General features: G+C 48.0%; 2 protein-coding genes across 5 annotated transcripts; one reads left to right on the forward strand and one right to left on the reverse strand.

Moving 5' to 3' along the window:
- Nucleotides 1-371: 371 nt before the first annotated feature.
- On the reverse strand, nt 372-28,681 carry GNA13 (G protein subunit alpha 13). The gene is made up of 4 exons (XM_063409052.1): nt 27,867-28,681; nt 25,380-25,606; nt 9,370-9,420; nt 372-5,061 (listed from the first exon to the last, which is right to left on the reverse strand). The coding sequence occupies exons 1-4, from the start codon at nt 28,147-28,149 to the stop codon at nt 4,489-4,491; spliced, it is 1,134 nt and encodes a 377-aa protein (XP_063265122.1). The 5' UTR covers nt 28,150-28,681; the 3' UTR covers nt 372-4,488.
- A 5,572-nt stretch (nt 28,682-34,253) lies between these two features.
- On the forward strand, nt 34,254-65,578 carry RGS9 (regulator of G protein signaling 9). 4 transcript variants are annotated; one of them, XM_063409540.1, is made up of 19 exons: nt 34,254-34,412; nt 39,993-40,089; nt 42,621-42,671; nt 42,836-42,942; nt 43,408-43,459; nt 44,464-44,522; nt 44,918-44,994; nt 46,390-46,471; nt 46,802-46,864; nt 52,474-52,503; nt 53,122-53,183; nt 55,262-55,375; nt 56,248-56,363; nt 56,948-57,035; nt 57,506-57,644; nt 58,272-58,357; nt 59,631-59,745; nt 63,158-63,468; nt 64,267-65,578. In XM_063409540.1, the coding sequence occupies exons 1-19, from the start codon at nt 34,350-34,352 to the stop codon at nt 64,382-64,384; spliced, it is 1,830 nt and encodes a 609-aa protein (XP_063265610.1). In that variant the 5' UTR covers nt 34,254-34,349; the 3' UTR covers nt 64,385-65,578. The 4 variants fall into 4 exon arrangements, with proteins under 4 accessions (XP_063265610.1, XP_063265613.1, XP_063265612.1 ...); XM_063409543.1 differs by lacking the exon at nt 64,267-65,578 and having other exon boundaries at nt 59,631-59,830; nt 63,158-63,295; XM_063409542.1 differs by lacking the exons at nt 63,158-63,468; nt 64,267-65,578 and having other exon boundaries at nt 59,631-63,146.
- The last annotated feature ends 4,494 nt before the right edge of the window (nt 65,579-70,072 follow it).

Genomic DNA, 70,072 nt, shown 5'->3' on the forward strand with positions numbered 1-70,072 from the left:
CTAGCTTAGTCAAAAAGAGCTAAAAAAACCCCATAAAATCAACTCTGCTATATCAAGATCCATAATTCATCGAGCTTTGTCACAGAACACACCCGAGTGCCATCAATATTTTAAATATTGAGCACAATACTGGCTGTCAAGTGCAAGTCAGCAATTTCCTGGTGCCTCCCTGCCAGGGACAAACTCTTCAGGCCGAGCAGAACCTGGAGGAGCCTTCTGAGCAGAGTTTGTTTGACTCTGTTACATATTTTATTTGAAACACAAGATGTGCTTGCAGGAGCAAACCAGCTGGGCTTTGCCAACCAACAAAGAGTCAGGCTGGCTGCCTCTGCTCATTTTTAAACAGAAAAAATGATTTCATCATACCAACATGAGGCTGTATATGTTTATTCAGTAATTTTTGTACACAAGGCCAATATTAAGAGCTGAAAGGCAACACTTTTTGGAGAGTATGTACAGAGCAATGTACAAGCAAGTGGAAGAGGTTTGAAACTATGAATTGACTTAACTGTTTTATAAAAAAGAAGTGATGCTTTTTCTTCTAAGACCGCCCTTGGAAATAACTTATTGCCAATCTTAAAGCAAGGAGAGAAAAAAAAAAATTTACAATAAAAAGTAGTCCCTGGAAAGTTTATAAAAAGTTAAACATATAAAATTGTAAGCCACAAACATTTATACAAAGCTAATACAAATCTTGGTTTTGTTAGAGATCTATGAGGTTGTTATAAAATATATTTTTACATAAAGGCTTCACATAAGGTAAGCTCTCACTGCTACTGAAAGCGCAGGAAAGCGGTTTTAAATAGTCTGCAATTCAACTTATTTTCAAGTACAACGCAAAGAAATTGCAAAATGGCACTGTATTGCAATGCTGTGTCATTAAAAACTACGTTAATGGTACCATCAGAGAGACAAGACCTGTAAAGTGAACTGGTGAACGATTGGCATGGCAGGAGCTTCCCGAGGGGGTGGAACAGGAGGGGAAAATGAACTTTCTGAAGGAGGAGAGGAACTGCCAGGGGGGCAGGAGGGGCAGCTCGGGCAGGGGCAGGGGCCTGGGACACCCACCCACCCCACTGCTGCTGCATAATGCTGAATTTAAAGCTACTCACAAACCAGCCCCATCAACAGCCCTTGGGATCAGCTTGACTTTTTTTTTTTTAAGAGCAGTTATCTTGGAAGAAAGCTGAAGTTTCACACAAACTGATGGCTTATGCTCCCACACACAACACACAGAAAAAAACCCAGTAATGTTGTTAAAGCCCTGATGAACAGCCACAGTTTTTAGGTATCAATCATCTCAGCTGAACACTTTGCAGCAGGGAACAGTCACTAAAACACCAATTTCACCTTCAAGTACAGCTTGCACAGGACAGTGGTTTATCTCCATACAGTCAGTGATCTTTAGAACACAGCTCACTCCAGCAAAGAGAACTAAGGAATTTTTAGGAAACTTGATTTTCTGGGACACTTCACTTTCTATCTGCTTTTCCACCTTCACTAGGAATACATCCCAACCTTGTACCACAGACCGGTTTCCATGAGGAAGCTTCACTCTCACCAGCAAACTGTGATTCTGGTTGTTTCAGGACAAAACTCAGCCTGTTCAGAGCATCAACCCTTCAGCTCCTGCACCAGATTTATGTCCTGCTATAAACAAATGATATTTAGAAACAAATCTAACAGGAAATCCAACAGTCCAAGGTGTGCTCCATTCAGGGAGCTCATGAAGAGTGAGCCTGAAGATGGACAAGGGCGTGGATTTGGGGTTTCTGGCTGTGGGATAACACAGGACCCATGTAAACAGGAACATCCAGGGGCGTTGCCTCACCCCTCTCATGAGCTGGGAGTGGCAAACCCGAGTGATTTGACTCAGTTATTTCATTCAAACAATTCATTTCTGCCTGAGATTTATATAGTGCTTTATCTACCAGGGCCTACAAGTGACCCAGCATTGGGGTCCCCCTCGCTCTCTCCCAGGCCCTGGGGTTCACAGGAGAGTGATCTGAAAGGATTCAGAACAGGGATTTTTGTGGTGGTTCTGGGGAGAAGCTGCTGAGGATTTCCCCACTTTAGCTAAGGTCAGAAGTACCCAGTGATTTGCTGATCCTGGCTACATCCTTGGACTGACATCAGTTTCAAGGATCTTCAGTAAATTGACAAAAAATTCATCAGCACTTCACATAAATTACACAAATCCCTGGTACTCACCCCATCATCCACTACCATCTTTAGTCTTTCCTGCAACCATCTGGTCTGACACCCTCCAAGCACCTACTGCAGACCTCTCCAAATCAACTGTTTTAACCAGAGAGAAGTCTCTGTTTTGAAAAGACTCTTGTTCAGACAACTGTCACCAAAAGAAAAAACCCAACTCCTCCTCCTGTTGAGAACCAAGGGTATGGATTTGTTTTCTGCTTTCCAAGCTGGACTTGGAGGCCACCAGAGGTTTGTGTCTGCTCATGGAGCATTTATAGCCCCAAGGAGAACTGCTCCCATCACAGGTGTGTTGTTCAGTCCTTGGAAGAACCTCACCAGCCTTTCCTGAGGTCCCTGCTTCATACTCCTTCTTGAATTGCTCACATATAACCTGAACACACCACATCAGAAATAATCCATTTCCAGTAGAGGCAAAATCTACATTAAATATCCCCATCCAAGATTCTATTAACCCTCCTGACATCAGTGCTGCATCCAGACTTCAGGATTATGTTTAGACTCTGCACTGTGACTTCTCCCAAGCTCTTTTCAGAATTCCTTCCTCATTAAACAGTGCCTGATGGCCAGAATCGCAGACTAACCTATGACTATTCACTGGATGATATAAAAAAATAGAGGTCTTTCAAAGAACCTAACTAAGTAAAAAAACACTATTTCCCTTCTACTGCCAGGAGAACGAGGTACAGAGATGTTAATACAACTTACAATCACAGTAAGTAAAGGCTAAGTTCAGGAGACAGGCAGCTTTCCTATGTCCTGGCAGGGCCACTGCTCCCAGCAGTGACACCCCTCATGTCACCCCTGGCTCACGGGATGAGAATAAAAATGTATTCAAGGATTGGCCACCAGCACGATCCACAGGAATTGGCCAATTCCATGGGGCAGAGTGGCAGCTGAACTGCCCACACCACACTACAGCCTGGGGGAAACATGGCAGGGACACTGATTTTTATATCACAATCTCACTCTCTTTGCAGTGTGCTGTAGGGTAAATCAGGATTGATTTTCACTATTTTTCATTATTATTATCATTTATTTTTTTAATCACATGGCAACGCTAACAACTCCTCTTAAGAAAATGAAACAAAATTGCAAAAGGACTTTGGATAAAACAGTCACAAGCAGCACTCTGGAAGATGCTGTGCAACATATTTAGCTCAAGTACACTTAGGATTGCTTAGACCCAACTGGAAAGTCTCAGAAAGAACCTCATCAGCTGAAGCACATTCTGCTGGGACACAGTTTTTAATTTTTCAGAGGAAAACATTCATCTGCACGGTGTCAGCTACACAAGGCCTCTGCTGGAAATTCATAAGGCCACTGAAAATGCCAGAGGAGGACAGAACACAAGGAGGCACTTAGGTTTGCAAGTCCTTCTCTCCATCACCAAATGCTCCTGACTCACAGGAGGCACCCGGGAAGGAGGCAGGGGGTTCAAATAAACCAGTGCTAAGGTAAAGCGCTTCCAGAACAGGTAACATCTGCTACCTCCAGGTAACACCTGCTCAGTGAGGATAAAAAACACAAGCTGGGCTTGCTCCCAGTTTCCCACACCAGAATGCCAAGAGGGTTGATCAGAGTGCTCTGTGCTTTGCCATGGCTCCAGGACAGGTCTCTGGAGTGGATCTGTGCCAACTGCTAATCCCTCATCCCTGGACTCAGAACTTCCTGATATTTCTGAAATCCTGATCTGAAGGACTTTGGAAGCATCTCCTATTCCAAGCCAATGCCATGATTTATACTTAAACAGGAAGCACGTTGCACCCAGGAACATGCGCTTCAAAGAGATGATTCCAGCAAGGGATTTGATGGGATTTCTAACCAAAAATAGACCTGAGAAATCATAAGTCAGCTATGGTATCACAGTCTTTACAATGAAGTTAGATGTGAAAAGTTTCTCTCTCCCCTCCCAACTTAAATTACTGCCACAGTCTAATAATTGCAACGATTTCATTGAAGTTTCAGCTTGGAATTCTGATTTTCTAGGATAATACACATGTTTGTAAAAGGTCAAATTTACCACTTTACAGGTAACTTAGCCATAGGTCTCCTATAAAATTACAACTTGGGTCAACTTGAAGCTACACTGGAAGAGATTAAGCCTGAATTTCTGCAGAAATTGGCAATAACGTGTTCAGCAGCAGCTTTTAGCCACATATCAAGAAGTCTGACAGGATCTGGATTTCTCTACTCCTGCTGTAAACTTCTAGGTAAAAAAAAAAAAAACAACACACAAGAGTTACTGAAATAAACCAGTCTTTTTGCACATCACTGTAACATCAGCTGCTTGAGGTTGTCGTGCAGGATGGTATCCTTAACATCACGGAAAACTAGCCGGATGTTCTCTGTGTTAATAGCAGTGGTGAAGTGGTGGTACAGGGGCTTCTGCTGCTGGTCCCGGCGTTTCGTGCGAAAACAATCCACCAGGAACTTTTGGACATCTGCTAAGCAGTGGGGATCCCCTTCAAACTCCGGGAAATAGTCTTTGATGCTGACTTTCTGTACTTTTTCCTCAAGCAAGTCCGTCTTGTTTAAGAAGAGGATGATGGAGACGTTGCTGAACACCCGGTTGTTGACTATCGTTTCAAAAATGTTCAGGGACTCGGTGAGGCGATTCGTCTGCCGGTCCTCCATGAGCACTTGGTCAAACTCACTGGAGGACACGAGGAACAAGATGGATGTGACGCTGTCAAAGCACTCGAACCATCGCTTCCGCTCCGACCTCTGCCCGCCCACGTCGACCATCTTGAAAGGGACATTCTTGATTTCAAAGTCGTACTCGTGGATGCCTTTGGTGGGCCTTCGTGCCAGCAGGATGTCTTGCTGCGAGGGAAGGTAATCCTACAAAAATAAGGAGAGTTTTTGGATTAGGATATGATCGTGGGTATGGGCGCAGCTGAGCTGCAGTGGAGAGAGCAGCTTCACAAAGTTTTCCATTAAAAGATATCAATGTGGATTTCCATGCTCTCATTGGAGCTTTTGGGAAAGAGCTGGAGCCCAAAGCAGCAAACACACCCATTATTAAATCAGAACGTGTACCCCAAAGAACTCAAGCTTTCCCTGTGCCACGTGACAAGGATCCACAACCAACCTTGGAGGTGAACAGCAATCCCTCCTCCAGTTTTCCTCACTCTGGATCACTTCATGCTTCCTTCATTTCCTTCCCACAACGCTGGCTGGTAACACTTCAATGCAGCAAATGGGTTCTAAAACAGCTTTCCCAAACCAGTAACTCTGGGATATCCCATGCCAGCTGTGGGCTCTCCATTCCTCCCATGCTCTCCTGCAAAGTGCATGACTGCTCCCAGAAACAAACCAGCTGCTCCACTAAATAACCTTAAAGCAATCAATTATGCCTGAAAACTAAAACCTAAGCAACTTCCTGTGTTTGTGCCTTGCATCTTTGCCTCCTGCTGTATCAGTGCACTCTGGTGAGCTCACACTGCCTGACTCTGCCCAAAATTTACTGTGCAATGAGCAGAACAGGGGAAGAAACAGAGCTGGGGCCAGCAGTGCCTTTCCAGCCTGGGGGGCACAGGCAGCTGTATCCTGGAGTTCTCCAGCCCACCTTTCCTCAGAATTTAAGAGGCATTCAAGAGACTAATTTTATTTATTGTTACATGAACACCATCAATGGATGCAGATGCTCCAGGAAGAGGAATTCTTTTTAGTCAGCTTTTGAAATTCAACACTCGGATTGGGGATTTCTTCATTCCTAGAATTACACTTCTGTCTATGGTCCAAGGCTTTCTGTTACCTGCAAAGTGCATCTCTACCACATCTGCCTGTGCCGGGCTTTAAAACTTCGTTGTTCACTTGTTATGGAAATTCTTCTTCACCATTTCAGAGAGCACAATTTAGGTTTTAGAATTTCAGTCTCTCCTTAAAAAGTGAATGATCTATGATCTTCCTTTGACAGTGCCAGTTCCCACACTTGGAGCTTTTATAAAGATGTGTAAGACCATGGTGCAGAAAGTCTGATTCACCTAGTCAGCTGGGTGGGGGAACAAGCACACAGCACCATGGCTATTTCTGAACTTTTATCCCAAGTTTAAAGTAGCTGGGCAAGTTCAAACCACAAAAATAAAATTTAAAAATCATGAAGTGAGGACAACATTCCAAAAACTCTACGATCACTTTGCTTTGCCCTGTAAGTTCTAAAGTGAAACCAGAGAGGGCTGTGTCTGAACTCCGGGTTCCTTTTCCTGAGCTGCCCATGACTAAGGCACTGATTTTTATCGTGGCACGAATTACAAAGCAGCTCTGAAGCACAGGCTCTCCACCCTGCAGCCTTTGCTGCAGCACTGTTACACATCCAAACCCCACAGCACCAAAATCTGGAGAGCAGAACTGCCAAAGCAACATCTACTCCCCTCCAAACTGACCAGAAGAGGTGCTGCCACCCCCTTATCTGATTAATAAACTTTAAAGGCTGATAAGACTTTTCCCTTTGTTAACTGTATCTTGGGTCTTTTGTACTGAAATGATAGAGAAGAAAACAATCAGCAAAAGCAGTGCAAGGACTGTATGAAATGTCACTGGGCACATGTGAAGGGATTCTGAGCAAAGCTGACTGTCAACAAGTAGGCAAGAGGTTCAACACTCACTGCAGCTTCCAAATGGGAATGTATATTCTTCTGTTTTTCAGGAAGTTAGCCTCAATTTCTCAGAACAAAACCAAAAGGTCTTAGGAAAGCTCAGGAGTGACTGAAATTACTAAATTATGTCAACAAATAAAACCTACTAATATAATAGGCAAAGCCACATGCACCTTCAATATTGAAACAAGGGCACAAAGCAAACTCTCCAGGGAGTTGGCCTGTAATGTTTATTCAGTAAAGCTTTTAAGAACAAGGAGCTTATCCCCAGAATTCCTGACAAATTTCCTCTATGAATACTATTACTCATTGAAAATTCCTTCCACACTTGCAGCCACAAAGAGAGTCCTTTCAAGTGCTTTCCAATTCTGCACGCACAGAAGACCTACCACAGAACTGGGAATCCTCAGGGTCCCTCCCAACCCAAAGCATTCCATGTTTTACCCTGGATATTGGCTACTGTGATCCAACAGGCAGCAAATGAGGGCTCTGTGAGATCAGTGCTGGTAGCCAGCCACCATCTGGCTCCAGGAGACCAAACATAACAATTCCCAGGAACTCTCCCAGTATTTTAGTTATTTTTCTGAAGGACAGCTATGCTTTCTCCTTCATGTCCACATCCTTGGAACACAAGCAGCTTGCCCCTTTCTCAGTGCTGTCCCCAAAGACTGCACCATCAGGTGAGTATTTTCCTTGGATGGCACTGAGTATTATTTTCTAAGTTCTTTCAGTGTTTTCCCATTGTCAATAAGTGGTTTTTTTCCCCTCAAGCATCCTCACATTGATGCTGATTTGGAACATGTGCTTTCTTCCTGATTTTCCTATCTCCTTTCCTCAAATTCACTTCAGTCTGCTTCTTCTAAAGGAGTTCCTTTGGTTATCAGTAGCTCTTTTGGCTATCACATCACTGTTTGCCTAGTTCAAATTCCAATTTAAGGCATGACTAAGATCCAATCACAAGATGGAAAGCCAAGTCTCTCTGTGAGGTATTTGGGATACATACAGTCTGCACTGGCAGCTGAAATAGCAACACACAGTTGCAAGGAATCCAGGAGATCCCACGCATGTCTGCCTGTCAGATACTCTTACTTTGCTGATCTGATTAAATCTGAACACGAAGTTCTTTTCCCTCAGTGCTGTTATCAGCTCCCTTTTGGCAAGAGGCACAAGAATTGCAGATCTATGTGTTTATAAGCAGTTTAGTTGCAAGTCAGCCCAGTTGCATCAGATAAGAACAAATACTTTTATTTACAATTTGGGGAAACAATCATTAGACAATCTTGCATATAGATAAGAATAAACCAGAGGAACCTATCAAATCTTTCACTAACAAAACTTAGCTAGTGCTTTTTTCCTCAAAGACTTAACATTTTTACAACAGCAGACCCTGATGAGTGCCTCTGATTCTCAACACCATTTGGTCCAACTTGAAGCCAGAAAAGCTGTAATTCACAACCCTCCCACAGCAACATCAGACCTGCAGTAAGTGTGTTTATGTATAAAAATATTTTAAAAACCCAGCTACTAAGTTTCACACTTTAATCAAAGAACAGACCAAAGTTTCTCCATGAAGAACTCTGAAATGGACCTGCAAAATTCTAGCCAATATTGTTGGGGAAAAATCCAAGCCCTGTGAAACTTAAAGGCACTGGATTCAAAGACCATGAGAAATCCAGCACTGGCACAAAGTTCAGCAGTTCATTAGAGTAGGTGCAGTTCTCCTCCTAAGCACAAGTCTTATAACTCAAGACCAAATCCAAATTCAGAGATCAAATGCTGGAGATCTCAAGCCAGAGATCTGGGAAGCACAATGTGCTTTAGTTAGAACAATGACCGTTCAAAGCTGAAAACCAGTCTGGCTTAAAATTTCATCTGTTAAAAAGAAAATTGAAATTAAGCATGATGTAACAGAGTTTCTCTGAAGTGGTTTGGATTCCTTCATGTGTTACCATCAGCTGGGAATGACCATGGAGAAACTGCCTCCCCACAGAATTCAAGCACAATATTAAAACTCCTGTTTTAAAGGCAGTTTTTCCACAAGCCACTCCTGCAATGCACAACTGATGAGCATCAGCAGATACCTTCGTTATTCAAGTGCTAATTAAGAGTTCTATAAAAAAGTGTTCTACAGAATAGACTTTATTCTTTACTGAGTTTATATTACAGTAGGTATTACTGGAAGGTGCCACTGACCTGTGACTGATTTAACTCAGAGTTCCTAACTGGACACATAACCCCAAACCCAGTCGTTTTCAGATGTCATTTCGTGTTGAAAAGCTACTTTAACAGTCTCCTGCCTGGCCAAACATTTTAAGTTGTTTTTTGTTCAATTTTGACAGAAGGTTTATTTCCAGAAAGTCTCCTGGCCCTTGCGTTGCCCTGTGTTTTTGACATGTCAGTGATGAACTGCTGAGATAATGCGACAGTCCAAGTTAACTAAAGATAAAGTTATTGGAGTAGACACTAATTATATTTCATCTATTTAAAATCCAGAGATCACAAAGACTACTTAAAACTCAAGACTGGAAAGAAAAATAAAAAAAGGACTTACTTGTTCTCCAAGTTTATCCAAGTTGTCCAAGAAATACTTTACAGATTCCCCCTAAAAACAAATCAAACAGTTATTTAAATAAGCGACATCCTTGATCACAATAGTTTACATTCTGAAGTCCAGATCATTTATCAAAACCTACATTTAAGCATTGTAAGCTTTAATCACTGCCATTTTTAAAAGCAGCTATCCTAAGAACACAACTGATGATTTATTCTTAGGTCAGTTAATATTTAAGCTTAAAAGCATAAAAGGCACATTTATAATAGTCACATTCTTTCCAAGTTTAGACTTGATAAATAAATCCAAATGTTATCCACAGGGAGCATCAATGAAGCGGCCACACCTTCGTTATGAAAAGAAACACTCAACTCCTCTGAGGCTCTGCAGAGTGTGCACACACAGGCATTCAGGTACAGGCATTAATCACCAGAGAAAGTTCATTTATACTGCAGTGCCACAGGACTCATTCCCACAGGTACTTCCCCGGAGCACAGAGTGATGAGGAGAACACAGGATGAGAAACCACAACAGACAAAGCATTTTACTCAAATTTCCCATCAGACACCAAGCTGGGCCAGAACATCTCACTGTGAGTGAACAGCAGAGCTCCAGGCTGCTGTGCATGATATCAATTTACTGCCCAGGTTTATCTTCTGGAGTCAAGTCATCCCTGTGCTGGCAAAGGGTAACTGCAGTTTTTAATCCCTCCAGTAATGTGGAACTAATGATTTTTTCATGCTAAACCTGAAGCACAGTCAGCCCTGCAGAAGTCCATCAGGGTGCTGGGATTAAGGAGGAATTCTTCCCTGGATACTGTTGCACCTGAGTTCACTTGCAATGGGAATGTACTGATGGAATTCACTGCAGAGGAAAGCATCTTTTAAAGGTTCTCAGCATCCTCACAGAAGCACAGATCTGCTTCCTTTTGGAAGCTCTAATTACCAGCTGTAACTTACACATTTTACAGTAAGTGCAGAAAAGAAACCATATGTGTTTTCACTCTGCAGGTGGAAGAGCAGGAATTCAGACTGAGCTTTCTTGATGAGAAAATCAAGCAGCATCTGAGGCTGGGGTGACTACACCTAATCCAGACAAGTGAATTAGGACAGGAGCTACACCCTGATAATGACTTCCCCTCGCTTCAATCTGAACTCTGCAAACTTATCTAGGGGAGAATATAAACCTCATTATTCAACTGTGTCATCTAAGCATCTATCCTGAGCATAGGGTAAATAACAGGCCAAAAAGGGTTCTGGCAGACACATCAGCAAGGCACCTTTGCAAATTTTCCAGGCACTAAAATAAGTTACATAATAGAGGTTAGATACCACACCTTTAAGTGTGCAATTTGAACATCACCGTTTAATGAGGCAAGACTGGGGCTCTGGTTGGAACACGCCTCGTGCTCGACACACCTGCAGGGAGAGCCCAACACACCTCTGCTACCTTATTTTACCTCCTGCTTTTCTCTGGGGTGACAAACTGCAGCAGGAACACCATTTCAGTAGCACACAGCAGCAACTGCATGCAGTGGCAGCAGTATTGGATCTTTCCAGCATCCATTCTAGCCTAAATAAGGTGTACAGGGAAGAGCATTCCTACTTCACAGAAAATCAACAACCCTGATGCATGAATCCATCAAACTTCCCAAGGAGCAACAGGATCAGAATTCAGACCTTCCAAGTGCTAAAGCCACTGTCTGTAGTCGAATGCTAAGGCAAAATAAAATTTAAGGTCAGATTTAATTTCTTTTTAAGGTGGCAAGAGGAGCTGGCAACCTTCCCTGCCCCACAGGCTGGCTACATACCAATCTGGCAGATTTCAGACTCAGTAAGTGCAGGTATTTATTCTGGAATACCTGGGCCTCAGAGGCTGAATTTGTGTGTGTGTGCGTACAAACATGAATTTTAATCCCAGACAGCTTTTTTATACGACTTACAGCAATACCTACTCCCTAAAGAAGCATTAACTCTGCAGTTAATGTGGAAGTTACTACCTCTCCTTTAGGTTCCAGGGCTTACAGCTACTGCAGTGGATCAAGCAGTTGGAGCAGACAAGCAAACCACAGCCTGGAAAGGTCACAAAACATCCCCACAAGCAGCTTTCCAAAAGAGGGGATTTCCTGAAATCACAAATGGAAAACACACAGGCCTGCAGCGACAGCAGCACTCCAGAGCCACGCGTCCAACAGCAGTCAGGGAACACTGAGATTCCAACCCCACTTCTAGGCTGTCACCTATCACAGCCAAAGGCAGACAAACATCAAGGTGGCCATGCTGAAACCCAAGAGACTGAACTATTAAATCCATCAGTTACAACATACACAGCTCATTAACAGAGACATTCCAGCCTCCCTCCTCCACACCATGGGCTCAGCTGCTTGGGTTCTCCCCTCATAAAAATCTGTTCAGACAGCAAGTGATGTGGACATGACTCAACTCTGTAACCAGGACAAAAGTTGTTCATTCAGTGTTTTTTACCAATCTGCATACTTATTAAAAACCTAGAACAGCTTCACACTCATCATCTCCTCTTCCATCCCACTCCAGCCACCCAACCACACCACAGAGCCACAACCCAGGGCCCTGACCAGTGGTAACTTTCTCAGTCCTGGACATGTTGCTATCTGCAGGCTGAGCTCTGCTAACTACAGACACTCTTGAACAGCAAACTACCTCTGATTGTTATCAGAATGCACCACTGGAGAACCAGAGAGTTTTGACCCATTTAAACAAGTTTCAAAGAGGCAGCACTACAAAGCAGCCGAGCTTCAATCCCTTCCCAAAGGGTGAAGTTTTTTATTTTATCCAATAATGAAGAAAAACACTGAAAAACTCGGCACATAACAACCAAGGAAAGCCTTAATGACACCTATTTTTAAAAATCAGTGAGAAAAGGATCCTTTCACATCCCTGTACAACAACAGCCCTAAAGACAGATTCTGTGTTAGGCTGCTTTTTCTTGGAGTTACAGAACCAGCTCCCACTCAGTAAATCCATGACAGTGACCATGTTTAAATAGCTGTATTCAACAGCTGTCACCTAAAATTTCCCTTCTGACAAACTGTAAACTCTCTGGTTTACCCAAAATGACTGGAAAAAAAGAAACTGGGTTTCCCCACTCTGTCCCACTAACGCCAGTGTGGCTCACCATGTCCAGCCCTGCCACGTGGCTGCTTAGCAATCAATTTGTGGTGTCATGCCACAAAGGAGCCACACCAAAGGCAAAACCTACAGAGAAATGAGAAACTGAAGGATCTGCCCCCATTAAAACCCCCGCAGCTCTCCATTACACTCCTGTTGTCTTCACACCCAGGTTCTGTGAGTACATAGGACGGAAATTTAAAGATTAGCTAAAAATACAGTGATGCCCCCAGCACAGGAAGGACCTTGACCTGCTGGAGGGAGTCCAGAGGAGGCCACTAAGTTGATTACAGAGATGGAGCACCTCTCCTACGAGGAAAGGCTGAGAGAATTGGGAATGTTCAGCCTGGAAAAGGGAAGACTTTGGGGCCACCTAACTGTGGCCTTCAGTACCTGAAGGGAGCATCCAGGAAAGAGGGAAAAACTATTTACAAGGGTCTGGAATGAGAAGACAAGGGACAATGGCTTCACACTGACAGAAAGTGGAGCCCAACTCATCCCCTGCCCACTTCCCTCTCCTGCACTTCAAGTACAGCCCAAAGATGCCAATACAAGGACAAAACCCAGCACGGGCTTGGGCACACGTCTCAAATGAATATTGAATGAATATAATGTAATGAATAAAGCAAACTTCTTGAGCACATCCCAATACAGCAGAATGAGCAACCCACACATCAGCTTCAGAGCCCTTCTGGTGTTACTAGAGGGTGCTTTGGCTGTTTAAAACTGTGTTAATTTATACCAGGATATTAGATTTTTAAGCAGTCCCTTCTGAATGCTTGAGAAAGATGCCCTTTTTTGTTCAGATGGAATATGCACATCTCAGCTGTGACCCTTCAGCCTCCCCCTGATTCAGAAATGCATGTAAACCACAGGAAGTTGACTGTTAAGTAACTTTATTCATAACTGTCAACTATTCCATTTTCAGAAAGGTTTGAGTCAAATCAGCCTGTGCCTCCTGGAGCCTTGTGATCCTCCCTGAGAGAGCCAAGTCACTGCATCATGAATGTACAAGAAAACACTGAAATCTTACTCCCATCAAGGTTCCTGACGTTACCACAACAGCTTCTCCTACAGCTTTGCATTTAACTGCTTGTTAAATGAAATATCTCCAGTTTTCTAATTCCTTCTTTTTACAAAGACATGGTTACAGCAGAGTTGTCATTTAGATGTAGCCTACACCTGATGGTGTGGCCACCTGCAGTAAAACAGAGCAGGTATCTTTTAAAAGCAAAACACAGCACAAAGATCAGTATCTGGTTACTGCCTAAAGCAAAGTAACCATAAAAATATTTCTGAGGGAGAGAAGGGAAAAAAAAAACCTTACATGAAATACACACCAGATGAACACATCTTTTAAACCCAGGAAGCACCAATTTATTTGGTTTCCATGAAAACAATGTCAGCAATCTAAATATGATTTGTTGAAACCTTAGCATAGCTAAATGGCTTTTTAGCTCTTCAAGGGGATCAGGGACACTGAATTTTTTCCACTAGCAACTGCTTAAAAAAGAAAAAAGACACAGAGGAAAAAGCATCAAATAAAGATTTAGTCAATACAAGGTTTAAAGAAAGAAACCATTTATCAAACCATCTAGGTTTGGCTGCAAGTTCAGTGGAACATACTGAACTGACAAGGCTTATTAAGAATCTGAAATAATAAATCAGATATTTTAAGAAAATAGGAGATATCATTTAGTAGCTCTGTATTACAACTTTAGGAATCACTGAACATTTTCTCTTCCTGACCTTACTTGAATTTCTTGAGAAAGAAAAACAAATATTTCCTATTTTATTTAATTAAAAACCCACAAAAACACCACCATAAATAAGCTTTTTTCACAAGCCTGGTTTAGAATAAGAACAGGTAACTGCAGTGTTTTTCAGCTGGTGTGTACATGCCTAAATATGCAAACCAAACCATGCATAACACTGGAGAATCAGCATGAAGGAAGGTGATGGAGAAATAAGCAGAGTCTGAAAATTCTGCATTTTACAGCACCCTAGTAATGCTTATAGCACACACTTCATTATGTACAGGGTGTTTTTCTGTTAGGGGCTTAATCCAAGAAAATCCATATCTGAGGATTTTGGCAAAGGAAAGACTCTCTAAACCTTTTTTTTCTTGCCACCCCACCCTAAGCTGATTTAAAATAAGACTGACTACAAATCAATACTGCAGCCACTGAAGTTTTAGCAGATGTCTTCTGAAATGACAGTAATAAACAGAGGGATAATGAATGGAGAAACATTTCAATCAAATCAATCAATGCAGATTCCCAGTGGAAGGGAGATTAGAGGGCACAACCTCCTCCACCCAAACGGGGAATATCTGCAGCATGACACAAAGGAGGGAGATGATCCACATGATATGTTTATGCCATGAATGCATATCCTAATTACATTAATGAGCTCAAATCCACAACTGTCTTGACTGTTAGACCAGCAGGTTTAACCAAGTCTCAAGTCGAGACATTCAACTGGTTTGGTCTCTTTTGCTGGTCTCAGACTTGGAGGTAAATTAAACAATCCTGGTTCATTCACAGCTTTCAGCTTTCTACAATTTCTCTTTCCAGTCACTCCTCCCAGTGTTTTTTGAAGAGGATTCCTCTTTCAAACATGCTCCCAGTCAATAGACTAGGACAAAATTATCAAGGTTGAAATATTTGAGTGTCCACTAACACAAAACACATTTCCCTGTGAGAGGTTTCCTTTCTCTAAGTGTTAATTATGGCCCAAGCACAGCAGTCCCCATTTATGCCCACATGAGCACTACATGTGCAGAGCAGCCAACTCTTCCATGTGAAACTAACCCCAGAGTCTCCAAAACCAAAGGGCAAACTGCTGGAAAATGGCACTGCTGCCTGTGGGAGCATGAATGGAGCAGCCTTAACAGGGCTGAAGCACAGACAGTGTGTGTCAAGACCAGGCATCTCCCATCTCCCTTCTCTCCAGCTCAACCATTTGAATAGTCATTTAAACCTGATCTGCCCATTAAAGAGATAAAATTCAGCACATTGGGATTCATTCCTGTTTCTTCGCAAGAACACAGAGTTCAGACGCAGTTGCTGATACAGGAGTACAAAATACTGCTGCCCCTCATCAATACACATCACAAATGCATCAATACACATCACAAATGCGTCACAGCTCAGGCCAGCTCTGAGAGCACAGACCTGTTTCCCCTTTCCAGTGCTCGCCGTGTGCGGCTCGAGCTGCGTTTGCCTTTTCTCAGAGCCATCAGAACTGCGTCACACGGGGTAGAAGTGAAACCTGCCTCGTGTTTGGGCACACAAACTGAGTATCTGTCCCAAAAAAATGAAAGGTTCAAGTCCTGACTCATAGAAGGCATCTTTTGTAAAACATTTGGTGGCAGAGAGAATTTGTGTTTGCAACAGCTGGATCAATTTGGCTGAGGGTGCTCTCAAGTCCAAAAGCACCAAGGGAGGAGTCACACCAAGTTTATTTCATGACTAACATTTTTATCTTGCATAACAGTATTAACAAAGAAAGGTGAAGGGGTTTAAGAAGGGGTTTAACCCAATAATATCCCTTTAATCTATTATCCCCTATTTACCGTGTAATCCAATTAATCCATAATTCTCAAAATGTGGATAACAAATGGATGGAGACAGAGCACGCCAACCTGAGGGCCTGCACTGTGACATCCTGGCAGCACCTGCAAGCTGGGGACATCTGCCATGCCCTGAGAGTGACAGAAGGATGTCACCAAGCCAGCCTGGAACTAAATACTCCAAACAAGGCTCCAGCATCAGCTGTTCCTCCTTCTTGCACCCGGTTCAGCAGCGCTCTCCCTCCAAAGTGCCAGACACACACAGCTCATACTCAGACTGCCTTCCATCAGCAGAGCATTTACACACTTTCATCTATACCATGCCACTCCAATTAAGTTAATTGAAACATGATTAAACTCTGAAAAGAAGTCAATCTGCATACCAGTAAACCACAGAGCAAACTGTTCCAGTTTTCCATTTCTAAGAGGGAAGAAATCCATTTCAGTTTTCTTGGTTAGGTATCCTTCCCGTCTCCTGGTGGAATTTAATTGCCAGATTTTAAATTGCTCAAAAAAATGCAAATTCACTACAGCTTCTAGTAGGAAACAGTATTCCACTAAAGCCTACAAAACTACAATTTCTCCACACCAGGCATTCTGCTACGTATTTCTAATTCTGAAAGACTGTTTGGAAACCAGGATGTGACATATTCTAGAAACAGCTGAGACTCCTTCCAACCATTAAAAACCCTCAGAGTCCACAGCATTAAACCTGGAGTGAATAAATTCTTCCCTGTGAGGTCCTGGCACAGGCTGTCAAGAGAAGCTGTGGCTGGAATGTCCAAGGCCAGGATGGACAGAGCCTGGAGCACCCTGGGACAGTGGAAGGTTGGGAGAGGAACAAGACGAGCTTGAAGGTTCCTCCATCCCAAACCATTCTGTGATTCCATGATTTTCCTTAGGATGACCATGATTTCAAATAGGAAGGAAACTCAAGGTTGTTGCAGCCCCCTCTGGAGATCAGAGCCAGGTTGAAGAACACATGAACTGGCACAAGGGACACACCACAGACCAGGGCACTCAACCAAAAGGCTGCTGTTTGCCAGAAAATTAATCCATGAATTAACCAATTAATCCATGCTGAACAGAAATTAATCCATGAAAGCAAGGATCCAGTGCACTTTGCTTCTTCAAAGGTCTTTTTACTCCCTCCCTAAGTATTTACAATCCAAACTCCTCCTTTCCACAAAGTTTACTTTAGGAAAGACACCATTACTTTGCAGAAGATTTTCAAATTTCATTGATGAAACCAATCCTCCAAGCCCCAGAACACACAGACCTAGAAATCCTATGAAAACATGCACTGAGCAGGGAGAAACTGCCACCTCCCAGTTACTATTTACACTCTGGGCAGCATCTCTGTAAACCTCAGATGTTTTGCACACAAAACAGACTGGAACCAGACTGTAAACATTTGCTCTTCTTTCAGAGCACTGACCCACTGGCTCCATGACTTCATGTGTTTGCAACTCCAACTGCATTTAATCTAAGGCTGGAGCACTGGTGAGTCTGCAAATCTGCCATCCATCATTTAGAGCCTCACTTGCTTCCAAGCTGTACAAGACCAGCGAAGGTTCCCAAAAACATGACAAATATTTGGCATGCGGAAATGTATCAGCACATAAAACTGGCCATACTGAACTTGAAGATGCTTGAAAAGTCCATTATTGCATAAACTCTGCACTAAATCACAACATTTCAAAATCAGAGCCCTGAACTGGATCCCAACGCATTTCTCTAGGATTCAGTTTGAAAGTACATTTGGTTCCTATTTCAGCCTCATGAGAAATCCAGATGACCAAAAGCTTTTTAGTTCCTTCCTCTGTCCCAGTCAGAAGAATCCATTTCAATTAAGTCCTGGTATTTCTGTTTGCAGCCAGTGATGCACTCATAAACCAGCTCTTGTTCCAAGCTATCTGACAAGATGCTGTGATAATTTACCGGGTCTAGTGAAAGATCTGCCTGTATCATTAGCTGAATATCAGGGTTTTAAAAATTATTAGAAGTTGTGTCTAAAAGAGCTCAAAGCAACAGTAAAGTACACAAGACTCCCTAAAAAACAGCAAGAGGCTGAAAACATTTCATGTCACTTGTAGAATTTCATACTATAAATTAACTAAAACTAGAAAGAAATATAAATTAATTAGTAGAGCAACAACATAACTTTGCAACTGAATCCAATTAAAGGTCCCAATACCACCCACATGTAAAATTTTAGTAATCACCCTGCATTACTTTTCTCCCCCACAATTTTGTGTAGGTATTTTGAAATACAGATGGTACCAGTGCACTGTTTCCACCCCTGGAAATTCTGCATCCTCTTGATTTAGTCACCAGTGAGTGATAAAATATTATTATGTGCCCAAAGAGAGAAGTGCTCCCAGGCTGGGATCCCAGCATTTTATTGAAGATAATTTCCCCAGCATCTTAAAACAAAGGAAAAAGAAACATAAACTCATGTAGAATTATATATTCCTGTAAACTTGATCCATAAAAAGAATTTGGGGTCTTTTCAGTTCCTTGGTTGAGTCTCTGAAGAGAAGCATGATATTTTACTTATTAACTGAGAAGACTCTGAAGGAAAAGAAATTTAAGGCAGGAATGACTATGATGGAGAGGTGTGCAACATGGTACAGAGAATTGTGTGCTGTAAAAGGCAGCTCACTCTCTATTACTGTTCAAAAATTTTCTTTTCTGAAGCAGTTGTTGTCAGTTGTTGAGATTATAATTCAGGGTGTTTTCTGTATTCAAAATTCCTCAACTTCTCCAGCTCTGTTACTTGATGCTTCTTGTTAATGCAGACATGCAAGTGAAAAAGATACTGGAAGTAATTTAGGACTTCTTTAGCTGCTGATGTACTCTTAAACATTTTCTTTATCACTATTTAAATTCAACCCATCAGGCAACTCTAGGATAAAATATAACTGTTAGTCTCCAGGATTAGACAGATTTTTATTTGAATTAAATACATTTTATTTGCAGTTTGAGGTTGCCAAGTTAATTAATATCATGTCCTATGACTCATTTATTCACCTTTAAGATATAAATAAAGGTTTCATACTCCAGAGTAATACAAGATACCACTTGGTATCAGGCCTCAATCAGCACTGTGAGCACACAGCTCGTTATTCTGTAAAAGGGCAGGTTCTGCATCCTTTAAACTTCTTAACTGAATTTGATAATTCAGATCCTTAGCAAAGAAAAGTGCCAGCAGACACAATGGAGCTGGCACAGAGATTATCTTGCTTTCCCACAACTCCAGTTATTCTATTGCTTTTCTTACGCAGTGAGGTCAGCTGCTCTTGGGTTTTCTCACATTTTCTCAAGCAACTTCCTCAGCCACTAGAAGCTGAAGTTTCCCACCCCTTTGCTAATTCTGTGTAAGAGGCGTGGCCTGAACCCAGAAGATATCAAAGCATTCACCATTAACTGAAATCTGGGACAATAAAGAGCCAAAAGAGTCACCCAGTACAACCTAGGGATAATATGTGCTGGTGAGAGCAGACTCCACCAGCCTCTAAGGCTGAAGCCCTGTTACAGTAAACTCAAATTAGGAAACAGCAGCACAAATCAACACTGCCTCTGGCATGGCACCTTAGTCCTGAAGGATCCCATATTTACACATGAAAAAGATCCCTCTCTACTCTTTGCCTCAGGTGCAAACACAGATCTGGAAGATGACACTGCACTCACACCACACCTTTTGCCAGCACGGAGATTTGCTGACAGCTACGAGTCCTGGGACTGTGCAGGGTTTGTGTTCAGGAAGTCATTTCTAAATGGACACAGAATGGTGCAGGCAAAGCTGTTTAAATTCCAAAGGTTGTAATGAGACAGCTCTGCAGGTACCAACACGTTCCACCTTGCAGGTGAGTAGAGAGCGAGGAAATGAGCTTGGAATGAATGTCTGTACCGAGGGCTCATGTTACACTGCACAGCAGAAGCTGCAAAAGCTCCTCTGACACATTTGCAGAGATTTAAAACAACCTGCTGAGAAGAGGTTCTCACACTCAGGATGTGAATAGTCATATTCAGAAGGGCACTTGTATTTTATATTTATTTAACCACTGCTTGATTATAGAATTCCCTTTTTTTGCAAGAAGTAGGTCACCTTCCAGTCTCCTGCAACAAAATGTTTAGGAAACCAAGGCACATGACTATCAACACAACACAGCTTGTTGGAGACAGAATATGTGTAAGAACACACAGCTCTGCTCCCACAGTGCATTGTGCAAGTCTGCATTTTAAAAGCAGTGGTTCCCCATAAACACATCACAGAATCTCAGAATGGTTTGGGTTGGAAGGGACCTTAAATATCACCTTGCTCCAACCTGCTGCCATGGGCAGGGACCCCTTCCACTAGACCAGGTTACTCAATATTTGAATTGAGTTTGAATTAAGAATTCCATCCTCAGAGATTGCACTGAAACCACACAGAAAATACAGGCTTTTGCAAGCCAAGCGTAGTACACAGGAATCCAGAAGCACTCCTGGTTGGAAGACAACTCATCCTGCTTTGGTCTGGCACAACTTATCAACACCAAGACAACTCCTGCTGAAAGACCTCTCAATTCCAGAACCACATTTGTGCTTAACAATAACAAAAAATAAAAAAACCCCAAACATAGCAACATTCTGAAAAAAATACAGCAAAGATGTTCTCCAGTAAAGCCAGACCAGCATCAATGGGCAATACAAGACCAGATTCTCCTGTCAGTCTCAGAAGCCTTCTCCCAATAGTTTATGCACTCAGTCATGTCCCAAAAGAAGCAACTCCTGTGCCCTTCAAGCAGAGTGGGACAACTGAACACTCAATCCCACATCCAAGAGGAGATCCAAAGGGAAATCCATGCCTACTTCCCAGTACAGGGGCATAGAGAGGTTAAAGAGATGAAACTGGGAGGAAAATCACCACTGCAGAAGCTGCTGGAAGCCTTCTGAAGGTCACTGTCACAAACACAACGTAGCCACTTGAATGAACGACAGGTAAGACACTTCTCTTCCAGGCTCTACACTTGTGACCTCACAGCTGTCCTGTAAGATGGGAATCCACCCCCCAAAAGTGCAAGACCTCAACATGTGGCAACTTAGCCTGGCTTCACACACAACTGACCTCTGCAGGATCGTGCTCTATAATCAGGCTCATTTCAAGATGTGTTGCCTGTGCAACTGAAAGATTAATAAACTTTCCTAATATTCTGCTTAATTAATGTTCTTGCGTGTACAACAGCCCCCCTAGTATTTGGACGGAATGCTGAAAAGTCCAAGCAGAATAAGACAAAATACAATAAATCTCCCAGTAAACTGAACAATACTTGCCAAAAATACTCGTCTGCAACAGAAAAATGCTGCATGGAAGCTGCTACAAAGCTATCACTGTAACTTCAAGCAGAACACGCCTTTTCCTGTCTTCTATAATCTGATCTAGCACTTGCAGGCACGTCACAGAAAAAGTTGTGATCCAGAGGTGAGTGCATATCCTACAGTCCTTACTGTATCATCTGTGTCTGCAGTTCTGTGCAAATATGGACAAAAACAAAGGGTCATCTCTTCCTCTGCAGCTTTCTGGCTTAAAAATTCCCAACAACATTCAGTGTTACTTGAAGTAGGACAAAAGGTATCTGTCTGAAGATCAACAGTCGCTGGTAGCAACGATCAAAACCCACCCAAAAGTTACCTTTAACAAGAACAAACCCTGAACACATTCAAAGCTTATCATGCATCTGAGTTAACTCGGCTCTCATCACACTCTTCCATTCTCAGAGAACAAGGAGACTCCTGGAGAATACTTCAAAATGCTCCTGTGTTAACAGCCCTCACAGCAAGCTCAAGAAATGGCTGACATGAGAGGGAACTACAAGGCTGCTCTTACTCACAAGGGCCTTGCTCAGTGCTCCACAGCACCAAACGCTGCTCAGCTGCCAGTGCCTGGGAGCAAAGCTCCAGGAGAACAGCTCACCAGCACAGACAGAAACGCTAGGAAATGCCTAGGTAAGTCAGCTTGCATGCTGCACAATTAACAGAATGGCTGTGTTTATCCAAGTCATGTCGGGAGATTTTTAGCGGAAACCAAGCAGTGACGGGAAATGTGAAATGTTAATGAGGTGTCAGAAGGTGCTGGGCTGATTCAGACTGAATCTGTAACTCAACCTTGACAGCTGAGAGGCCAGAGGAGAAACAAGCCCAGTGGCTGAAGGAGAGGGAGCCTGAGGATGACCAGAATCTCCAGTGAAGTTACAGAAATGCCTCTGGGACAGTCTGCAGCTACCTGTGCTATGGAACAATCACCTGAATGAGTTTGGTTTGTAATAAAATGTGAGGGATTATAACATTAACCACCTGGGAAGCACTGAAGTGGCACATATTGCACTAAGCTGTAATTAGCTCTTTCCAGTTTTAAAGAGCTACACAAGCATGACCTAATGAATTTTCATAAATACTGCTGCTAGTGGCCAGAAGGCCCCTATTTTTATACCAAGGAAAATAAATCATATTGGCTATCCCATGACCACTTGAGTTAACAAAATGAGGAAGGACACTCCAGTGAACTAGACATGGAAATGCTGATTCCTAATTCCATTAAAATACAACCAAGTTCTTTTTTTTTTTTGCTGCTATAAAAAGATCATATTGTTTCCTTAGTCTCCCAACATCATCAGTAAAAGATCCCAGAGAAGAATGAAAAAATCAAGAGCAGCTTAACAAGCCTTCACAAACATACATATATGTTGTGCATATATATTGAAGTTTTAACCACATTCTTGCAGAAACTTCAATCTTAAACCTTTTTTGTCTGTACTTCCTACCTGCCCAAGCTACAAGTGGCTTCTACACTACACATTCTTGCTGCCTTTCCTCCAGAATTTATATGTAAAGTTTAACATTTTTCACTCCTTACCCCTCACTGCTCCATTTTCCATTTGCTCACCTCCACCTCTGTCCCAAAGTGTCCTGTTCCCATGGCAAACACTTCCCCAGTGCTTCTGCCTGTGCTCTCTTAGTGTGAGCCATGTTTTTCTGTCCAATGAAAAGTTAAACTCACTCAACAGTCTGAAAAGAAGTTAGAGCAGATACAGTCCAATAACGCCCCTTTACCACATCGGTCCCAGTGCTTTACAGTATTTTTGTGCCACTTTTCTCTCTCTCCTAAGGATTGCTGCTGTCTCTCCTTTCATCCTATTTTTTTGCCACAAGCAGCTAAACTGGAAGCAGAACAGTATTTTCCTCTTTTCTCCCATTCTACAGTTGTTAAAAAATTTAGTCTGGAGCCTTGACTTCTAGAGTCAGTACTTGACACGCCTGAACTGTCTGTGTCTCTCCCAACTTCCCCCTGCTCTACCTCCTGACTGGGACACGCCTGTCACTCCCTCCTTAACCATTTGTGTCCTCCTTTCTTGTCACAGCACAGATCTGAACGCTATCCTGCAAAGCCTGGAGCAGGTACAGCAAAAAACTCACACTGCTCCAGGACTTCTCTCTGTTCTGCCGCCCACATGGAGCTCTGGCAGAACTTAAGCTGAAGCTTACTGGGGTAAAACTGAGACTTCATGCTTGGCCAGCACAGATCACACTGCCTGCACTCCACACAATGACATCATTCAGCTGCCTTTTTTTTTTCTTTCATGTTTATAACTTACTATAAATATGTCCAGCTGAGACTTTGAAATGATTTAGGAAATAAAGTAATATAAGTACAAATAAAGCAGTTACCTTGCTTTCAAAAATCATTAGGACAGCACTCAACTATTAAGAGCACCTAAAAATATTCCTGAGTTCTGCCTAAAGCACAACATAATAAATACATATTTTTGCAGATAATTACACAGATTTAGGGATTTACAGAAAAAAGCAACAGCTTTTTTTCTGCAAGGTTCAGAAGAACAAATTCTTCACAACCCACTCAAAGTGAAACTCTGCACATGTTTCAGTTATGGAAAGAACCCACTTCCCAGAGCCTCAAGATGACAGAACAGTAATTGCTCCCTTCATTACACAGCCTCAAGTAACTAAACATGTTTAATCGAAGACAAAACTGTTTTATTGAACAGATTTTAAAGCAGATCCCTCCAGCACAGCAATTACACCACTAGAAGTCACATCTGCACCAGAATCTTGACTACAGAAGAGCAATTACTCTTTTATGATCACTTGAAGGTGAAACTCAAGGAGCACCAGGTCTCCTTAGGAACTTATTTACAGAGCTCAGCCCAGGGCTGGGCAGGTGATAGGCCACTGCAGCACCTGCCCACTCTGCAATCTCCAGAAGACATTCCATGATCAGGGCAATATATATTTATAGAATATTTACACAACCTCTTTAAGTCAGGCCATGATTACACAACCATTCATAATAGCTCAACAGGAGACATCATGAGCTATTGTTCGGATTCACACTAACACAAAGGTTATTTTTAAGATGTAAAAACACAAAGCCACTTATGTTTGAGAGACCTACAAGAATAGATTTAATCTATTTTAAGGTTCTCAACCCCCACCCCCATAAAATCCCATGCCACTGGCATACACAAGTCTATGAAGCAACAATCAAATTTAACTCGAATTTTTCATTTCTTTTTGCAGCATTTGCATGGGAATGGTGCAAAGGAAGTTCAGCTGTCACTGTTCGAGCTGCAGCTCAGGAATCAAGAGATTTCTTTTTCCTTTCCAACCCCACTACTGAATTGTATACTCCATCTCTCCCCCACTATTAAATTGTGTATTCCATCTTCAGCTGAGAACTTCAATGTAACAAAAATCTCATTACATGAGTATTAACACAGACATTCAAAACTAAACAGGAAGTATACAGAGGGAATGTTTGCTAGATTGCTCAAACTGGAATAGAGAAGGGAGTGGTTTTTAAATTCTTCTCATTAACCCATGCATATCTTTTCTTTAAAAATCACATTATTATTAAGTCTGTCTACTGCAAACCATTTTTTTTTTGTTTGGCTTGGTTTTTCAAGTTGATGCACCAGTTAATAAAAGGGTGGTAATAATCATATGGTAAAAATATTGTGCAGGTACCAGCTTTGTTGCAAAACTTAAAAGCCCTCAATACCTCAGCTTTCCCACATATGAAATGAGCACGACTACGTCAGAATCTCTTTTATTATTATTAAAAAAAACAAGGGGGGAAGTAGCTAAATGCAGCTGTGTGCAACACCACAGGGTAACAATCAACCACTCCAAAACGTGTAAGGAAGCGGCTTGGTGGGCGTTTCACAGAGAAGCAACACAGCAACAAAATCACACACGGGCAGTTGAAGACACAGAAGGGCAAATCTTACCAGCTGGAACTCCCTGCGCCGGTCGTAGGCGTGCTGGATGCCGCTGTCTGCCCACAGGGCTCGGATGGCCGGCAGGTAGTCTAAAAAAACCCCCGTCTCCACCATGCCCTGCACCACGGTGACCGCGCGGGTGTCGAAAGCCATCACCTTGTCCCCGTTGCTCTGGTTGGCAGGATCTCCCCAAGGGATATGGAGTTTCTCTCTGGCGTCCACGAGGACTCGCACGCCTGCAATGACAGGGAAGAGCGCTGTGAGCGGAGTTTCTCAGCATCTACTGTTTCACCAGCCCGCAGATCTGCAGAGAGGCAAACAATGCTCCTACTCTGCACAAAGCTCAATGGGAACATCCACCCGTGGGGAATCAGGAGGTGCCCAAAAAACTGACCCAAACCAGTGCATTTACAGGTAATTCCAAACCCCAGATTGGCTGTCTCAAGAACACAACCATGACCAACAGGATCATATCCACAGTGCAAGTTTAACCCTTGAAAAAGTGTTATTTTTAATTCCTAAGTTTAGCCAACCTGTGCTACCAAACTCTTTCACTCAGCATGAGTACCAGACAAAATATTTAAATACTTTTTGTTTTAATAAATAGTTTATTTCAAAATATGTTAAACCACCTGATGTCTTGCTTTAAAGTTCTCTAGCTTTTGTGCTCCTATCAACTTGATATCTAATTATATCCAATTATACAAACAGAGTATTTCTATCATTGCCTTTAGTATTTTCAGAGAGACTAAGACATGTACTAAAATCATTGCACTTGCTAAAAATATGTTTGTATAGCTTAAGTGCACAAGGAGTTGTATCACCTAAAGGCTTCCCTGCACTTCTGTGGTTGTTTTGGTAAATATTCTCTAGAAGAACAAGAGTATTTTAACCTTCTTTTTAAAGTTCTTCTGAAGGATATAAACCCACTCTGCTCATATTAATAAGGTAAATGCAGGGAAATGATTTCTAGTACTAAATTTACTGATGAAAAAATAAAAAGAAAATTCTAGAAAGAATAAGCAACTGTAAAGGCATGGGAAGATATGTAAGGAAATTAAGATGTGGCAACAAATGACTGTACAGTAACATACCCATTCAGTGCTAAAGTGTTTTGCCAAGGTTCACTCCCTTTCCATGGTTTTTCTCTCTGGCAAAGGCAGGTATCTGTCAAATCTACCTGTGACTGCATGAGAACAGCCTCCCAGCCAGATGTGCAGTTCCTACACGCATCCTTTCACAGAGTGTGACGTAGCTTTAGTAATAAACTTTACCCTGGGTGACATACAGGCTCGTGATTTCTACTGCTATCTATAGTTTTTCCAGGCTTGATTCATAAGCAGGTTTGTAAAGCAATTCTCTTTAAGAATTGCTGGATTTTCAGGGGTTGAGTCTGGCAACACTTTGCTGTTTTGAGAAACTTCATTAAGATTTTGTCCAACTATTACACAGTCCAAACCGAAAATCCAAGGAGTGATTTAGATAAGAGAGAAAATGGGTGAGGATGACCAATGAAGTCAGGATGACAGCAGTGAGATCAAGCGTCCACTACTCCTCTAAACCATGTGTGGAGGTTTTGGCAAAGCATCTATGAAGAGAGGCTCTGCCTGCGGGTTGCTGTTAATTGATGTGTCGGCCGAGTTTCCAACACAACGGCAGCGATTCTTCCACTGCAGTGAAATGCTGAGAGCACAGGGCTGGGCTCCTCACACACTTCCAGGTGCATCTTCCCCCTATCCATTACCGCTCATTACTGCACTCGCACTACCAGGAAATCACAGAATCACGGAACCAATTAGATTGGAAAATACCTCTGAGATCATTCAGTCCAACCTATGACCGAACACCACCCTGTCAAACACACTTGTCAGCAAGTGCCACGTCCAGTCTCAAACACCTCCAGCGACAATGACTCCACCACCTCCCTGGACAGCCCATTCCCGTGTCTGACGTGAAGAAATTCTTCCTAATGTCAAGCATATACCTCCTCTCATACAGCTGAAGACTGTCCCCTCATCCTATCCCTGGTTCCCTGAGCAGAGCCCGACCCCCACCTGGCTACAAAGTCCTTGCAGTGGTTGTAGAGAGCGATAAGCTCATCCTTGAGCGTCCCGTTCTTCAGGCTGAGCCCCCCAGTTCCCCCAGCCACCCCTTGTGCTCCAGCCCCTTCCCCAGCTCTGCTGCCCTTCTCTGGCCTCGCTCCAGCGCAGCACCAGAAGGCAAAGCCGGGACCTCCCGGGCTCAACCCGCTGCTCCGGGGGCCGGAGCCGCCCCGCGGGCCGCACCCGGGCGGCGCGGTGACAACCCCGCGGGCCCGGAGGGGCTGCGCGCCGGCCCCGGGCCAAGGATGAGGGGCCGGGACAGCGCGGGAGGAGGAGGCGGCGGCGGCCCCGCGGCTCCCCCGGCCGGCGGGACCCGCCCGAGCCGCCTCTCCCCGCCCCTGCCCGGCCGGGCCCGGCGCTCGCAGGGCGGCCCGTCCCCGCCGCCCTCACCCACCCTTGATCACGTTGCTGTAGATGGTGGCGCGGAACTCCTCGCGGGCCGCGCGGTCCCAGTCCTGCCCGTGGATGATCCGCATCTGCTTGAGGAAGGTGGACTTGCCGCTCTCGCCCGCGCCCAGCAGCAGGATCTTGACGAGGCGCTTCACGTAGGTCTTCTCGCGGTTGAGGCACTTGTCGATCTCCTTGGACTTGCGCTGCTGCTCGGCCTCGCCGCTGGTGAGGAGGCAGCCGGGGAAGCAGCCGGACAGCGCGGAGCGGGACGGCAGGAAATCCGCCATCTTAGCGAGCGCTGCCAGCGAGGGGAGCGCCCGCCCGCCGCCAGCGCCGCGCGCGCCCCGCACCGCGCCTGCGCGCCCCGCCACGCCCGCCTCGCACGCTCCCGCCCGGCGCGTGACGAGCGCGGGCCCCGCCCACAGCGCGGGCCCCGCCCTGTCCCCGGCCCCTCACAGGAAATGGCGGGAGCGGCGGGGTCCGAGTCACCCACCGGGACCCTCAGAGCGCCCAGCCCGGCCCCGGCCCTGCAGCACATCCCAGCAGGTGCCTCAGAGCCTTGCCCGAACGCTGCTTGAGCTCTGGCAGGCAGAGCTGCTTTCAACCGGACTGACAATTCGTTTGTAAAACTCTGCTTTTTCCTCAACAAATCGCTCCACCCGCTTTGAACTTGAGCTTAAAATTGCCATTTTTCAGCACCGTTGGTGGAGGAGATCCAGGCTGTACCTCCTGGCAGGTGCCAGGCTGCTCACGAGGAAACACAGTGAAAGAACACTGAGGCACAGGGTGCTGCTGTGTAATGGAGTTAAAGGTTTATAGATGCACATGATCATAATTTTTACGTGCTTTGTAATGGGAAATAAAGTTAAGGTGGAGAATGACTTCATGTAGTCATTAAAGTTTGGAAGAGACCTTTAAAATCAAGTCCAACCATCCACCCAGCATTGCCATTGTAACCACAAAACCACATCACCCAGGACAGGTCCGGATGTTTCTTGAACACTTTAGGGAAGGTGACTCCACCATCTTCCTGGGCAGCCCCTTCCAATGCCAGACCACCCTAACAGTGATTTTTTTTTCCTAATCTCTAATCTGAATCTCCCATGTCTCATCTTCAGGCCATGTCCACCAGTCCACTCACTCTAGGCATAGCAGAAGAAACTAAGTTGTAGAAACACAGAATCAGTTAGGTTGGAAGAAATGTCTGAGATCGTCCAGCTCAATCTGTGACTGATCACCTCCTTGTCAACTGGACCATGGCACCAATTAGGGCCACATCCATCCTTTCCTTAAGCACCTCCAGGGTATCTCCAGCACATCTCTGGGCAGTCCATTCCGATGCCTTTTCTATGAAGAAATTTTCAATGATATCCAACCTCAACTTCCCCTGGAGCAGCTTGAGGTCGTTTCCTCTTGTCCTGTCCCTTGTTCCCTGGGAGCAGAGCCTGATCCCACACCTGGCTGCACTGTTATAGAGTGAGAAGGTCCCCCCTGAACCTTCTTTTCTCCAGGCTGAGCCCCCAGAGTTCCCTCAGTGCCTCCTGGTGCTCCAGCCCTTTCCCAGCTCCATTCCCTTCTCCAGACATGCTCCAGCCCTTCAATCTTCTTCCTGAACTGCGGGGCCCAGAACTGGACACAGGAATTGGCACACCGCTCCTGTCCCTATCAGGGTATGTTTAGTAGAGAAGACTGAGAGGAGATCTCATCAATGCACATAAATATCTCCAAGGTGAGTGCCAAGAGGATGGTCCCAGAGTCTTCAATGGTACCCAGTGACAGAATGAGGAGCAATGACTGTAAACAAGAAGTTCCACCTCAATGTGAGGAAGAACTTTTTCCATGGAGGGAGCAGAGCCCTGGAACAGCTGCCCAGAGAGATTATGGAGCCTCCCTCTCTGAATATATTCCAAACACACCTGGACCTGTTCGTGTGTCACCTGCTTAGGCAGGGGCGTTGGACTGGATGATCTCAGGAGGTCTCTTCCAACCCTAACAAACCTGGGATTCTGGGATTCCATGGAAACAGCCCATGGCTCAGCCGACCCCTGGCTGCAGGGAAGCTGCCGGGCAAGCGGCCCGGCGAGGTCAGCCCTCGGTCAGGGGGCAGGATGGTGCTTGCCAGCTAAGCAGGTTTTGTTCTCGGTGCAGAAAGAGAGGCGTTTTGTTAAAACACTTTGAAAAATTGGCACGTCCTTCCTCTCTGCCTGGCTGAGAAGAGCTTCCCGGTACTGCAGGGCTGCAGCACCAAGCTGAGCAAACACCCTGGGTCTGACCTCTCATGAGGCTAACAGTGAGCAAAAGAGATTTTTATCTGATACTGAGTTAAATGGAGCAAAGACATTATTTTCAATGGCAACCCTTCATGTGAGGGTAAAACAACTCATAGGCTGAGGGACCTGTAAGGACTGAAAATCCCACACTTCATTCAACTCAGTCCTAAGCACAGCTGTTCTTTTAGTCATTTGTTTAATAAATTAATTTTAACTACCATCAGTTACACTATTGTAGTGCAAAGATTGCATTAAACATTTGTCTTTCCTTACATTTCCTAGTCTTTGATATCTCTGAGTTTTCCTCTCAATCTTTTTCTGCTTTTTTTACCAACATTAATCATAACTTAGAAAAAGAAAGAAATAAATGTGGAAACTGCAAGGTGAGTTTAGAACAAGGAAATGTCACTTGGCCCCAGCTGGAAGGATCTTCAAAATCTGAAATGGGTATCAATGTTCTCACCTTAGGTTGGTCTGGTCCCTAAACAGGGAGATAAACTGCATGGGAATTGCTTCACAGGGCCCTACCAAAAAAAAAAAAAAAAAAAAAAAAAAAAAAAAAAAAAAAAAGCATTTCTCATAGGAGAACAGGATGTGGTATAAAATTAATACAAGGAGCATGTCCTGGTGCTCTTGGTACAGATGTGGAGTTCCTGAGCTCTGGTCTAAGTTCTAAAACTAAGTTTTAAGATGTTTGACTCAACTCTCATGTCACCTCCCTAGCTGCAGGGGACTCCTGAGTTTCTACAATCGAGTCAGTTAAGTGTTGGGGAGTCTTTGATCTCCCCATTGCTCTCCCTTCACATGGGGAGCTCTCCAAAACCCCCAGATTCTCCATTCCCCGTGTCCTGGCACAGCAGCCGTGCCCTCGGTGTGCTGCACTGTGCCAGGGTCTGTTCCTGCCCTGTGACGTTCCCTGGAGAGGGCTCAGCATCACCCAGGTCAGGTGTGAGGCCAGCTGCATCCTCCCACCGCAGCAGCCAGGCTTCATCTCTAAGGCAGGGTGCACAAGGTCTTTCTCTGCTTGGCTTTTTCCCTTCCTCTTTGCCATTTCTTCCCTTAGCTTTCCTGGAAAGCCCAGGAATGACGGGAAACAAATGCTGCCCATTTGTGCTCCTAGCTCTTCCCATGAGGCTGCTAAGGAAGCTTCTCATTTTGAGTGCTTGAGCCCCAGCAGGCAGGACAATGGACTCCGGAGATACTCCTTTAACCATTGCCTTGCTGGCAGACCTGAGCTTAAGTCACGTCTCTATGACACAGTTTGCACAATTTCTTTCTTTCTTTTTTTTGTAAACTGCTTTGAAATCTTCCTGGAAGGAACTCCGTGCTGAAACCGAGGAGCCTCCACTTGCCACTTGCTTCACTTACATTACCCCTTCCTTCCCCTCAGGGCCGTCCCCAGCTTCCTCACATAGGAAGGTAGCTTAGTCACCACACGCCTTTTGTGTTGGATGATTCAACTTTCTGATGTGTGAAGAAGGGGCAACCACGTAGGAAATGTGACCTTTCAAAGAAAAGGGGGGGATTCCCTTGGCAGTGCTTTCCACAAGAGAAACTCTGCGGAATTGACAGTAGGTCTGTAGAGAAAAATCACAGCTTGTGGGGGTTCACAAGGAGACGAGAGGGATAAAATCCAGCTTTCAGCAGACCTTTCCCCAGCCTGGACACAGCCTGTGTGAGAGGCTGGCAGGGATCTGCAGGCTCAGGGGAGCCCATGGGCTCTCACCAGTGCCCTGTGATGTGATATGATGACCACAAGTGTATTTCCGCTATAGTATCATTTACCCCCTGCGTGGGCTAGAACACCCATAGAAACTTGCAGCTACAAAAATACCACTGCATTTACTATACAAAACAGGAGGTAAAGGGGAAACATGAGGTAATGGGGACTCCCCAGGAAATGTCTTTCTGCATTATCTGGGGGGCAGAAAGGCCAGGATGAACGTGGGCAGTCAGAAATCTGCACGGCTGCTGCTGGTGTTCTCCACCACTCTTCTGCTGCTCAAGTCCCTTGTTTTCTTGACCAACAAATTCACACATGAGCCAGCCAGGCTGTGTCAAGGACTGGAAAATTCTTTGTTTTCCACAAGTGTGGGTTTCGTGATTAGAGGCCGAGAAGTGTCTGCCCTAGACAAGCTTCTATAATCTGATTTAAATGCCTCATGCTTCATGTGGCAGATCTGCCCAAGAGCATTATCTGCTGGGGTGGTTCACCTGGGCACAGGTGAAATCTCAGCTCATGTCTGACTGTGTGTTTGGTGCTATGGGTCATTCACAAATGTTAACAAAGCTGAATTTACCTTGGACATCTTGTGAAAATTTCACAAAGTATCTTTATAATAGGGGAATATCCATAAGCTTCTTCATAGCTTGTCAGAGAAGACTAAAAATAGAAAAAAACCCCACACCTGACCTCTGAGGGGGTGTTTGGGGGATCGGAAGGATTTAAAATTATCAGAATCTTTGGAGCTCAGCAAGGCTGAAGAGCTCACACCTCAGCGTGAGCTTCTCAGAGGTATTTCTCCTGGACCTCCTGCATTTTATTTTTGAACTCACTTGAAGACCCAGATTTCAAATGTTTCTCGTGAATAAGACACCTGTACTCCACAGTGGAACTGTTAAAGTCAGTATTTTGGGATGAAAGGACCATTTTTATTCCTCCAGTGTGGAATGACAGAGGTTGCTCATCATCTGCATGGAGCAGAGTGTCTGATCCAGCAGCTGCTGTGTCTTACAGGGGAATTCCACATGGGAATGGCTGAGCAGTCGCAGGGGAAAGGCCTTCCAAAGCACTGGCTTGTCTGGGTGCTATGAAAGATCAGAGCTAAAGATAAAACTCTTCCACGAGGGTAGCAAAGCAATTAGGAAAGCAGCCTGTGCCTTCAGGGCATTACTGTTCATGGAAAAAGCTCTGCTCCGAGCTCAGAGCCAGCCTGCTCCCTTCAAGTGTGAGAACCACAGATCCTAAATCCAGAGCAGTCACAAACACCGTGGTGGGGAAGGCATTGCCCTGAGAAACAGCTGCACACGTGTGGGGAGCGTGGGTGCTCCTCATATGACATGGCAACATGGATGTGAAGTGTGTGATGTACACAGGGCTGGGGGTGTGAATGTGCTGTACAATCTGTTCCTGTGTGTCCTGGGCACGCAGGAAGAATGCCAACAGTGTTGGGTGGAAAGAGGGGTGTGAGTGCCTGCTCAGGACGTGTACAGGTGACACTCCAGGCACACTCCCATGTGTGTGTTCTCTGTGGTGTGAAGAAGGTACTCACACAAAGGGCAGTGCCTTTTGGCTGGCAAGAATTCCTGGGAATGAGTCATCCAAGCCCTGGCACAATCAGATTCTGTCTGAGTGAATCTCAGCCTCTCCTCCTGCCCAGCTGTGCTGGTAGCTGAGCTGAGGGCAGCAGAGGGAATTCTGCCACTTTCTGGAGGAGCCAGGCAAAATTTTGCTGGAGCTCTCGGTTTCCAGTGCTGCCAGTCAGGTGCTGTAGGATGCAGTTACAGGATGCTGTGACCATGGATCACCATCTGAAGTGCTGCCCCAAGCACGGCATCACCCTTCATGGACAATCAGCCTCCATCAGTTTCTGTGCCTGCTCCAAACCCAGGCCCACCCATTTCATTCCATTCCATTCCATTCCATTCCATTCCATTCCATTCCGTCCCGTCCCGTCCCGTCCCGTCCCATCCCATCCCATCCCATCCCATCCCATCCCATCCCATCCCATCCCATCCCATCCCATCCCATCCCATCCCATCCCATCCCATCCCATCCCATCCCATTATCCCATCCCATTATCCCATCCCATTATCCCATCCCATTATCCCATCCCATCCCATCCCATCCCATCCCATCCCATCCCATCCCATTATCCCATCCCATCCCACCCCATCCCATTATCCCATCCCATTATCCCATCCCATTATCCCATCCCATCCCATCCCATCCCATCCCATCCCATCCCATCCCATCCCATCCCATCCCATCCCATCCCATCCCATCCCATTCCGTCCGCGCGCTCCCACGGGCGCCCCCAGGCGGCCGCCGCACCTCATTATGCAAATGAGCGCGGGGCGGCGGGCGCTGATTGGCTGCGGCGCGCAGCGGTGGCGCCGCCCCCGGCGGGTGTGGGTGTCCGCGGGCAGGTGCGCCGGGCCGGGGCCGCTCCGCGCTCCGCTGCTCCCCGCGCCCCGCTCCGCTCCGCTCCGCCACCATGACCGTCACACGGCTCGACCAGGGCCAGCGCTACCGCCCGCGGATGGCCTTCCTGAAAAAGGTGAGGGCTCGGCAGCGGCGGGGACAGCCGCATCATTATGGGCACGCCGGGGCCGCGTCCGGGCGGGGCGATGCGATGCCCAGCGCTGGCGGGGATTCGGGTGATGTGTGTTCACAGAGCGTTCTTGCTCGGCCACGGTTCCCTGGGACACCTCTGGGCATGTGGGGTCCGAGGGGTGACAGCCCCTCCCCGGGAGTTTGGGGCATGACCTGTTGCAGAGCGCTGTGGATCCCAGCTGGCTGGGGGGGCAGCTGGAGGGGCAGCGTGTGCTGAAGTGATGGAGAAAATAGGACTGTAATGTTATCTTTTGTAGCTTATGTCGGCTGAACGGTTCCCCTGACACGTTTTCTCCCTCTCCCATTATTTTTTTCAAAGTCCCTCAAAACTGTGTCCGTTCCCGGGATAAAACCCATCATCTGCAGCGCCAGACCACTCGGTGTAGCTCTGGTCCAGTCGGTCCAGTGTGTGCTCCCAGTACCTTCAGTGATGCTCACATTCAGAGGGTGTATTACAGCCAACTGCCTGCCCTCCACCTCCTTCCACGTTTTCAGAAACGAGCGTATTTGTGGCCAGAAGCAGTCAAAGGAGTGGGATGATGTACGCCCACGCTTTCGGGTGTAATGCGTAATTTTGTAAAGCATTTGGTGGGCTTTTTCTGTAGCATTCATTCAAAGCATAGCCAGTCGTAGTGTAGCTGGTATCTGCAGATTTTAAAAAGCGGAGTGTTAAGCCAGCTTTTCTCCCACCCACCTCTCCTGAGTGTGGCTTATCCTGTTGAATGGAATTAACTGAATTTCCAGTGACAAGTACAGCCAGCAAGTTGCTGTTAGAATTGCAGTTAGCTTTCCTCAACACCCACAGCCTAAGGAGGATTCCAGGGGTAAAGGGAGGGGAATTTGGGGATATTCAGTGCTAAGGTATGAGCCTGGCAGTACATGCACTGTACTCACCACACCAGAGGAAGTAAAGAGGGTATTTTCTTTGGTGCTATGTCTTGCAGGGTAAATTTGGCTGGGGAGCCCTGCCAAGGGAAATACTCCAGGCCAGATTCTGTACTGAGTAATACTCAGTGGAGTTGTGTGCGGGGGTGCAGAGGAGAAGCTGTGTGCTTTGAGAAAACAGCCGCCTGCAGCTGCGCCTCAGCTGCTCCGTGGGAGTGCAGCAGTCTCTGCAAAGTGCTCTGAGTTCCTCAGGTGGGAAGATCAGTCAAAACACAAGGAATGGCTGTTACAGAGCGTGCACTGCTCACACTGTGAGCAGCCGGGGGGGCTGAGCACTTCCAGTGCTTTGCAAGTTGAGGACCTGTTAGCAATAGGAAGGGAAGCTCCCGGTGGTCAGTGAAAGTCCTTGGCTCTCGTCTCTGCTTTCATTCCTGCTCTGTTTTCTCCAGACCTTGGAGAAGCTGTGTTTGGAGCCTTGGCTGTTCCGTGGCAGTGCTGTGTGTGCAGACAGCCCCATCCTCAGAGCTGCCTGGAAACGCCAGGCACCTTGACTGGTTGCCCATGGCGGGAGCTGAGGATGCTCAGCGTGCACCCAGTGAGCACCTTACAGGCTTACACCCATGAGGAGCTAAAATCCTAGAAAGAAGCTTTGTTAATTGCTTAAGCCCCTGTCACGCTTTGCTGCCAGCTGACACACGTTGTGCCTGGGCTGCTGCAGGGAGGGATTCCTGCCCTGCTGTCAGCCCGTGGGCCCTGTGGACCTTCACAGCTTCCAGCACCGCCCTGAGCTGCCTCTCCAGCATGAAGCTGGTGACCACAGCAGCAATCCTGCTGTGGGACACGGGGAGAGGACAGGGGGTTGCTGTAGGGGCAGTGGGCAGTGCCCTGTTCTTGCTGTGAGGCTGCTCTGAGTGACTCAGGCTGGATGTGGAGCTTGCTCTTTATGGCTGAACCGTAGGGGATCAGAGGTCCCCAGAGCCTTGTAAGACCTGCTCCTCATGCTAGCACTTAGGCTGTTTTATTCTATTTTTATCCCCCACCCCCTTCTAAACCATCTTGGCTGGAAGAAGAATGACCCAAAAGTCTGTTGGGATAGTGAGCAAGCCTCTGAAATGCATTTTGGCTGGATGCTGTGAGAGCTTGAATGAACCCAAGCTCTTGCTGCCTGTGCCTGCTCCAGCAGCCGGATCTGGCTCTGCTGGGCATCAGCTGGCAGAGCTGGGCTCTGCTCTCCAGGAGCTGCTGGGCTGGGTATTTTTCCTTGCTGTGCTACAGGAGCTGCACCATGACTCACACCTTGTGGGTAGGGCTGATGGATGCCTTCTTCCTCTGCCTCCTCCTCACTTTGGTCCCTGGTGGCTTTTCCCAAGCTATGCAGCATCAGGGAGGGACTGTTCCAGGGTCTGCAGCATGGCAAGAGGCTTTTCCAGCCTGGCTTTGCTTCTCCAGGCTGAGACTTTCCAGCAGCTGCTGGCCCTCATCTTCCTGGGTATTTCCAGAAGTGTGTGAGCACCCGAATTGTGTTTTTGCTGGAATCCAGCAGACTCCTGCTCTCTAAGTGAGGCTGTAGATATGGCTGAAGCTGAGCCTTAGGCCAAGCTCAGCCTCATCCCATCCTCCCTTTCCCTGATCCAGGCTGGGAGATGCCAGTGCTCCATCTTTCTTTGGAAAAAATTCCCTCCAGACTGGGAAGAGCCAGCTACAGCCCTGCCCTCCCCATGCACAGATTTATTTCCTTTAGTTGAGGCATCACTCAGTGGGAACAAGCCACTTCCCCTCAGCTTTAATTAAGAAAAAGCAGGAAGTTTTAGGTGATTAACAATGGGTTTTTGAAATTTCTTCTTTTTTCTGATCATCCATCAATGTGCAAAGCAAGGTTGGTAGTTATAGACCTAGAAAACAATTGAATGAGCCTTCAGAGGCCAGAGTGGGGATAAGGACTGTATTGTTACCTTGGAAATCAGAGCAGGTAGGGCTGCTCCTTGCAAACAGCAGCAGGCAGTGAGATGGGCTAGAACCAGGCAAATATGATGGAGAAAGCAGCAAATGTTTAATTATAGCACCAGGACTGTGCACTCAGCTGGGAACTGGAAATTCCTGCTGGGAAAATTGATCTTTCTTATGTCTGAAGCAAAGATGTCTCTGGGCTGATGCTGAGGAGGGCTGAACTCCTCACCCTGGCCGTGTTTTGCTGCTGCATTTCTGAGTCTCAGCTCCTGGAGTTTGTTTTTTTCTGCATTGTGGATGCCCTGATGGTGGGGAGCTGGTGGATGCCCAAACAGGGATGGGACCTGCACCCAGGGTAACTCAGCCAAGCAATCCATCAGCAGTCATCTGCTCCCACTGCTCCTTGCTGTAGGAAAGCATCCATCCTTCTCCAGAACCATGGACACCCCATCAATCCCTGGCCATTGCCCCTCCCTGGGGTGTCCCACAGGCTCCTGAAATCCCGTGATGGTTTTTCTTCCTTTATGGGAGTTGGAGTTCTGCTTTGCACTCAGTGAGCTGAACCCTGTGACTTGTGCAATCAGAGTGGGGACAGACACTTTTCCTGTTGTCTCCTCTGTGGCCTTCAGGCTGAGTTCACCTCCAGGCAGAGATTCCAGCTGATTTGAAGGAAAACTCCATGGGGTCGTGCCTTGTGGTGTGTCTGTGCGTGAGATGAGCTCGCCCCGGAGCCTGGCTCCTTTGGCAGTCCTGATATTTACCTCTGTGTGCATCTCCACCCATCAACCAGTCAGGAAGTGGCTTCTGGTTCTGCAAAATTCAAACCAGACGCCTCTTTCCTGGCTGAAAGTGTGACAAAATGTACTGGAGCCCTTAGCAAAGCGAGGAAGTGTTCCTGCTGTGTCTGAAGCAGCCCTGCTGGCCTCCCTCTGGCAGGCTGGAGCTGATGGCACCTCCTGAGCGCTGTAATCCTCTGTTCCCTTGGGAGGAGAGACAGAGACAGGCTCAGTTTTGATCAGCAAGGTGGATGGTTTGCAGCCAGAGCTAGGCACCCCCAAGAGCAGCTCTTTGCTTTTTAATATATTTGTCATTTCTGCAGTGACAAGAGGGAGCGTGGCAGAGTATGAGCACGACGAGAGTCAAAGAGTTGCTGGTTGAAGGAAGGGAACGTGCTGTGCTCTGGGGGGTTCTGAGCCAATTCCCTGCTCTCAGCTGGTTGAAGATGTGTCTTGAGCCCACCTGGAGAACAGCAGCTTTGTGCTGGAGCAGGATGTGCTGTCCTGCCTGAGCCTGGGGGGATCCTGGCGGGGTCTGCTGGGTGGTCACAGCACTGGGACAGGGGGATGAGCAGGGCTGTGTTTGCCCCAGGATCTCTGTTCTCTGTGCAGGGGCTGTGCAGTCACAGAGTGACTTCCCAAGGTACCTGGGTTTGCTTAGAATCCCAGAATACTGAATGAGTGCCCTGCCTGCTGCACCATCCTGCCTCACCTCATCCCACACCCCTGAACTTTCTGAGGCTGAAATTGTGGGTTCTGTTAAAAAACCTAAAAAATTTCTTCATATTCCATCACTTCTGGTCTGGTTTTGCTCTTTTAATATTTTATAAGTATTTATACAAATACTTAGGTTAAATTTTATCAGGCTTCTCCATTTTAGCATTAATTTGTCACTGCCTTTAAAAGCAGTTGAAAATCCAGTTTTACTGACAAGCCCAGAGTGTATCCTGTCACTACAGCTTAAATCCTCACAGAACTTGGCAAGGCTTGGGACCAAAGTCACTGTGGTGCCTGTGAAGACAATACCCTCCATTATGTGTTAGTGTCATCAAGTCACACTCGTTAAATCCTCTCCTCTCAGTTAAAAAGCTACAGCCTCGCCCAAAACAAATGTGTGGAGAGACCAAATTGGTCCTGTTGGAGCAGCTTTGATTTAATGTCCCTGGAAGCAGAAGACAAAAAGAAGGGAATCTTCCTTAAAGCTCTCATGGCACTGAGATAATCAGAAACGAGGAGATGAGGAGTGTGCCCCAGCTCCATCCATCTGAGCACAGATCCCAAGTGAAAGCAGAAGCTTTGTGCTTTTGGAATGGTGCTGGCAGGAAGTCAAAGAGGAGGAAAATACCTTTGAAAATCTTTATCTTTTAGAAAGAAATAAAGATAACTGGGAATGAGGAATAAAAGTTGTCTGGTCCTGAGTGTGAGACTCATCCTCTGTCACAAATGAGTCACCAGGATCCCTGAGGAATCCCAGGCAGGAGATGCTGCCAGATAGGAGGATGTCCCTGCTCCATCCCTGGAGGGGCTGAGCTTTGCTGAGACCTGGGTGGGGGAGTGCAGCCCTGCTCAGGAATGCTCAGAGAGCCCCTCACACACCTCCAACAGAAGCACAGATTTTATTCCCTCCCCATTTTGATTTCCAAGTGCCCAGTGAGCCAGAGAGGAACCTTTATGGGTAGGAGAGATGTTTTTGTTTGTTTTCTTAGCTCTCATGGGGTGGTTCCATCCTGTCCCTCCTGTGCCAGCCCTGACTTTGTGTGTGTGTGTGTGTCCAGGGGCAGCGTGAGCTGCCATGGGCTGCAGGTGGCATCTCTGGTGCCAAGGGGGTTCAGAGGGGGCTGTGGCACTCCAGTGCCCACCCCTCTGGACTGCTGGCTCCATCCTGAAATCCATCCCACCCCACCCCTGCTTTGCAGATCGAAACCCTCATGATGGAGATGCAGAGCCCGGACACAGGAATCAAGACACAGACACAGACGGTGACAGTCGCCACCATCCCTCACGCTGTCACAGGTGAGAGCTGCCCTGAGGGAGGGGACTGGCCCAGCTAAGCAGAGAAAAGCTCTGTGGAGACCCCACGGGCAAAGCTGCCAGTGCCTGGCTGCATGCTGGAGCTCTGTTGCCAATAAATATCAGCTGTACATCGTTTAAAATGTACCTGCTCCCTTTATCTCGTTCTCACTCGTGTCTCATTTCATTCCTGCTCTCTGAATCAGACACAAAGGTTGATCCCCAGGGCACTTTCAGCTGTCTCATGGGGGTTAACTCAAGTGACCTTGCCTTCTCTTAGAGGTGAGGACATGCTGCAGCCTCCAGGCCTCTCATGCTCCCAGTGAGGCTGGATCACAAATGAAGATAAATATTAAAATCCAATTAAAACAAGCAGCCTGGAGGCAGACTGAAAGATGGTACTTCAGAAATGAGCCATAAACAATTAGTCTCCCTTTTTATGTTTACTGCTAGTAATAATTTTTCTTGAGTAGGCTGGAAAAGAACAAAATATTCTACCCACTTCTGTGCCTGTAAATGACAGCTTTGCCTGCCTCAAGGAGGCTGAAGGAGCAGCAGACAGGAGCTGTGCTGTGTCATGTACAGTGTTACAGGCAGCTCTTATCACAGCCTCCTTGTGCCTGCTACTCCTTTCAGCAGGCACTATCAGTACCTCTGCTTCCCTGTTCTCCAAGCCTCCACAAAAGCTCTTGTGAGGAATCCTCTGCTATAAATATTCACACGTACTCCATACCCAAGTTTCCTCCTCCTGCTTGGATCTCTCTTCAGCACTTTGAAATTCAGAACAAAAACTCCCACTGAAACCAGTGAGTTTGCTCCAGGCAAGTCGAGAGACTTTTCCCACTGTGTTTGCAAAGCCTATCAGTGTGTTGTTTGCCCCAATTATTTTTTTATAAAAATGAGCTGCAGAGGCACTGAAGTCACTTGCCCATGTGTGAAGAGCTGGTCAGTAGAAGGGTCAGGAGACCTTGGCACATCTGAAGCCTGCTCTCAGCAGCACTCTCCGTGCTCTGCAGTGCAAACCACATCCTGGCTCACACAGCTATTATGCAGCTGAGCTGGGTGGAGGCTTTCCCTGTACAAAGGAGCTTCCCAGAGCTTTCCCTCCCAGAGCTGTCAAGGAACAGTTAAGGCAGCACAAAGAGGAGATTCCCTGTGCTGAGGATGACGTCCCGTGCAGAAGAAGTGCAGGGGAACAAGAACTTCTCTTGGTGTCTGCCCAATGTAAAATCCCACTTCCTACAAGTCCAGGGGTGTCTGATGTGTTGGCACTCACCCTCATTGTGTGCTGTCTGCTTTGCTCTGGTTCCTTAACTACAATTGCTGCAAGTTCCCTCTTGCACAAATCATAAATTCTGGTCCACCTCTGAGAGGCAGTGACTCCCCCTCCCTCTGTGTGCTGCTCATCCCTCTCTAAATTGATATTTTCACTGCTGCATGGATACTGATTGGCTTCTGGGTGTTGCAAGACACTGATTTATGTTTGCTGAGGATGTGGTGAATATACTGGAGCAGGGGACACAGATTTATTGGAGAGAGCCTGGCTCTGCCTGTGCAGGAAGCTAACTAGTTAAATTCAGTGAAAGTCAGTAAAATGGCTCAAAAATAAACCTCGATGTTAAATATGCACCTTTGGGGGAAAGTGCTTACAGAGGGAGCTGTCTAGAAATGAGTGATGAGATAATCCTTTAATTTCATCTATTTCAGGAAGCAGGCAGTAGGATAAGAGCTGTGAGCCCCTATTAGAAAGTTAAGTCATCACTGCAATGTCAAGAAAGGTCAGCACCTCAGTCTGCAGTCCTAGGGGAGGTTTGGAGGAAAAGGCCAGTAACTGATCAGGGAACAAGTGCATTTTTGCCCTCTTTAAATGGAAGGAGGTTCATGAAATTTGCCCCCCAGAACATAAAACTAAAACTTCTGGGGGTTTATCCTGCCTGTGGGTACAACTGACAAAAGAACTGGGAGAGATAAAATGTGTGTGAATGCAGAAATCATGTTTCCCTGTGATAAATCCTGTAACCACTGCAGCTTGGATGTGAGATTTGGACAACGTTTCTGTCCTTTAAAGGACTCTTAGAGGAGCTGGTCTTCTACAAAACTGAGACAGGACTGTGCTTTGTCAATCTGGAGCTTCTTTGCAGTGAATCTGTCCAGGCAAGGTGGAGCAAAACCTCCCCTTCCCCAGGTGGGAAAGCTGTTGCATCCTTAAGCCCTCTGCAAGCCTCTGGTGAGGGTTTGGATGTTGCTCAGGCCTGTGAGCTTGTCACACTCTCTCTGTGCCATCCCAAGGTCACTGCCTGCCTCAGGCTCCCTGTCCCAGGGCCTTGGGGGTGTTCCAGCATGGTCCAGGGCAGCCAGGCAGTGCATTTTATCTGTGTCCCCTCACGTTTAAATCACATTTACAGAAAAGGGGGCTGTGCCCTGGGTGGGATCCAGAGCACAGCGAGGGGTGAGGACTGGGAGGGATCCCCTTTCCACCCACGGATTTGGGCACACTGCTGCTGTCAGTGCCTGACCCTTTCTTTGCTTTGCAGGTAATGATATCATGCAGTGGATTCTGCAGCGCCTGAAGATCACCGCGGAAGGTGGGTAAAAAGGTGAAAATGGAGGCTTTCTCACCTTTCAGTGAAAAAACTAGGATCTCAAGAGGCAAAACCTTTTAGTTGAATTCTCGCCTGCATAAAAGCTCACTCTAAATTCCAGTGAAGTGTTTCTGTGCAATGAAAACATCTGCATTCTCCATTTTCAGAGGCACTCCACCTGGGAGATCTGTTTGTCAAGTATGGATATATCTACCCTCTCCAGGAGCCAAAGAACCTCACCCTGAAGGCAGACAGCAGCCTCTACAGGTTTCAAGTGAGTTGCAGCTCCTCTAAGCTGTTGAGAGGGAGTTCAGCTCTAGTTTTTATTAAAAACAGGCAGCTGGGGTAGTTCCCAGGAGCTGTGTAGCCGTGCAGGAGGAAGGAAAAGACTCAGAGAAGTCTGCACAGAGAAGACAGAGATTGCAGCTTACAGGGAACCTGTGAGAGTTCCTTCAATGAAATCAGTGTACTTTTCAACCTAAAAATAGCGGTGCTTTCCTCCAAAGAGTGTTCCCTTCCAGGTCTTAAAGTAGCATTGGAATTTCTGGTTGGAAACAGAACGATTTGGGGGTCCTGAATAATGAATATACAAAAAGCAGAGTGATAACGGGATGGTATCAAGGTTCGTGGTTGGACTGTTTCCACTGCTCTGGGAAATGAGGATATTCCTGGTACTTGGAATGAGGAGTCCATGGGTTCAGGGCCTTTGTGCACTAACAGGAGGCTCCTTTCCTTGCAGACCCCCTATTTCTGGCCGGTGCAGAGCTGGGCTGCTGATGACACAGACTACGGTGAGTGGTGGCACTGCAGGTGACCAGGGGTGTGAGTTTGTCACACAGTCCCACTCCTCATCTTCTTGTGCTGCATCTCTGCTTGCAGTGACCAGCCCTGGCATTTCTTTTCCATGCAGTTTTGTGACTAATTCTCACTAATGGTGAATTGAGGGTGTGACCATCTTGTGGTGGCCTTGATGAGAGAAAGTGCTTAAGCTCTTATGTTCCACTAAGATCCATCACACAGGAACACATCTGAATTACCTTGTTGGGGAGGGAAGACCTTAAACACAAGATTAGATTTCCCTGAGTAGTTAAGTGTGTTCCTGGACCTGAGCCCAAGGCTGTCTTCCTGTAGATTTGGATCAAGCCCTGCATTCAGGGGTGGTTCTTTCTTTATAGAAAGCACAGGGACTTCCAATATCTCCTGATGGCTCTTTCTATAGAAATCTCTTGTTGTCTTTCTGCTTTTTTTTTTTTTTTTTGTAGAGCTGATCATGAAATTCGTGCTGATCAGCTGGGTTTGCTCCTGTGGGCTGTGTAGTTCATGGACTGATTGTGGACTGCACAGCCCACAGGAGCAAACAGGATTGTGAATTCCAGGACTGTCCTCTGTTTATCTGCATTACGCTGTAGATCTTCCGAGGAAATAAAAAAGCCTGTTTTAGACTGGAATGTTTTTATTAGAACTTGAGCTAAAAACACTCAGAAAACTTGGAGGTGAAGCTCTGAGGAACCTGAAAGGTTTGGTGCAGTGTCCCTTGAGCCCTGGCTGAGTTCCCAGGGGAAGGGTGGCTGCTGGCAGGAGGCACACGCTGCCTGTTCTGCCTGGCTGCTCCATCAGTGACACACCAAAAGCACCAAGTTCCTTTTTCTTCACTGAGCTTTTGTGAGCTTGGAGCTCATGCCTGGGAAGATATTGTAGCAGACAAAGGCTCCTGTGTTTGTAATGTGGGTAAATTTATAATTATTCTTGGACTTGCTGAGTATAACTGACTGCTAATTTGCTTCTACCTCCACAGCAATTTATCTAGCAAAGAAGAACATTAAAAGGAAAGGGATTTTGGAAGAATATGAAAAGGTGAGGAGACACTGCACTTGTTCCATTACAAGACCCTCATTTGCTACAACTTTAGCCCTTTGTTGCTAACGAGTGGAGCATGGCAAAAAATCACCTCTTCAATTGCATGAGGTGTTACTCCAGCAGTATCAAAAGGCAACATTTTGCAAGTGAAAAAACGACCAGTACAGAAAACTACTGTGAAGTCAATTATAATTTTAGCAGGGGTAATTGCTCTCCTTGCAATGGTATTTTTGAACTGTTGCAATTCTTGTAATTACGTTCAGAACAATCCAGATTTCTTGGCTCAGTCGCCAGCCTGGCCTCGTTGAACTATGGAGAGTCAAGAAAACCCCAGCATGGGAGTGCCCTGGTCAGAATTTTCACACTAACTGCTTTTTTAATTTTTATTCCAGGAACATTACAACATGCTCAATCAAAAAATAAACTACAAGTGGGATTTTGTTATTATGCAGGCCAAGGAGCAGTATAAGTAAGTTGAGTTGCATTCCCTTGTTTGCATCACTGGGGAGGGTGTGAGGAGCAGAGCTTGGCTGTCTTAGTGCACAGTTAAATCACACATTAAAAACCCCAACTGCAGCTCTAAAATGGCTTGGAGGGGAGGTTTAGGATTTGCACTTGATGTGGTTCTGTGAAGAAGCTGGGTTCTGGTGCTGCAAGCCCTCATTAGAAACAGCTTCATTTAGCTCAGTGTTCTCCATGAGTATTTGTGGATCGGGCACTGGACTTTGGGCCTCTTGTTGGTCTGGGTCAGGAGTTACTTGCCCATCTCTCAGCTGAATGGAGGGAATCAAGAAGCAGTAAATGTTCCCAGCAGGGACTTCTGGGGAAAACTGAACTGCATTCTTAGGCACCCAGCTAAAACGACTTGATTTTAGGAGCTGAAACCTTCAAATTCCCAGGAAAGCTGGTGAACCTGAGATGGGATTACTCCTTTAGGGATCTTTCCTACTTCTGTGGGCTCCTCTTACCTTCCTTTACCTCCTGGCACGACAGGCAGTGCCTGTGCTGCTCAGCAGCCTCTCTGTCTTCCCTGGGATGGCAGCCAAGTCCTCGGAGCAGCTCATCAGATAACTGTCTCATTAAACACGAGACTGTTGTTCTTGTAAATTGAGGTCAGACTTGGGCTAAGAGATGCCAAATGCAGTTTCAAAGTTAGATACCCAGCCTGTGTCTGAAGCAGGCGATTAAACTCGTCTGGGGCTGTTTGATGGTGCTGCTGGGGCAGACTGGTGCAGAGCACCCACCCTGCTAACCACAGCAGGGAGGCCACATGCAAAGAGCCCGTTGGGAATGTTCCCTTCCCCATGCTGAGTCCCAAATTGTGCTCAGGACTTTTCTGGGAAAGAATTACTTGGTCCAAGCCCAAACCATGCTAGTGCCTCTTGTGCTTAATTGTGGAGGTGATTTGGGTTTTAGTGCCTGGGAACGCTCCTCAGAACCATTTCCAAGTCGTTCCTCAGAGAAATTGCCCCTGCTTTACTCAGAGACAGGGATGAGATGTGTCCAGGATGCATCTCTGGGTGGCAGTCCTTGGATCCTGCCAGGGGACATGGGACAGGGATAAACATGAAGAGCAGGGCTGAGGGCAAGTCAGCAGAAAGCTGCCAGAGGGGATGTGTCTGCTCCCAGCTCAGCTCAGGTCAGGAAGATGATGATTTCCCAAAAGCCAGAGTCCTGTGTGGCCATGTGAACATGATCTGCAGCCCAGAGTTAGCCAGGGCAGGATGTGGTCAGGAGGTGACATTGCAGCATCAGTGCCACAGTCAGGCCAGGACCCACGGGAGGCTGGAGGTGTGCCCTGCTCCTCATCCCACTGATTTTAGGAGGGCAGAATTCATGAATTCCCCTGTTCTTGGCTTTGCAGGGCAGGGAAGGAGCGGAAGAAGGAGGACAGGTACGCCCTGGACTGCCAGGAGAGAGCCTACTGGCTTGTGAACAGAACTCCTGTGAGTAGAAGGTGACAGGATGACTTCAGTGATGCAGTGGTGCCCTCCCTGCAGCCCCCTGTGGAAGGGCACAACCTCTGGGCTGTGTGCCAGGGAAGGTCAGCCCAGGCCTGCCCTGAGTCCCCACCACCCCTCCTTGGTTGCTGTCAAAGGTGCAAGGGGCAGAGGTCCAGCTACAGCACCCATGCTTGAAGAGGGGCATTCCCAAATCTGGGGGTTCCCAAGGCACTGCTGGCAGTGGAGGCCTGGGGGTCTCCTCCTGCATTTTTGTCCTCCACAGCCTTTAAACCAAATGAGTTACAAAGCTTTGTTGTTTCTTCTTCACCACAGCCGGGCATGCTGGATGTCCTCGAGTACGGATTAGATCGTGTCACAGATCCCAATGAAAATAAGGTAAACCAGGTGAGACAGGGTTGGGTTTTTTTTTTACACACCTACTGAATTTGAATTTGTGTGTGAGGACCCAGAAGATGTTCCTGGGGTTGTCATTTTTTGGGCACTGCAGGCTGAGTGTGTCAGCTCAGCTCTGACAGCTGAACAGGCCAGATGTTGAAGCTGTCTCACCTGGGAGGTGAGGCCCTCAAAATAGGATTTGGCAGCTTCTTCTGGCTTGAAAAGGCTTTGTCAGCTTTCTTGCCACATCGGTTAGTGTGAGGGCTTGGCTGCAGGACATGTTTTCTTTGCTGGTGAAACTGAATTCAGGAATCTTCTATCTCCAGGTGCTCGTTGCTGCTTTTGTGCTGAGTGAGCTTTGTGGGGTGTAAAGGATCAGTGCAAAGGTCCAGATTTAAAATAAAATTACAGAATGCCTCCCTGAGGGGAGTTAATGTGTGGTGAGAAGATGAAGAAGTTGGTGTGGTGGATAAGAGACAAAAAATGTTGCCAAAAACTGCATATTGTAGACCATAAAGAAACAGAATCAATGAACTGAGACCACCAGGGCTGTAACTGGGTGAACTGGTTCAGGGTCTGGAATCTCACAGATCCAGTTGGTGGATGAGGAGCAGTTCCCTTTCTCCAGCAGCCCTCTGAGGTGATCCTGTCTTTGTTGCCTGAGCAGTGTTCACTTGGAAGCAAAGTCAAAGCATCTCTCAGCAATTCAATGCAAATGTTACTGCCACCACACTCACAGTATTCCCACAACTTCCCATTTTTGTAACAGCCTTTAAACAACTCAGCAGCCAGAGGCAGGATAATTGCTTTGGCCAGCTGTGTTCTGTTGCTATAGAGACTGAAAAGGAGCAAAGTGTAGGGTTGGGGTGTATTTTATTTTTTTTTTCTTGCTGTAAGTAGCAGCTGCTGAAAGCCTTTTTTTTTTTCCCCTTTTTTAAGAGTAAAGAAGTAGTGGAAAAGGAGAGGGATAGAAAGAGGAGTAAGCCAACTCCTCGCCCACAGTTTTACAGTTGACATGGAAGGGATTTTAGGTTTGCAAACGGTCTGAAGAGCTGTATCCATCTGCCAGCTGCCAGGGGAAGGGAGCTGAGGGTTCTCTGCCCAGTTCCACCCTGGCCATGAGAGACACATTCCTCCCATCAGGGGAGGCTCCAAGGAGGGCAGAAGCCAAAGGACACCAGCTTTGGGTGACTTCCCTGCCCTTCTCCTTGAAGCTCTCTCTGAGCTGTGCCTCCTCTCTGGAGGCTGAGCTGAAGAGGGAAGGTTCTCCTTGCTCCTCCCTTTGCTTTTGAAGGAGTGATTGAGAATACACGAGACAGCCAAGAGCCCTCATGGAGCCCCCTTTGGACTGGCAGCTTTATTTTTGTCCTCTGCAGGCTGCTCTCACCAATACCTATGGCTCAGCAGCCTCTGGTGAGCAGAAGGAATGGGCCAAGCTCTGATTTGTGTCCCTGTTCCTGCTCAATCCACCTTCACTTTGGTTTTTTTTGGGGGGGAGTTATCTTGGCAGTTGAGAAAGGAAAGAAAATAATTCATTTCTGATTTCTTTGGAGCTGACATTGGCATGAACATCCCTCCTTCTCTTGCTCAGACCCTTTGGTGGGCTGCTCCCTCCCTCACAAATAGAGTCCTCTGGGGATAAACAGGTGCTCAAACTCCTTTGAAGGGGACTTTTCTTACTGATCCATGGGCATCCCTCGTGGTTGTGGATGAGCAGGGGGAGTCAGGCAGAAGTAGCCACCCATTGAACAGCTAATTAAGGGATGCTTTAGCCTTTTGTTGCCTGGATTTCAGGCTCACATCCAGCCTCACTGCTTGAGGATGACCCCTGAGTGCCTGCAGGTACCTGCACAGCCTCTGCCCGTGGAACCAGAGTCTTTCTGAAAGGTGCTGTAGCTCCCCCAAAAATCCCTGTGCTGGATCCAGGGGCTGCTGAGTGAAATGTCCTGGTTTGTTGTATGCAGCAAATCAGCCACAGCTTAATGAGTCATTGCTCATTAAGCTGGCCTTTAATTTCATAAGTCCCTGTCCGTTTGCCTGATAAAGTTCTGCTGCATCATCACAAGTTTGGAAAGCACAGGGTCAGGGACAGATAAACAAGGCAGGGAAAAATGGCCATTTGGACAAAACTGGGTGCAGGGACTGTGGCAGATTTGATTTCCAGCTCAGGGGTGGATGCACCAGCACAGTGGAGATGAGTGTTGAGATGATCTAATGCCAGAGTGGGGATTTTTCTCAGCTGGCTGAGTGTAGGGAAAGGCTGGCTCTGCACTGAGCAGGGCTGTTGGGGTGTGCAGAGGCAGCTGGGTGTGTGCTGGGTGCACTTTGCAGGATTGGAGAGGCAGATCTCCCTTGCCCAGAGCTCTGCAGAGAGGCCGGGCTGGCTCTGCCCCGTGCTCAGTGGCCAATTCCCTGCACAGGATTCCCAGGATCTGTGCCTGGAGCACTCGGGGCAGAGTGAGGGTGGGACCTTGTCCCAAACAAGTTCTTCACAACCTTGTGCTTGTTCTTCACTCCCAGCTCCTTCCAGGCATCCACCCAAAGCTGTTTGCAGGTGTTTATGAGCTCTCTAAACAGGGAACAGTGGCCAGGCAGGCAAAAACACCATGACCATCATCCCCCCCAGTGTGATCAGGAAGTCTCACACTGAGCAGAGGAGCAAACAGGTAGTTGAGAATCAGCAGATATCCCAGCTCTTTTGGAGCTGGTGGCCTCAGCCCTGTGGATCAGCTCCAGACAGGGCTTTGGAGCAGGTCCTGGCTGGCTCCCAGCTGGGCTCTGCAGCCCCAGTAAGCCCAGAGCTGGTGGCAGCGGGGCGTGAGCAGGGCAGGCAGGGTGTCCCAGTGCCATGGGGTGTCTCGAGGGTGTCAGAGGATGTGGAACAGCTCGTGGCACTCACTTGAGACAGACTGAGGCCTTTCACTAATTGCTATCTTGATTGGAAGGCCGCAGGGCTGGGGAGCTGATCCGTGGTAATTGCAATAAGTCACTCGTTAAGGGCATTGCAAAATTAATCTCATTATGAGGAACGACTCTTTTGTTCCAAATATGAATTCCTTCCAAATGAGGCAGAGTGGGTGGGTGGTGCAGGGCACTTTGGCACTCTGGTGGGGGTGAGGGTGGTGGATGGTGGGGACAGCTGGCAGTGCTCAATGGGACAAGGAGAGCGCTCAGGGCCACTTGTAGCAGCAGTGAACTGGGAACTGGTTGTGGAGGCAAAAAGGGAAATGAAATGATGAGCAGCTCTGGGATGAAATAGCTGAGATTCTTCCCAGTCACTGCAGATTTGAGAACTGGAAGGGGCTGGGCACAGCCAGCACCTGCAGCCTGCCAGGGTGTTCAGCAGTGACTCCCCTGGGATTTGGCTGCGGTTCAGTTTGTGCCACTGCTCAGAGATGCTCAGCCCCGTCTCTGGAGGAGCCTTGGCAAATCCCCTCCCCACCTGGAGCACCCCAGCAAAACCCCTCTTGTTTTCCCAGGAGCTGCTGCCCACCACACTGACCTCCACAGTGGCAGGAGGGGATCCTTGGTGTGGGGGGCATGTAAAAAAGTAAAAACTTCCCTTGTTTGCTGATTTTTCTTCACCCACATATAGTTTTTATGTTGTGGTGGCGTTTTAATTGATACCTTTCTGTCTGTGTATAACATTTAACTCTCTGTGTTCTATTTCTCTCTCCCACAGCTGTTTGTCTCGTGTGTGTGTGGTGTGCTGCCAGCCTCTCAGACCCTCTAGAAGATAACACCACTTTCCTGCCACATGAGCTGCCTTCAAGCCACTGTGCCAGCACCCACTTCTCCTTCCCCACTGCACCAGGCCTGTCTGAGACCCCAGCTGAGAGAAAAGTGGAAGAAAATAGGGTTTCTTAATGGTTTTAATGTGTTGAAATCAATGTTCTGGCCACAAGTTCCATCAAATGGAGCCCTTCAGCTGGCACTTGTAAACCTGATGAGGTTTATCTGGTTTATATCTCAGATTCCCCAAGGAGACAGTGAACTGCTATTGTGCAGGAGGCAGCTGGCCTGGAGCAGAAACACAGGTCTCTAAACAGGACACTTTGGGACAGTAAATACAATAAATTTCTCAGTGCAAGCAGGTGATTTTCCCCTTCCATTTCTGCAGTCTGTCTGAAGCAAGGACACTGTAGAAACAAGGGGAAGAAATGGTGTTTATATGGAAGGTGGCCTGGAATCAGAGGTGCAGCTAAGAGCAGAGAAGGGTGAAAAGCTGTTTCTCATATCCTCCATCGTTTATAAGGTTGTCCCAGGAGCTTGTGAATCAGCAAGGGAGGTTGTACAGCCCTGTGGGCAATGATCCTGCTGTCCTGGAGCTTCTCCTCTCCCTTGATGTGTCCTTTCCCCCTCTCCCACAGGGGGCCAGCACAGCATCCCTGCTGGGTTTGTGCCCTGTTTGTTCTGCTGAGATCTGTGCTGCCCACTCAGGGCTGGTCATGGTACTCCCAGCAGGAAAAGCTTCCTCCCCTCACATCAATACCACTGTAAGGTGTTTTTTTATGCCCCTCTGGCCAGGCTGGCTCTGGGTCAGGGTCAGGGCTGGCTCTGTGGTGGTGCTGTAGGGATTGGGCTCTTGCTGCATGTCTGGCTCCTGCTGCTGAAATGGTGAGTGGGCCTCTCAGAACCCAGTGTCAGCAAAATGTGCATGTTCTTCTGCCGTGTGCAGAAGAGTTTCTCCCTCCTGAGCAGGACTGGTGACGGTGGTTAAAGTGCAAAAGCCCATCAGTGTCCCCACAGTGGTCTCCTCACAAGGCAGCCCTGGGACAGCCTCTTGCCTCTCCCAAAGCAGGGCCAGTCTGGGGTCTCTGGGGGTGAGGGGAGAGCAGAGCTGCCTGTGGCATTCAGGACCACAACCTCCATCCCTCATCCCTCACAAACTGCACTTCACCAAGGCCCTCTGCAGACCCCACCTGCCACAGCGTTCGTCTGATAGAAGAATTTTGGGATGCAGACTGAAACAGGAGCTGAGGAACTGAAACCCTGCCTGAGCCTTTAAAGGCTTGCTGGGAGCATCCCTGACTTAGCCTGTCTTTCCTTCTCCAGTTTATTCCACACAAAGTAACTGTGCTTCAAAGGAAGCTCTCTGAATAAACACCCTGCAGTTAATTTCTTGCCTGCTCATTTGTGGATGACATGTAACATAGTCTGAGTTATTCAAATCACAACGTAAACACCCTTTGCACAGCAGATACTGCTTCTGAGGCTTTTAATTGTGGTGTTTATATTTTGCAATGTGTTGGTTCCTGTCTCCTTTAGCTAATATTGAATGATCTAATCTGTGTCTCGTAAATGAATCTATTTTAGCTCCATTAGAATAACCCCTTAATTGAAGGCATACAGGCAGCCTGTGATGGGAGAAGCAATGCTAAACAGTAAATACAGCTAATGGGACAATTTACCGTGTGGGGATGCTCTTAGCTTTGATGATACCCTGATTAGCTCAGCTGCTGTGTTTGATTTTAATTGTCATCAGAATTAATTGGAGAGCGCTGCACAACGGCAGCCCTGCAACGGTGTTTCCGTGTCTCAAAAAAAAAAAGAGCAAGTGTAGGCACCCATCCCAATTTAAAGATTCTTTTTTAATATTTATTTTACAGAAAAATACGATGGAATTCTATAGGAGAGAGGTAAGTGGTGCTTCCCTCCCTTCTCAGTGTTTGTCCTGTATGAGTTGCTTACACCAGTGTGGCTCAAAACCCTCTGTGCAGGGATGGGCTCTTTGAAAAGCAGAATCTCTGCCTCGTGGAGCTTTTATCAATGTAATTTCAGGACATTCCCTCCCACTGCAGGCAGCCAGCAGCTCTCCCAGTGACGGGAAGGCTCCAGCAAGGACAGACACCAGGGCTGAAATCCAATAGATCAGAATTAGTGGTGGGGAAATCACAGTGGCGCCAGCACAGAGACAGCCAAGAATCAATGATAATTACATGCTAAATCATCCAGAGCATTTGTAGGTGCTGAGGATGGTAGCTATTATTCAATTTCTATATAACATGGGGAGTGCTTTTTAATTATTTGCACATTGCAAAGTGCACTTCTGATGTTTGCAGTAAGCTCAGTGAAAACAGACATTTTACTGAGACAATTCAGGGATTCTCTGGTTCCTTGGACATCCAGTAATTAGGGAAGAAGCAGTCCCTGCTGTAATTAGCCCCACTACCTGGGAGAGAACCTGTGTGAGGTTTAGATAGGCCTTATCTTCAAACCTCCATGCTCCTAACCATGGCCATGTCTGATCCCCTCAGATCATGTACTACCAGCAGGCCATACTGAAGACCAGAGTGAAATCTTCTGTCTCTCTTGGAGGGTAAGTCCTGATTTCCTTCTGTCCACACATTAATTAGCCTCCAGTGCTTATCTCCTAATGAGCTGATGAAGCTGTCTGCTCTGGCAGCTGGTGACTCAGCCAGGGGATCCGTGTGGTGGCCCAGGGCTGTCTGGGCTGTGCTGTCTGGGCCAGGAGGCTGAGGAGGGATCAGAGTCCCGGGCAGGATGAAGAAGCTGGCTGGGAGCTTTGAGCAGAGCAGCACCAGCTTCTGGCCTGAGAATCCCACTGAAATCAGGAGATGCTGACACTGCTGTGGGCCAGGGGAGGATCCAGCAGTGTGTCTGTCCTTCAGGAGGAGCAACCAGCAGGACAGACTGACCCTCCTGCTGCTGCTCCCCACCCTGGGCTGGATTCACCCCCAGGAGTAGTCCCTGCCCCATGGTGATGCTCACCTTGGTTATGTAATGCTGCTTATTCTGTCCTGCAAAGGGAAACAGCCTCTCCATGAACACCCAAGCAATTAATTAGCAATTCCCCTTCCCAATGGGAGTGTTTCCTGATCGGATTCTTGATGAAGCATCCAGCCCTGGCATTAGGCACTGGTGTGTTTGCCAGAGGCATTCCTGCCTGGAGCCTCCTGTGCTGACCAGGCACCTGCCTGGTTTACACTCCCATTGCCACCAGAGATTCCTGTCACATCTGAGATTAACAAGGTGCTCAGGCCAGTTCCCTGGAGAAGACAGTCTTGGATGAATAAAATGTGTGGAAAATAGAGTCTTCTGAGAGCCCCAGCTTGCAGGGCACCAGCAGCTCTGCTCATTTGGTCTGTCGCTGGCTCCCAGGTCACTTAAAACTCTCCTGCCTCAATTCTCCAAACTGTGAGCTGGAACTGGGGACACCTGGCTACTTTCCAGGAATTTTGTGGTGCTTAACTGATTGGCAATGGGGGTTTAGTCTCATTAGTTCTGGTGGGATAATGCCTATCATCAAAATCCATCAAAAATCTCAGGAACTTCGGAACTCGGTGTCAGCCGCAGGGCTGGGTCCAAATCTAATTATTATTAATGAGGATATGAGCAGCAACTGGGCAATGTGCATACTTCAGAGCATTGCTGTGATTTAGAAGAAGCTGCAGACTTCAAGAGCTACCTGAGAGAGCTAACAGGTTTAGATTTGCTTGATGAGAATATGGTCTGGAGTGCCTGATGCAGGTGCTGGATGCCTTGGCATTCCCTGTGGGAAGGTTGGATGGAGCAGCTGGGGGCCAGCCCTGTGGTTTGCTCTGTGCAGGAGCATTGTAAAAGTGCAGGATCTGGGCCAAGGTGCCTGTTAGCCACGGGCCCCTGGACACTGCACTCACAGCTCTCAGCACATGAAAGCACTTTGGCCTGGAAGGAATTTTAAACACAGAAACCAGAGTGGGTTTTTTTTTTTCAAAAATGAAAAAGGGAGGCGGGCGCTAAAATTCCAGGACATTAGTGAAATCAGTTGGAATTAGAAGTCTGGCCAAGTTAGAAGGTAGGAGAAGTGTTTGTCTGGTTCCTGCTGGGAGAGAGACAGTTCTGCTTTGTGCCAAGCCCTCAGAGCCACTCGCAGAGGAATGAGCCCTGTGATGGAGGAAGGGAGGAGCTGGGATAAGCCCTCAGCATTCCCTCACTTTCCCAGAGCTCCCTGAGTTCTCCCGTGGCTCATGGGAAGGCTGCAGAGAACCCACCTGAGTGAACACAACCCTTGTGTGTTCCTTTCCCTGCCACTTTCCTCCCAGAACAGGGCAGGGTCAGGCCCTGGCCAGCTGAGAACAGAAGGAGACAGAACTTAGTCCCACTTCCTTAAAATGAAAAGGCAAAAAGAAGTGATGGAAGAGGGTCTTGTATCTCCTTGTATTTGAATTGACAAATTCACTGCTTTGAAAGACAACCAGGAGACTTCTGTTGGGAAATGGAAAAGATGAACTCAGCTAATGAATCGATTTTTCTAGAAGGCGGGGGGCATGTTCCAGACCCCTGTGCTGAGAGTCCTGCACCTCTGAGGATATCTGGAGTCTGTTATTTGGCTATAATGGGGCTGGCTGTGATTCTGGCTTCCAAATTGATATTTTGATTTTGGATTTGTTGCAGGATTGTGAAGTACTCTGAGCAGTTCCTCTCCAATGATCCCATCCTGTCTGGATGTCTCCCCAGCAACCCTTGGATATCAGATGACCCCGAGTTTTGGGATCTCAATGCAAAGCTGTATGTATTTCTGTTGTTTTGCCAGCCTGTGGCTTACAGTGACCTTTATACTGATAGAAATCAGGAAAGGGAACCTCTGATTTTCATTGTGGTATCTGATCTCTGATCATGAGCAGAGTTCCCTTTCAAACTTACTTTGAAATTGGGAATACTCCTTGCTGAACTTTCAGCACTGCCTTCTTCAAGTGGTGCCTTCCTTAACATCACAGAAATTCCGAGCTGATGATGGGAGTGTGCCCTGAGGCCCTGCTGAGTGGGTCTGATCCTCCCCTTGGGTGAGTGAAGCCCACCTTACCTAGCACAGGAATGGAACAGGGCCAGTTCAGGGTTCAGGTGCTCCCCTGGGTCTTTGCTCACCCTCAGGCTGCTTCCTTAGGAGAGGCTTCAGGTTGGAGGCACACACTGGTGCTCCATCCCTTCTCTGAGGCCTCCCTCGTTTTCCCTGTGGATAGGATTTGCTGATTACACCGACCTGGAGCATCCAACATCTCAGTGCTTCTGAGAGCAGCAGTCCTGTTAGGGACTGATGGTGTCCCGTTAGACATCCCCAGGGGATGCCTGCACTGAATGCCTTTGTGAGAAGCAAAGCTCTGGGCAGCGACCAGTGCCTCCTCCAGGATGGGACTGGGCAAACCTCAGGGCAAGGCTGGGCTGTCACTGAGAGCTGCATAAATCCCAGTTAAATCCTCACCCCACTGTGGCCTGCGTTGTTTAATTACAACTTACTTGTGGGTTGACTTCAGGAGCTCATTACACCACTCTGGAAAACAGGAGAATGCTGAGAAGTCCCTTAGCATTGCAGGAAAGAGCATTTTGGTTTTAATTAATCTGCTAATTGGAGAATTGGTGCTGTTTATCTTCTCCCTGCACAGGGTGGAGGTGCCCACCAAGATGCGCGTGGAGCGATGGGCCTTCAACTTCAGCGAGCTGATCCGGGACCCCAAGGGCCGCCAGAACTTCCAGATCTTCCTCAAGAAGGAGTTCAGCGGTGGGTGGCAGTGCCTTTGTCCCCAGGCTGAGGTGACAGTGGCACAGGGCTGCTGCAGGCTGTGCAGCCAGGGCAGGCGGTACCATCTAGTGGCACGGGACTCGCGGTACAGCCCGGGATGTGCCCCCGCAGGGTTGGCTGGGAGGGTTCAGATCACATCTTAGGGAGGAATTCTTCCCTGTCAGGGTGGGGAGGCCCTGGAACAGGTTGCCCAGAGAAGCTGTGGCTGCCCTTGTGTCTCTGGAAGTGTCCAAGGCCAGGCTGGACAGGGCTTGGAGCAGCCTGGGGCAGTGGCAGGTGTCCCTGCCCATGGGAATGAGATGGATTTTCAGGTCCCTTCCACCCCAAAACATTCCATGATTCTGTGACTGCTCCCAGAGAAGCTGGAACTGGCTGAGCTCACAAGTTCTTAGAGGTGTCAGTGGGCAGAGAAGAGGGGAAAGCTGTTTTCCTCTTTCAGTCACTGAAGAATTGAAGAGACTTGTTCGGGGCCAGCAAATTGTGCCAAACAAATCCAGGCGTTAATAAATGGGATTGTGTTTTCCTCAATCTCACTGTCTGCCGATTGTGTCCTTGTCATGCAGGAGAGAATCTGGGTTTCTGGGAAGCCTGTGAGGATCTCAAGTATGGAGACCAATCCAAGGTCAAAGAAAAAGCAGAAGAAATCTACAAGTGAGTGTGAAAATTTTCCACTCTTAAGCTCCTTGTGGATGAGTCCCATCACCTTCCACAGGTTCTCATTCTCCAAATGATTTATTCCTAAGATTTTTATGTGTAGGCTGTTATCAGATGTGGCTGTCTTTTGTACCCACATAGGAAAGGTAGAAGTGGGGTTTTTTTTAATATATATATTTACTTTCCTCTGTGTTCTCTGTTACATTTCAGCCTTAGGATGTGATTTAAATATCGGTGTGGAATACCAAAGTTCTTGAGAGGCTTTTTGCTTCCAGTGAGCTAAAATTTGGCTTCTATCATGTACAAGAGGAAGTGAGTGCACATCTGTGATGAAGAGAACATTGATTGCCCAAGATCAGGACAGCGAATTGCAGCAGGAAGCTGAAGGGACTTTTCCTTTCATGCATAGACAGGAATCTGTGAATTCTCCAGCTGCTAATGGCACTGTTGATTCCTCCTCCTGGCAGGCTCTTCCTGGCTCCAGGAGCAAGGCGCTGGATTAACATCGATGGCAAAACAATGGGCATCACAGTCAAAGGCCTGGAGCACCCTCATCGTTATGTTCTAGATGCTGCTCAGACCCACATTTACATGCTGATGAAAAAGGTTTGTGATTTGCTGCCAGAGCCTGAGGGGGATTCCAGCCCTGCGGGCCTTTCAGTGCCTTTGTGTGCTATCAGCTGTCCCTTTCAAGGGGCCTTTGTTTGAAAAATCCCTCAAATTTGCTGAGTTAAGCAAGTGCTGCTTCAGGCATTTGTATTTTGCTGCTGCTTCTTCCCCTCTAAGGCAGCCTTGTCCCCAGGGTGGTGGGGGTCAGGTGGCTGCTGCAAGTTCCAGTTCCAGCTTGGGCACCAGCTCATGCACTGAAAGCAGCAGAACTGGACTCATTTTCACCCATTGATGAAAAGTTTGGCTCCTGGAATATAAACTCCTCACCTTGCAGTGACTCTGAGACCCTGCTGGCCCAGGCTAAGCTTCATTCCAATCTTTTGATCTGGGTCTTACCTGTGAAGCTTTATTGTGAGATGGAAAATCCTGGGAATTTTACAGCAAGATGAAAGGGTATTGGTTTAAATAGCTACATTTGCCTGAAAGATGCAAAGTCCCTTGGGCTGCTGGGGGAGATTATCCAGTTCCCAGCCTCCCTGGCTCCTGAGCAGCTGGATTTGGTGGTGATTTTAATAAGGGTGTTTGCAGCCCATAACTACCAGTTTTTCTCTTTTCTCCTAGTAGGACTCCTATGGCCGCTATTTAAAGTCTCCAATATACAAGGAAATGCTGGCCAAGGCTGTTGTGCCACAAGAGGGTGTCAAAAAAAGGCAAGTGAAACTGGCTGTAATTGTGGGGTTTGTTTTTCTTGTTGTAGCAAGGGTAGGAAAAGCCCAAGTTGCAGCAAAATTACTATGATTTAGATGTTCTCTTAATTAAATAAAATTCTGCACTGAGGAGATGCTTTGCTTTGAGACTGTTTATTCATGAGCCCTTTGGAAGTGGCTCACGAACAGTCAGAGTGGAGCTGCTGATTGCTCAGCTGCCTTCTCTGCTGGGTCTGCTGAGGAGGGCTGTGATTGTTGAATTAATTCATGGCTCCTTTCCTGGAAGGACAGAGCACTGGTGTCCTGGGCATGGGAAAACTCCTGCCCACAAAATGCTGACTGCCAGAGCAGAGACAAACCCAAGGTTTGGGATAATCCAAGGGATCTGCTCAGCTCTGCCTGGACAAAGCTGCTCACCCCTGGTGTAAGGGAAGGTGACAGGTGTGTGGGAACAAGCTGGCACAAGGTGGATGGCCTTGGAAATGACTTTTTCACAGCAAGGTGAAGGTTATACATCAAATTCAGGCCGTTTGAACTGCAGTTGCTCCTAAAGCAGAGCATGCAGTGCCAGACTGGGTGGTGTTTCTTTCTCTGTTCCTCTTCCACTCATCAACCTAGCAGGCAAGAAAGAGGAATCGTGGACTTTCACACTGTTGTTTCATCTAAAGCCTGTTTCAAGTCAGTGGAAAAAGCCCTGCTGCTGACTGGCCTGGGCTTGGGTCAGTTTTTCCCTGAGCCACACATCACAAGGTCACTTATGGTTGATCCTGGTGATGCTGCCTTTGTGTTTGTCAGTGCTTGTTCTGGATCCCCCCAAACCTCAGCATCCCATTAACCTGGAGCTGGTGCCTCATCCAGAGGTGGATCAGCCCCTATTCCCCTGCTGGGGAAGTGACTTTGCTCAGACAGCTAGTGGGTGTTTTTTGGGGTCATCAGACACCAGCAACACCCATACTGGTGCCTGCCTGGATGTTCCTGAGGGCACTAGAGAAAATCCCACGGGTGGGAGTTGTTTGCCTTCACACCGAGTGTGAGTTACGTGCAAACACAACAAAGGACTGGTGTGGGTGGGCCCTGGAGTCCCTCAGCAACAGGACTTTGACACTTCCAGCAGTTCTGCAGCTCGTGTGTGACCCTGAGTGCTGTTTAAAGCATCTTGCACTCCTTTGGCCATGTCTGTGTCCCAGCTCATCCTCCTGGGTAACTTTGCTTCCCATGGGGAGGTTTTGGTGCCCTTCTCCTCACTAATCCCCCTCCTTCCCCTCTCTCTGCCCAGCACGGGTTTGTTCGGCCGCCGCCACCTGCGCTCCAGCCCCAGCCCCATCATCCTGAGGCAGCAGGAGGAGGAGGCCAAAGCCAAAGAAGCCGCCAACACCGTGGACATCACGCAGGTCATGAGCAAGCTGGATCGCAGGAACCAGCTCCAGAAGGAAGCTCCTCCCAAGTAGGCTCTGAGCCCCGCAGGGAAAAGACAAGGCGAGGCTGGCGTTGAGCTTCGTCTCCCCTTCCTGAAGGTGTCAGTGCTGCTTTAGGTTTCCCAGGCCGGCTCTGCGCTCCTCCAGCTCCCCGCACGTTGCCATGGCTCCTGGAGAGCAGATGTGGCTGCCCATGGCTCCTGGAGAGCAGATGTGGCTGCCCGGGCAGGGAGTGCTGGCTGTGCCTTGCTCAGGGTGCAGCACCCGCACCCCTGGGAGGGGAGATGCCTCTGCTGCCCCCACATCCCCCGGGGGGCTGCAGAGCCCAGCTGCCTCTCCCTGCTGCCCCGGGAGTGGGGTGGCACAAGGCAGGGTAAAGCTGAGCCCTGGGTGCGTGGCACAGAGGGGGATGACCCCGCGGGGAGCAGGGTGAGGTGACCCAGCCCGGAGTGTCCCTGCTGGCCTCCATCCCCTCAGGGGGCTCTGCACCCTCCTTGGGCTGCATCTGGCACCCCTTAGAGCAGCACTCCCCCCTCCCAGAGTCCTGCACCCCCAGCCAGCACAACAGGGCCACGGGCAGAGGAACAGGAACTTCCCCTGCTTGTGGGAACAGGAGCACGAGCACTTCTGAAGGTTTAGCTGCTGGATTTGAATGGCACTCCCACATCCCCTGGCACGCTGGAGATGATCAGCAGGAAGCTCTGCTCTGCTCTGCTCTCCCTGTGACTCCTGTGCCGTGAGCTGGGTGTGCAGGTGCAGAGAGCTGCCCCTTGCCAGAGCCTGCACGAGGCCAAGAGAGATTTTATCCAATCCTTCCCACCTCTTGTCTTGTCTTTTTCCTGCTCTTCTATTTTCTGTTGTTAAAAATCCAGCAGGAGGTAGCTGCAGTTGTCACTGGCTTGTAGCCCAGAGGCAAGGGAGAACAGGGTAGAGGCATTAAGAGCTGATTTCAACTTTAAGTAGTATTTTCTTTTTTATTTGCTCTGTCTCTTTTGCTCTGTAGAATGAGGCAAGCTAAAATATTACATTAGTGCTAAAGAGCTCAGGGAGATTCCAGGCCTTGCTGGAAAAGCCCAGCATGCCTGGACCGGGCCAATGATTACCAGAAGTGTGAAGATTCCTGCAAAGCCCAGTAAAGGGAATTAAAGGGGCAGAAAAGTTTCCTGGTTTGTTAAAATTTTGGGGAAGCAGAGGAACCAGGTAGAAGCACTGAAGTCTGAGAAGCTGCCTCTCTCCAGTTCACATTGTTCATCCCTTTTTAATACTGATAGGGTTTTACAGAAAATGGGAGATCACAGAATCCCAGAGAGGTTTGGATTGGAAAGGACCTTAAAGCTCATTCACCCCACCCCCTGCAATGGACAGGGACACCTTCCACTGTCCCTTCACTGTCTCTGATCTGGTGTCACTCCTCTCCTCCACTTGTGGCTGAGCCAGGAGATTGTCCTGCCCTTCCTTACCCCACTGGTGACAAACCTCCTTAGAGGAATTCAGGCACAGTTACCCCAGGCTTTCCCTGTGATGTCTGTGCTGAGCGTGTTCTCACTCCTGCTGGAAGCACAGGCACATTCTGCACTGCTGGGCAGTGGAGCTTTGACATCAGAGCACTGCAAGACACTCCAGAACCTGGCAGGGTTGGCCCAAAGCTACTTGGCTGTGATGAACTCTACAGTCTCCCCAGAGTTTGTGTAACATGGAGCACTGAGCATGTTGGGATTGCCAGTATGTAGTAACATGTGGAAGATCAAGTCAGGGTATAAATAATAAATAACAAATCTGTGTGTTCCCGTCAGTCCCTCTGATTCTATTTCTATTTTGTCTGCTGCTTGGCTTGTTATGTTCTCTGTATCCATTCCTTTCTCTGATTTTTCATCATCTCTGCTTGGCATCACTGCTCCCCTGCCATGGGTTCATGCTGCATGCTCGAGAGTCACTGTGGTTGTCAAACACCAGTTACTACTTGAGAAACACCAGTTACTGCATGTGGAACACCAGTTACTGCATGTGGAACACCAGTCAGTGCTTGTGGAACACCAGTTACTGCATGTGGAACACCAGTCAGTGCTTGTGAAACACCAGTTACTGCATGTGGAACACCAGTCAGTGCTTGTGGGACAAACAGCCATCCTTCACACACAGAGAGGGGCTGTCTTTGCCCTGCCACAGGCTGATGGAGCTGTCACAGCCCAGCTTTCTGCTCCTCATCCTCTGCTGCTCAGTCCCTGAAGAGGGAAGTTGCCTGGTACAAGCTGAACTTCACTTTGTGCCAGCTGAGAAATTGTTTGTTTCCATGTGTTGTTTCATGTTTTTGGCCATGGCTTCCATGCATTCATCTGTCTAATAAAAATAAATGTAGAAAATGGAAAAAGAACCGAGTTCATCCTTCTCTGTCATGTCTCAGTGTGTTCATCCTTCTCTGTGCCATCTCTGCATGTGTGTGTACATGTCCTGTGTGTGCCTCTGCTCTCAGCTCCTCTCCTTGGGCACTTGAGCTGCATTTCATTTCTGCTGGGAGTAAGTCCTTGAGAAATGGGAGGGGACCTGGCATGCAGCATGTGCTGTCCTTGTCCTGTCCAGTCTGTGCTTGGGCTTGTCCTGAGGGCTGGCTGAGCCATCAGGGCTGGGGCTCTGTTCGAGCCGTGGGTGTGACACGGTTGTGCTGTTCATAACCAAGATCACATTCCCAGGATGACAGCCTCCTCCGTGCCTGGAGCTAATCGTGGTGAGGAATGAGACAAGCTGGTGTCTCCTCCAGCATCCCGGCGGGTGTGGGGCTGCATCTGTCAGCGCCCGCTGGGGCTGTGGCAGCAGTGACCCCGCAGGAAAGCGGTGACACCTCAGTGCTGTGGCACTGGGAGGGCAGGGAGGAAGGGGACAGAGCTGCAGGAGAGGGGGACACTCCACAGGCCTGGCTGGGGTGGCTGTAGCTGCCTCCCTTCTCTCCTGGCAGCACCAAACGAGGAGAGGGCTTCTCCTCCTGGAGAAGCCTGGGGAGCCCTGGTGTTGGAAAAACCCAGCTCTACAGAGATGGGGCAACCGAGAGGCATTTTTAAAGATTTTATTCCATTATCAATCTCTTAGAAGGGCGATACACAAGAGATGTAAAACTCAACACCATTCTATCAGCTATTCTGTCTTTACAAACACCTCTCAGTTGCCCCGTGTCTTTAGAGCTGGGTTTTTGCAACACCACAGCTCTCCAGGCTTCTTCAGGAAGAGAATCCCTCTCCTCCTTTGGTGCTCCCCAGGCTTCTTCAGGAGGAGAATCCCTCTCCTTTGGTGAAGAGACTCCCTCTCTCGCTTTCCTTCTTCTTTCTCCTCTTTCCTTCCTGACCGATCTGGCTGTCACCCCAGACCTGACCGAGCCTCTCTCCTTTTCCTCCCACAGCCAGCCCGCCTCTCCTCCTGCTCTCTCGCTGTCCCCCTCAGCCCGGCGTGCCCACCAGCCCTGCCCCAGGGCACCGCCTGCCCCTCTCCCCTCAGCCTGGCCCTGCACAGCGCCCCGGGCACGCAGCCGGAGCCCCGGGCACCCAGCCCCGGTGCTGGCAGCAGCACACCCCGCCCGGCCGGCCGGGCCTGGGGCCGCCTCCTCCGGCGGGGCTGCTGGAGCCCGGCGGGCCGGGCCGGGCCCCACGGCCGGGTGCAGCCGCTGGGCGGGCGGGAGCGGCGGCGGCGGCCGGACAGCGGCGCGGTCAGCAGGTGAGCACCGCACGGACAGCCGGACACACGCCCTGCAGAGGCTCCGGGAATGGTTTGGTGTGGGGTTAGCCAGAGGGAGAGGGGCCTGAGAGCCTGTGTGACAGTCGCCTTTGCCACCCTCGCCCCAAACCCCAGGCGCTGGAAGTGTCTCTTCCCTGTCTCCATTCCTGCAGTTTTCTGATGGGAACATGCCAAAGAACATTCATGCTGGCAGTGCCTCTGCTGTTCTCACACCTCCTGTTCAGGGTGCAAACCACCAGGTTATACTTTTAATCCCTGAATTTGGAAAAGCTCAGTGTTCTTGAGCACTGACTCAGGTTTGGTTTAGTGATTTCAAGTCAGAGGAGAACCAGAAGTGACAGGGGAGGGGAAATCTGGAGAGAGAGCCGCTAAGTGTTTGTCGTTCCAGGGCAGAGATGGGGAATTTTTGCCTGGAAAGGCTGCCCCTGCAGGAACCAAACCCTGTCCCTCAGCAGGAACAGCATGTCCCTGATCTTGTTTAACCCCTCTCTGCTGCTGGCCAAGTGGATGATCCACATTATAAATTCCGAATTGCAAACCTGAGGGCTCCTGCTCTACCTGGCTTTGCGCTCTGGAGCTCTGTCACAGGGCGTTGCAGCTTCAGAGGAGTGGCAGCACACATTCCCTTCTTCCTCCCTCTCCCTGGGCTCCTGCCCGGGAGTTTTGCCTTGGGATTTGGGGCTGGGACTGTGGAAATCTCAAAGCCGAGCTCGTTCACCGCCTCGGAGCACATCAGAAAGTGCCATGTATGTGACAAGTTTCTGTTTCCCAATGCAGCTTCTTCCAAGTCAAGACGCCTTCGGAGAGCCCAGCCTGCCACGGAGCTCGGGAGGACTCTGCAAAGGAGCTGATCTGCCCCTGGGAGACCCCCACGGAGGAGGGGAGAGCGGGGTGACCCCGGCACAGACGCTGCTCCCAGGCCTGTAACCGCAGTGTTTGCCGTGGATGGCTCAGCACATGGGCTGTGCTGCAGGAAAAGTGTGTTAGAGCCATCCTCCAGCACAGGGACACTCAGACCACCACAGCCCAGGGTAACAGCCCCTGCTGTGCCCAGCTGTTTGTGATCCAAGAGCTCCAAGCCTTTCTGGACTGGCTTTCTTTCCTATCTTTGGTGTGTTCAGTTCTGCTGATGACAAAGTTGTGGATAAACGAGCCTGGTTTTGTGCCTTGGAGCAGATGTGTGGGTGATGTCCTGGGAAACGGTGACTTGTCAGAGTTTCTGGCTTGGCCCTGAGGTGTGAGCACACTGAACACAGCACAGCTGGAGCAGGGCTGGCAGAGCAGGACTCAGGCCTCAGTGCCAAAACGGGGGCGTGTTTGTGTCCCCCAGCCCGGGCCCACCTCCCATTAATTACAATTTTTAAATTTCAAAGCATGCTGATTAAGAGATTGGGGAAAATGGAGTGCCCCTCATGAGGTGAGTGGCAAAGCATCATTCCTTCACCCAAACATAATCCCAGAGGCATCAAGGAGTGCAGAGCCCTCCTGCATTAGCTCCAGCTTCCCAGTGCATGGGTTTGAAACCATGGCTTGACCTGAGAGCTCCTGGGGAGATCCAAGCCAGATCCCTGTTGGTGTTTTGGGTCCCTTCAGTCTGGGATTGATGCATTGCCACAGGCTGTGCTGATATTGAGTGTTGCACTGTTGCCTTCCTTGTGTCAGTGTTTGAAGGTGGTTATTTATTCCTGGAGGAGCTTCCTCGGTGTGTATATGCTGTGGGTCCCTGTTCTGTACCTTGGCCATGACCTGTCACTTCTGATGTTGCTGTTTTGTACTTTCTGGTTATAAATGGAGTTTTTCCTGTGTGGCTGATGTGGTTCCACAGGCTCAGTCCTGCTGTGGGATTTAAATCTCTCCTCACACACACTCGGTGCTCCCCGTTTCCCCCAGGTCTGGGCTGACACTTCCCATCACAGGGCAGTTTGGGAAAATCAGAAGGCTGCTTCTGTCTCCAGAGAGTCTTTCCCAGGGGAGCCAAGGGCTGGGCAGGAGGCTGCTGGCCCTCCCTGCCCGTGGTGCTCCTCTTGTACAAACACACGTTGGCTTTGCTCTGTCAGAGGGACCTGGTCCTGCTCTGCTGTCACTGACAGGGACATCTATTATTGATGAGAGACAAATCTGGTGTCTGCTGCAATTTTTTGTGTGAATATTGTTACTCAGCCAGTCCTGGCAGGACACTGGTGATGTATAATCTAGGAAACACAACAGGAATACATTGTGATTTGTTAGAGAAAATAATATATTTAATATTATGCACATATGATAAGAGCCATCCTACTGTAAATACTCCTCTCGTTGGTTTTGAGCACCTCCTTGCCCTTGAATACTCCTCGTGCTCATCTTCCACACCAGAGGAAGGAGTTCAGATGCAAATCTGCTGCTCTGCCAGGGCTGGGACACCCAGTGCAGCGACAACCAGCCAGATCCACACCTATCCCAGAGGCCAGCACTGGCACTTCCCAACATTTATCCCTCCAGGGCACTGGTTTTTATTCCCCAATGTCTTCCAAATATCTTTTTTCCCTGATAGCCTTTAACTACAGCCCTTTCCCCTGGGGGCACTGTGCATCTCAAGCCCGTGCCTGGCCCTCCTCCCTGTGCCTTGGCTCCCCCGGGTGCCTGCTGACTGCAGGTTGGAAATGACAGCTCCAGAGGCCCCGGAGCCACCGTGCTGTGACATCTGAGGCTGTGTCCCCTGCTGGAGGCCTGGCGTGCCGGAGTCGGGAGCGCTTTCAGCTCCGGCACTTCAAATCCCCTCGCTGTGCAGGAGCCCACTTATCGCTGCCTGGAGTCACCTGGAGGAATTAGCTCGCTGCAGCAACTTAGACATCCAAGGTATTCCTGTAATGTGAGGGATGTGTAAGGTTAATGACTGGAAAAAGTGATTGCTCCCTGTGGGCAGTTTCTCAGAAAACTCCCCGCTGCTTGGCTGCCAGAAGAAAGGAGATTCCAGCAGCAGCAGCAGCAGCGGAGAGGGAGCCCCGTGTCCTCTGCAGAGGCTCCTCTCTCCCACCTCCCATGGCTGCACAGACCCTCCCACTCCAACTCCTCGGGGTTGGAGGAGCTCCCACACCCCAGGTGGGCTGCAGTGGATATCCAGCTTTGGATACCCAGAGAATGAAGCTGGAAGGGGATTCTTGTCTGAGTGGCTTTCCACGAGCTCCACTCCGCAGTGTGGAGGTCCCACACCTGCTGTGGGGTGGGCTCCTCCAGCTTCCTGCACTCAGGCTGACCCACAGCTGCTGGGATTTGTGGTTTGGACCAGCCTGGAAAACAAGAGCAGCTTCTGGGGTTCCCCTTGATGACTTGGGAGGGCTGGGCTGGAACAGAGACTGGGCAGAGCTGGAGAATAGAGATTTATTGAAAGGCCTTTAGGATACACCTTGGGCAGGACAAGAGCCTGGCCAGGGCTGCACCCAAGGGGGACCCAAAATGGTCCAAAATGGACAAACACTCACCAGGTCTCACCCTTGGATCAGTTTTGCTCCATTTGCAGATTGGGTTTAATTGTCCAATTACAGCTCCAGGTTATGAGGTCTCATCCTCGTTTTCTCTCCTCAATCCACTGTTGTTTGTGCTGTTGGGCTGACCTGCCTTGTTCCTCAGCAGGAGAAGGATTTGTTTTGTCTGCCTGCTCTGTGAAGAGAGCTGAGTGACACTGAATATGAGGCTCAGAACTACATCCCTAGGCAGCACAGAATCTGCAAATATGGAAGCTAAAGCTGAAGGCATCACCCTGCACCTCCATGAGGGCTCTTCCCGGGCTGCCTCAGCCACCAGCCTCAAGGGGACACTGTTGGGATAGGATGGGAGCCAGTCCCACGCTGGAGATCCTCATCCCTCTCTGCCGGTTTTGGGGGTCACAGCCTGTGCTGGGGGGCAGAGCTGTGTGTGGGAGCATGGCCAGCTCGGAGAACCCGGGTAAAATCTCCAGATTACGGATCTGTTCTCCAGGCATCTCCCGTATCTCCCTTCAAGCCTGACATTTCCCTCTCCCCTCCAGCCGGGCCACGCCGCCAAAGTGCTGAAAACACCGAGGGACCGTTTCTCCCCCGGGGTCTGGGACCGCGCATTGCTCGAGCCTCATTAATTTAAAAATGGAACAAAGAATGCTCAGCATCCAGCAGGATCAGGCCTCGGGAGCAGGAAGCACCAGCTGGCTCGGGAGAGGGCCGGTTCCCATGGGATCCCCAGTGTGGTTTTGGCAGGCGGCGTGGTTGGGATGGTTCCGAGAGCCGGCTCTTCCTGCAAGAACAGCTGACTCAGAGCGTGACAGCTCCTCACAGCATCCCCTCCCGAACGGAGCCCTCCGACACCGCTGCCTCCGCATTTCGTGCGGGGTCTGAAAGCCGAGCTGAAAGCCGAGCCCCGCGTCACGGTGGAATCCAGCCCCGGGCAGCGCCCACCCCGCTCCCGGAATAGGATGCGGGCACAGCCCCGCTGCTCCCACCGCAGCATCTCAGCATCCGAGATTATCGACACACGAGGACAGAATCACCGTGACTCGGCTCTTCGGGGCGCAGGGCGAACCCCGGCACGGAATAATTCCCCCCTTGCCACGGGGGATGTGTTTTATGCATTCTGCAATACGCCCAGCCCAGAAGCAGAGGTGAGCACCTCGCAGGATCCCTTTCAGGTAGAGGTTCCCAGATCTGTTCTGCACCACACTAAAGAGGAAAAGATAAGCCCTTGCAAGTCAGTTTACTTTTTAAAATTCATGTTGCCATAGCAGCTCAGCACACTGTCTCAAGTCCTCCTTCTTGCAAAACTTTGATCACCATGAAAACAGAATTATGTTGTTCTCCAACACATTCTACACATAAATATATTGAAGTTCCCATAGTTCATGCCTCAACACCTCTGCAAAGACCTCTTTTATTTCTTGCTCACAAAGAATTTCTCTGGCCAGAGGTCAGTGTTTTAAGTGTTGGTTTAAAGGCATCTCCTCAGCACCTCTGTGGCCCTGCTGCTCGTGTTCCCAGCCAAGGTTCTGGTTCCAGTGGTTTCTAACACGCTCTGGTGCACCACAGCACCGAGCCCAGCCACCCGCTGCTGTCCCCAGGATTGCAGGGATACCCTCCTCCCTTGGCTCTGCTCCAGCCTCTTCCCTGAAGTATCAAAAGAGCACAAATCCCCCTGAAACCTCCACTCATTTGTTGTTATCCAAGGGAAGCACTGAGCTGTGCTATCCTCGCTCTCCTCTCGTGCCATCATGCTGGACTCCCTCTGTTCCAGGGAAGGAGTCTGTCACCCCTCTTGGGATGGGATGAATCAGCTGTGGGAATGGTTTATTTTGGCCTTTAGGGGATGAACTCCAGGCTGGACAGGAGTTCTGTGTGGGTAGGGTTTGGTGACAGCTCTGGGTGGGATCACCTGACACCAGTGCTTTAATGAGAGTTTCTGCATCCAGCAGCAGTGAGCAGGCAGCTGCTGCAGCCCCAGGGTGAGGGCTGGCTCTCTGCAAGCTCGGCTTTCAGCCTCAGCAGTCCTGGAATCATGGAATGCTTGGGGTTGGAAAGGACCTTAAAGCCCATCCAATCCCACAGGGACACCCTCCACTATCCCAGGGTGCTCCAAACCTGGCCTTGGATGCTTCCAGGGATGGGGCAGCCCCAGGTTCTCTGGAAATCCTGTGCCAGGGCCTCCCCACCCTCACAGGGAAGGATTTTTTCCCAATATCCCATCTAACCCTGCCCTCTGGCAGTGAGAAGCCATTCTCCTTTGTCCTGTTTCTACTTGCTCTTGTAAATAGTCTCCCTCCACCTTTCTTGTCAGATGTCCCATTTTTCCAGCAGCATTCATAGTAGCAATACTGGAAAAGACCAGGAAAAAAAAAAAAAAGGAAATTAGGCTAAATATAGACAAATTTGGAGTAAAAGCCCACGCAGTCATTTGATTAAACAGTACATTACCCCAAGCCCCCCTTCTGGTGTTGTTCACATGAATCCAGGTCCTCACACAGAGAAGACTCTCCCAGACCAGGACTGGGAAAGGTCAGTGGAATTTTTATTAATACTCACAGCAAGACTTCTTCCAGTCAGCTTTTCTTTCCCCCCTCCAATAACTGAAGGGAAAAAAAAAAAAAAAAAAGAGAAGAAGAAGAGGAAGAGGAAGAAAAAATTGGGGTAAAAGTTGAAGAACACTTTAATTTATAAGAAAAAGAACTAAATAATTGATGTAGTCATGGTGCCAAAGGTAATTTCTGCTGCTCCCTCTATCTCACAAAGACATTTAGCATTGATTGAGATCAAAGTATCAAAAACCCCTGCTGCTGAGCTGAAAGGCAAAACTTTCGGCTGCCTTTCTCCGCTCTAATAATATCGTCTTTATGTAGTTAATAAACTGCACACTTCAGTCAAACTATATCATTACAGAAGACTTAGGGAGCTAATAATTTAAAAGCAAAGAATTGCCTCTGTTCTTCGCTTTGAACTAAACAACATTCTGTTGAATGAGGGGGACATCAAAGCTTTGTTACTATTACCAATGTGGCTGGAGCATAGGGCCGCACAGAGTGTGTACTTCAGTCATCAAGAGAAAAAAAAAAAAAAAGATTAAAGATATTGGCTTATCAACCCACAGG

This window comes from Prinia subflava, chromosome 12 (genome assembly GCF_021018805.1).
Source record: "Prinia subflava isolate CZ2003 ecotype Zambia chromosome 12, Cam_Psub_1.2, whole genome shotgun sequence".
NCBI classification, from domain to species: Eukaryota; Metazoa; Chordata; class Aves; order Passeriformes; family Cisticolidae; genus Prinia; species Prinia subflava.

Excerpts from the sequence above, each read along its gene's own strand:
- GNA13 (XM_063409052.1), bottom strand. The coding sequence starts at position 28,149 with ATGGCGGATTTCCTGCCGTCCCGCTCCGCGCTGTCCGGCTGCTTCCCC. Across the intron at positions 25,607-27,866 it reads CTACAGCAACGTGATCAAGG|GCGTGCGAGTCCTCGTGGAC; the intron begins GTGGGTGAGGGC and ends CTGTCATTGCAG. Across the intron at positions 9,421-25,379 it reads GGCGCAGGGAGTTCCAGCTG|GGGGAATCTGTAAAGTATTT; the intron begins GTAAGATTTGCC and ends ATTTGTTTTTAG.
- RGS9 (XM_063409540.1), top strand. The coding sequence starts at position 34,350 with ATGACCGTCACACGGCTCGACCAGGGCCAGCGCTACCGCCCGCGGATG. Across the intron at positions 52,504-53,121 it reads TGGAATTCTATAGGAGAGAG|ATCATGTACTACCAGCAGGC; the intron begins GTAAGTGGTGCT and ends TGATCCCCTCAG. Across the intron at positions 63,469-64,266 it reads GACAGCGGCGCGGTCAGCAG|CTTCTTCCAAGTCAAGACGC; the intron begins GTGAGCACCGCA and ends TTCCCAATGCAG.